We start from the raw sequence: 59,383 nt of genomic DNA on the forward strand, positions 1-59,383 counted from the left end.
TAACGCTATCCTCCCATCTCAAGACAAAGGCCACTGACTTTTAGTGAGAGATTAGCTTCCGGCTTAGACGTTTCAAATATCATGAAAGGTTATTTTCAGAATATAAGAACTGGCGATAATCTGCTGTTTGGTGACACGGCTGCACCTCTGGAAGATAGGACTCAGTGAGAAGAGCAAAGAGCGGTGAAACATGACGGAGTGGAGGAATAAATCTGACTATCCATCTGCCAATCCATCTGCCTGCATATTACATTAATAACAACGAAGGATCTGCAGGTGCAGTGCAGTGTGTAGAGCAGCAGGCCTTAAACTATCAGCCTACACACACATACACACACATGCATTCAGAGTTCACTTCACAGCATCATTTAAGGTGGACTCGTTTTAAAACAGGGTGATTGTGCAACACGTCAAAGTGTTTTCCTCTTTGGTTTGTGCAGCTGACGGCGGGGAGATGGCAGCTGTCTCCTCTCTGATGATGATTACCGTGTCGACGTCTGCGATCTGGCTGCTGTGCACACACAGCCACTCTCTGCATTCTCATATACAAGATAAAGATCTGGCCCATGAAGTGACGGAGCAGCTGACACATGCTGACTGGCACATCCTCCCTCTCACAGCCTGACTTCCCAGCGTCACTGTCGGCCAGCACGCTTTCCCACACTCTGTGCACGTTTCTTGAATGACATGTTATCTCCCAGGACTCTGTGACGCAGCGTTCCCTTTGAAGAGCGGCTTTTGTTTGACATCCAGTTACAGAATGTGCTACTATGAGTCTGGGAGGTATTATCTTAGTGGAGCGGCTCATGTTCACACCTCTCAGACTCATCCCTGCTGTGCGGTACATGCAGCAGATTTCACAAAATCATTTCTTCTTAATACAATCCACAGGCATCAGAGGAAATCCTGTTTGACTAAGACTCTCACCACACATGCAGCCAAATATCATTAGGAATTCATTAGCTCGTTTCTTTTAACCGCGTCTGATCTGATTTCTCTCTTATCTTTGCTGGAGTCATGTATTTGTGCATCACTGTCAACAGCTCTGAGGACGGGACACTTCTGTCTGCGTGCACAAGGGGTTGCTGTTAGCACACATTACGAAGCTGTGCAGGCAGAGCTGGTGTTTTCCACGCTGTGATGGATCTGTGCTCAAAGCAGACGGAGCAAAGTATGAAAGATGAGCATGAAATAACCACAGCATTGCAGGTTTCGCTGTCTTCTCCTACTTTAAGTGTGTTTTTCACCCCCCCGCTGTCCCACTGCCCACTTCATAAGAGCCGTTAATTTGAATATTCATAATCCTACTGCTGCCACCTCTTCAGCAGCATCTCTGCACAGCGAGAGGTGTTAACTGTTTATCTACATAAACTCCCCCTGCTGCCTGAGAGCGTGGATGGATGCTGCATGTCAACACGCTGTTATTATTTTAGCAAGCAAAAATCGTGATCACCCAAATTCCTGCCATCATCATTCAATGAATGGCTGAAGTTATTCATGAATGACTGCTGGATTCAAGCTGCCCGCTTCTTTCAAAGGAAGGAAACATTTCAGCCGCTATGTCATCATCCTCACGCTCAGCAGTATGTGTGATCACATTGTGTGATGCCATCTTTAAACTGTGGCTCCTCGTGTTACAGGTCCTGGATTTAAAGAGAATAAACTGACAGAAGAAATAAAAAGTCTAAGGGTCTGTGGACACACAGCGTTTTATACCAAATTTGGTTGACTTATAAGTCACGGAGGCCCCCTACTGAGCAAGATAAATATAGCTTAACTTAAATGACAGCGTTTTTCTAGACATTCATTTAACCTAAAGCACGGAGACTTAATGGAGAAGAGATGTCTGACAACAGCTGGAAAATACATGGCTGATATTTATAGAGTAGCTGTTATATTGGCTTATATGTGTGTTTAAAGACGCCTACGCCTGAGAGAGAGAGAGGGAGAGGGAGAGGGAGGAGAAAGGGAGAGGAAGGGAGAGGGAGGAAGGGAGAGGGAGGGAGGGAGAGAAGAGAGAGAGAGGAGAGAGGGAGGAGAGAGACGAGAGAGAGGGAGAGGAGAGAGAGAGGAGAGAGGGAGAGGGAGAAAGAGAGGAGAGAGGGGGGAGAGGGAGAGAGGAGAGAGAGAGAGGAGGGAGAGAGGGGGAGAGGGAGAGAGAGGAGAGAGGGAGAGAGAGGAGAAGGGGAGAGGGAGGGAGGAGAGAGGAGGGAGAGAGAGGAGAGAGGGAGGGAGAGGAGAGAGAGAGAGCAGGGAGAGAGAGGAGAGAGAGACAGAGGGAGAAGAGAGAGAGAGGGAGAGGGAGAGAGAGAGGGAGAGGAAGGGAGAGAGAGGGAGGGAGAGAGGAGGGAGAGAGAGGAGGGGGGAGAGAGGGGGAGAGAGAGAGAGGAGAGGGAGGGAGAGAGAGAGAGAGGAGAGAGAGACAGAAGGAGAGGGAGGCTGCACGGTGGAGTGGAGGACTGTGCTTCAGTCTGTTGGCGCTCAGATGCGTTATTGCGCACACAGCGGGCTGAACTACAGCCGCGACTCCAACTCCGACCCAAGTGTGCAGGCGTCCGTTCCGCGAGCGGCAGACAGACAGCAGCCGCTTCGCACCGCTGCGGAAAACTTGCGTTCATTTGCTTTTCTCCGTTAACTGAAGACAGAAGTGATGCTGAGTATGCGGATCGACTCCGAGGCTGCATGAAGTGCGATTCTGCCATCTGAGAGCAGTTGAATGTGCTCCTTATCCGTTTATTTCAGAGGATTACTCCTTCCCTCAGAAAGGATGGGTAAGTCATTACGATCTTCACAATTTACTGACACAGTTTCTGCCTCTTCAGGCTCTTCGGAGCAGCCATGATCATTTTTTACTGACAGCTTTATTAGTTCTCAAACTGAATGTTCACATCTGAAGGAGGCGGAGGGCTGCTGTTTATTTGAACATGGATTTAAATCATGTCACCCTTTCCCTCCACACGTGTCTGAATATTTTCGTCTTAAAAGTAGTAACATCAGATTGTGCTGATGAATTCTTCATGAAGCAGCTCTGGTGCCTCAGACATCAGACCTGGAGCTGCTGCTCCTCACTACATGATCTCCTGTTTGATGAATGAATTTCTCACCTTTACTTGTTTGAACGTCTCTGATCCCACTCTTTCTCAAAGCGAGTCACCCCTTTGATTGCTTGTGCTCCACTCTACCCCCAACAGGTTCTGTGATGCTGGACTGGAGGTTATCATTTCTTCTTCTGCAGGCAGCTGTTTTGCTGCTGCTCAGCGAGGGGGAGAGGATGTGCCCGGCGAGTTGTCGCTGCGAAGGAAAGATTGTTTATTGCGAATCTGGCATCTTCCAAGACATCCCAGAAAACATCACCACAGGATGCCAAGGTCTGTCTCTGCGCTATAACAACCTGATGGTCCTGCTGCCCTACCAGTTCGCTCATCTCAATCAGCTGATCTGGCTGTACTTGGACCACAACGCCATCAACGCCATCGATGCTTTGGCGTTCCACGGTGTGCGCAGGCTCAAGGAGCTGATCCTCAGCTCCAACAAAATAAGCCATCTGCACAACAACACGTTCAGCGCCATCCCGAACCTGCGAAATTTAGACTTATCCTACAACCAGCTGCAGTTTCTGCAGCCAGGACACTTTTACGGACTGCGCAAGCTACAGAACCTCCACCTTCGGTCCAACGGACTGAAGCAGATCATCGTTCGTACCTTTCTGGAGTGCCGCAGCCTGGAGTTTCTGGACTTGGGTTACAATCGCCTGCGGAGCCTCACCCGCACGACGTTCTTGGGCCTGTTCAAGTTGAAAGAACTTCATTTAGAGCACAATCAATTTTCCAGGATTAATTTCTTCATTTTCCCTCGCCTTACCAACCTCCAGGCTCTTTACTTGCAATGGAACCGCATTCGATCCATCAATCAAGGCGTGCCTTGGACCTGGCACAAACTACAGAAACTGGACCTGTCAGGGAATGAGATCCAAATCCTGGACCCGGCGGTTTTCCAGTGTATGCCGAACTTACAAATACTCAACCTTGAATCCAACAAGCTCAGCAGCGTGCCCGTGGAAGCTGTGGCAGCGTGGACGTCGCTGACCACCGTCAGCCTGGCGGGGAACGCCTGGGACTGCAGCCCCAGCATCTGCCCCCTCATGGGCTGGCTCAGGAACTTCAGAGACTCCAAAGACATCAGCATGATCTGCAGCAGCCCCAAGTCTGTGCAGGGCGAGCGAGTCGTGGACGTGGTGAGGAATCACTCCACCTGCCTGGATGCGTCCAGCATGTTCTCCACAACCGCTCTCATCCTTCTGACTTCAACCCAAGTTGTGAACATCACAGCTCACCTCCCCACCTCTGGTGTCACACACCTGGCTCGCACTGAGTCACCTGTGCAGGGATTAACCACATCGCGAGTCCGTCCGAGCGGGGCGGACAAAAAGACGACCACAACCACCAGCTCCACGTCGCCCACCTCCCGCGAACCCCCCACGTCCTTTATCCCAGAGCCCCAGTTTGAGCACATGGCGTTCCATAAAATCATTGCGGGCAGCGTCGCCCTGTTCCTGTCGGTGTCATTGATCCTGCTGGTTATTTATGTGTCGTGGAGGCGCTACCCCAACACCATGAGGCAGCTGCAGCAGCACTCAGTCAACCACAAGCGCCGGAAAAAGGCCCGCAAGCAGGAGCAGGACCTTAACTCTCAGCTGCAAGAGTACTATCTGAGCTACCATTCGAACTCGGAGACGATGGACTCTTTGGTGACTGAGGCCAGGCCGTGCACATGCACCATATCAGGATCCATAGAGTGTGAGGTCTGAGCTGGCCGCTCCGCCGAGACTGAAACTGCATTTGCTAAGCAGAGGTAAACGGTTTTTCCACGAGATGAAGTGATTTTATCTCTAACGCGAGATGATGGATTCTGCAGCGCTTTGGGGCAGAGTACAGTATAACTTGCACAGAAAAGAAGGCTGGATATATTATCACCCTGACTGACACGAGAGCAGTGGCGGTCAGCCAGGTGTGTATGATCTAATGTAACGTCCGGACCTCCGCTGCAGCAGAAGTCGGCTCTGCAGAGGGACTGACCTTATCCTTAGTCGAAGTATATCGCCATAGAAGCAGAGAAGCCACTTTTTACTCGCTAGGTTTGATTTGTATTATGTAGCTTGTCGAGCATTTAGGATGTGTGTGTGTGTGTGTGTGTGTGTGTGTGTGTGTGCATCGTTGGGTGTGTGTGAGAGTGTGTTATGGGAGCAGCTGATCTCTTGGTCTCCCGGTTTGCTGACTTCTGATTGGACGAGTTACCGTTAGTCTCACAGATGCTTTTTGTCCAGTTGCTTTGCGTTCGGCATTCCGGTGCAGACGAAGCACCTCCACCAAACACGAGGGGGCGGAGGCAGAGAGCGCCGCGTCCCGATCGTTTGCATGAACTCATCCTCCTTCCTCCAGACGCTCCTCCCTCTTATTAAATGATCCGCCCTAATCGATGATAAAAGCTGAATTTTGGTTCATTGTGGTTCAAACCAAACAAAGTAAAACTCACGAGTCGAATCTCAGGACTGATGTTTTCAGGTCCAGACGACCTCGATGTGTCACAGCGACGATGTTGATTTTCATAAAGACTTTTGTATTGATTGTTCTTATCATTATGATTATGCATTGTTTGTGTAAACACATGACCGTATGGGTACTAGGCATTCTATGTGATAATGACTGTATAATTAAAAGTAACACTGACAACTGATGAAAACTTGTGTGTGTGATGAGAATATTGACGAGTGGTGCTTCACACACACACTGTGCTCTGGATTTTAGGAGCTACATTTCATTTCATTGGATTTGCTGCTGCATGAGAGCGAGCTGACATATTTTCCATCACGCGTCTTGTTTTCTGGCTCTCTCCTCTTCTATCCCCTCCTGGCGCTACAGTATTGACAGCAGTATCGATTGCATCTGAGTTACACACCTCAGACTCCGGGTAGGGGGCCCGTGTCGGTCCCTGGGACATCACTGAGCCGCTGTGCCGCCGAGCTGTTTTATACTCTTGGTTTTCTCCTAAACAGCAAGCAGAGGCCGAGTAGGCGATCCCGTTCTTTGCTTGAAAGACAGTCCTGTCCCTGAAAGCAAGAGCAGATTGAGAATCTCCCTTTTACATAACCACCAATCCTCCGTCAGCCTGGAAATGCTGCTGTGTGCTGAGAGGAGGGAGAGAATAGAGGCTGTCCACTGAAGGACACGCGGTGTTACGGGTCAAAGCAGTTATGCCATTAAGAAGATATCACCCACCTTGGTGTGCCGACTTCCTCCTTCCTCATTATCTCCATCGGCCGTGAGCCTTGAGGGGATCACGTGTGTGTTTCTGCCTGCAGCTAATCTCACATGCTGCTGGACCCATCACGCACACATATGACTGCATGTCCAAGAAGCTCTCGTGGTGGCGAACCTTTACGGGCCAGCAGGGGCCAGCAGGGGCCAGCAGGGGCCAGCAGGGGCCAGCAGTGATCAACAACTGCTTCCAGACGTACCTGCCAGAGATCTGCGAGCATGCCGCTAGATGTTTCCCCGCCTGCTCGCTGCGAGCAGAGGAAATTAGCCTGCACCAGGGGACGAACGCGCATGCATTAAGGCAGGCAGGACTGTGTGTGGAAGCTGTTAAAAAAGGTGTTTTTATTCCTGCATAACACTCAACTCCACATCAATCCAAGCTTCGCCCACAGCCGTCAGCTGCTTTCAGACTCCTCCTTGTTATCAGCCATTAGCATGTTCACACAGTTTGTGTGCAGCCAAAGTTTCCGAGCGGTCAAAGGTTGTTCAGATAAGGATTTATGATTTCCCATAATTCACTTTCTAAACATGACTCAGGCTTTCTGTAGCCTGCAGGCGTGGAGGCACGCTGCCAACAGAATTCATATCCATATATTTACTTTGCAGCACTTGCACATATGATGAATTTCCTTCAAGGGCCAATGGGAAAATCTGAGAGGCCATTACAAAAAATGCAATATGAACAGAACAAATGATTTGTTGATCTAATTCTGGCAGATATTGTAATTAGTGTTTGATTTGTCATTTTGTGAGTGATGAAAAGCGGTTTCCTGCGTTTTGAAATCTTTCAGTGTTGTGTAGCTAAGAAAAGAATGCTGATTAGAGAGCTGTGGTCCGCATTTTGCAGATCATTATCGAGGGTGTTTGGTGGGATGAAAAATGGTGGGAGTCCACAGTATTGACTTATTATAACAATGCACAAATAGAAGCACGCTGCACCGGCACAATGCGAAGGAAAAAACCCTCCAAGAAATGAAAAATGTCTTTTTGAATTAATAAACGTGGCTGATGAGCAAGGCCGAAGTGAGAATGAATGGATGTGCTCTGAGAGCTGCAGCATGTTTTCTCTGCGCTTCCTGTAAACACTCACTGCGAGGGGTCGCTCGCTCAGCCGTCATTGCCAGCCATGAAATTTTGATTTGCATCTCTCACCGGGGATCTTTGCTAAGGCAACATGTGTGTAGCTTTCTGTTCATCTTTGCCAAAGGTTATGATTTAAAAGCCCGGCGCGATAAACTGATGCAGCAGCCATGAAACATCACGGCTGCTGCTTTCAGTTTATCGTCTGTGTTCCTCAAATAGCAACGCAGACTCGCAGCAGTTTGTCACGATGTTTGTTCTGTAGGATTCGAACACGTGGACGCACGTTTTCCTTAACACTCAAATGAATGTACTTCAGCTGGAAGCATCTCTTTAGAGATCTGTCTGGTCCATCCTTTCTCACTCTTTATGCTCATCCTTTACTTTGAAAGTCCCGCTGAGTCACAGAACAAATGAAACATTTGTGTTCATGTATCACAAAAACAGATTAAATATCACGACTATTTCATGAACTGCACATTTTCCTTTTATCTGATTTCATTTTATGAGGTGAGTCAGTCAAAGAAAATGTTGTACATTCAGCTAAAAATGCTTGAGGATCAGCAGCATCATGTCCATCAGCTTAGCTTAGCATAAAGACTGGAAACAGGAGGTCTCACTCTGTCCGAAGATGACAAAATCTGCCAACTTTAAAACCGTTAGTCCGTCTAAAATAAAAAACAAAGAGTAAAAACCTGACAGCAGCTGGACTTTCTGGTTGAATATATTTAATATTTAACAAACTGTATTTAACAGAAGTGAGAAATAAAGGAGCTGCAGCCTTCACACAGTCAGGCTTATGCTGTTTCCAATATTAATGCTAAGCTAAGCTAACAGGCCGCCGGCTGAGGCCTCTCACTTAGCATACAGACAAGAGCCACATCAATCTTTTCATCTCTCTGAGCAGAAAGTGAATTAACAGGTTCTGTAAGTTCTGTAGATGTTTAAAGCTCCTTTCCTCGAGCATATTTCATTATTCCACTCCGTCTCTTATGTTTGTTCTGCCCAGCATACCGTCCTCTTCAAGGATGAGCGAGCCAGGGAGGGTTTAAATTGGACGAAATGAGCTCGGCAGACAGAGGAGGGTCTGTCTGTCTTTCTGTCTGTCTCTGGTAACAACTAGCAGAAGTTCATCTTCTCCTCTATGAATTTAAGGGAACACGTACCTCGAAGCTAGCTGGTCAACATAATGAGTTCCAGGCTGTTAAATTCAAAATTAACGTCAGCTGAAAAATGGAGTCAGTGAAGTATGAAAGTATTCAAAGACAGTTTGTGACAGTTTGGGGGGACATAGTTGTCCCGTCTCCTGTGCTCCAAAACAGGACTTCTTTGTTCCTGCACCTTTTGTGCGCTGTATGTCACCTGTAAAATTCATTTGAATGCTAATGCTTTACAGCCTTTGTTACATGTCCCAGTTGGCCCTCAGAGGAGGAAAAATGGCTCCTCGCTGCTTTGTTCATATTAAAGTGGAGGTCAGAAAAGACCTTTCAGCGAGCAGTACAGCAGAGAACCGCATCACTGTTCCAACAAGAGGACGGTCGTTAGAGTGTCGCACAAAGACTTTGGAAAGAGCTTCCAAGAAGATGATTTTGTGCTGTAACGTATTCATTCATTCATTCATTCATTCATTCATTCATTCATATGCATCTTTCCATTTCATTAACTTGAACCTTGATTATGTACAGATATGAGAGCGTGTGGACGCTCTGAAAGCAGCAGAAATATTCACTCTGCTCTGGTCAGCCGCTCGGTTTTTCACAATAAAACAGCTTCCTGTGTCACTTTCAGCGATGTTGTGTGAAGTGGAGAGACTGTTTCAAACATTTGGTGTCAAACGTTTTCATTTTTTTCATCCGTAACGAGCTCGTTCCCAGAGCGGCTTCTGTTTGCTCAGCGTCAGGAAGTCATCAGCGGCGTAAAGCCACTTAACAGCTCGACCTTTGTAGCTGCATCTTCACTTCCCTTTGACAGGACGTCTGCTGCATTTAGAGTCTTATGTAATATTTATGTGTCTTGTAGTCAGATTTAGACCTTAGATTAAGCGATGTTGTCTCTAACACATGCTGCTGTACATGCACACGCTGTGTAATATAGTGCTTTCTTTGCAGAGGTTACCTCATTGTTTCACTGTTTCTTTGATTTATTTCCCCGGATCTTTCAACAGCTCTGCTTCCCACACCGGGGAAATCAACCAAAAGCCAACAACAATTAAACCTATAAGATTTATAAGCAGCACACCTGCTCATATTGTTGTTTCCTGAGTAATAAAACAGCGATATGGTACCTACGATAAAGACGGTGCGCTGGTGTCCACGGAGGATCCACTTTAGAGGTAAAAAAGGAAAGACATTCAGCCCTGAGAAAAGAAATTTCCTGTGTTTGGTAGCCTCACACACACACACACACACACACACACACACACACACACACACACACACAGAGGACTCAAACACAAAGGCAGCGCTGTGATTTGACAGCTGTCTGTGTGACTGACAGACAAGCTGACTTGACAAAAGTAGAACAAAAGGAAATAACAAGGATAAATAAAAGATGTGAACTCATCCCGTCCACATCCTCTGCGTCGTCGTCGCTGCTGTTGTTTCAAGTGAAGAGGAGCCGAAATAAGAAGCGATCATCGGCTAAACGTGAGCGAGGAACAGCACGTTCGGTCTGTGCTGAGACAGAAGCAGAAACGCTGCCGTCATAAATGGCTGTAAAATATTGCTCTTATTAAGAGTTTCCTCCTGACAGAGGTCCCTCAGGCTCCATGCTCTGGGCCTCTCTGCTACTGCATGAATGATAGCAGCATTAGCGCAGCAGAGGCCTACAGTGCTCTGAAACATCCTAATAAAGATAAAAAGCACCGAACCCGCCGTCATTACCACAGAGACTCCGCGGTGAGCGTTGTTAAAGGGTCTGAAGAAGAAGCAGCGCTGGCTTCCTGCGGAGGTCTGAACCTGGTGGCAGCTGGGGTTTCCCTGCAGGGCCTCCTGATGTCTGAGCAGCACGCTCTCCTTCGCCTGTTTGTAAAGTGCCGTGAGGTAATCTGTGGCTTCTCTTGACCCCCGCTGGCAACGTCAGCATCGGCCTGGCACGGCTGACGCTGCGGCATAAATAATAAAAGCACATTTTCAGCAGAGCGTGTTTGCTAATTAGAGCAAAGATCCATCAGCAGAAGTGGATGTATATCACGTTTGACAGCAGTGTCATTATGACGCCGCTCTGTCATTTTGACGCTTTTTTGGCTGGAGACTCAAACGTCCTCCACGCCTCTGTTAACAGTGTGTTCCTCGTGGCTCCAGCAGGACACTGAAACTCTCACTTCACGTCATGTCAGCTGCAGCTTGACTGAAGTTAAAGGTGTGAGAGACGCTGGCGGCGGCGGTGGCGGCTGGAGCTTCGTCCTCTGTTTTCAAGCGTCCAGCAGCAGAACAAGCTGAAGGTTTCTAAGTTAAATATGAGGATGTGTGTTTTACTGAGACGTCTCTGCTAACAGTGACTATCATCCTGCTCTTTATCTGTATGTTTCAGAGTAACAAAGCAGAGTGAGAAACGCTCCTCGCACTGCGTTCACCCAAACAATCCAATGTTCCCTCCACCGTTCAATGTGATATTTACATCCAGCTCAATAACACATTAATTAGCCGAGGGAATGATTGCTCTGTGTTTCCAGTCTGATCTATACCTCCTGACATTTATGAACGAGGCTTTAGCTGAAATACGTTTGGCATTGTGCTTCTCGGAGACAAAGCTCCTGCAGATCATCATGAACGCGCAGATTACTGCAGCTGGAAGTGCTGAGCTCATTAATTAGCGGCTAACTGATGAGAATTTCTTTTTCTCGACTTTAATGCCCCGATTGCTCTCAAAATAATTCATCACTGCTGGGTATCTATTGAATCACTTTTATTTTTGTACAATTAGCATGATTTCCATTTTAATACCTTATGCAATATGTAAATTCCTTTATTAAAATACATCATGCACACGGCGCTTAATGCAGCCGTCTCCATGAAGTTAGGATAATTGGTGTCGTCGTGTGCACTGAGTGTTGTCATGGCAAATTGCTTTGCCTGGTTAGACCAGAAAGACATTTTAACATTTTAAACAGGTTTTATTTATTTATCTGCTTTGTTCTATGGACGGAGGAATGCATGCATGCATGGCAGAGCAGCAAGGAAGCCAAAACGACTGAGCCACAGAGGAGCTTCGGTTTGGTCATCTGAAGCGTGTGTGTGTGTGTGTGTGTGTGTGCGTGCGTGCGTGCGTGCGTGCGTGCGTGCGTGCGTGTGTGTGTGTGGACCTAACCTCCGAAGGACAGCTATCTGCTGTGGGAGTTGCCGGAGTTGTAAACACATTGCATTAACTTTTAACATGCCACCGTCTCGTCTGTGTGTTTGAATTGCAAAACCAGCATAAATAAATCAGGTTCATGTATTAGATTAATACATTAGCAGCTGCACTGATCTGAATATGCACAGCAGTAAAATAACGCTGAAAGGATGAGGGAGGCAATAATCTGTGTTTTTCATATTGTCAAACAATCCCATTAAAAGCCCAAAGCCACTGATGCGTTGGTCCGTCCCTCAGCTCGTCCCCAGCCCGCCTGTGGTTCCTGGGTCCAGCTGAAGGCTCATGAATGTTTACTTTTATTAAAAACGAAGGCTTCATAATTCCTCCTAACAGCTGCTAACTGTAGTGTCAAACCTCACTTAATCCAGATTAAACAGTGCGGTCGGTGGGGTCTACTTTCTGGAACGTATTTGCTGCTCTGAGTGTGTTCCGGCAGCAGGACGGCGTGTGTTGTTCATCACAATGAAATAAAATATCAGATTTGTGGTTTAAGCCTCGCAAAGCTGAAGGTATTATATTTAAAGGATGCTTGAACAATCTTGATTAAACACGTCTCCCTGTAATACATTCATGCAATTTCATCTGCAAGTAAAGCAATATAAATACGGCAAGTGGCACATATTCATTATTTGCACAGATTATTAGATTGTGCCTGACAGACTGACACGGAATACGGATAAATGTTCTGTGCGTGACAACAAAGCATCACATTTACGTGAATCAAACACAGAAATGTTTATCCGCAGGCCGACCTGAGGAGCAATGAGCCGGACGCCTCCACAACCTTTTCAAATCCGCTCAGCTAATTTGTGCAGCGAGTCATTAAAATACTCATTAAACATGTTGATGAGGATTGACCCGCAACTGCTCGAGCATCCAGTACATTATCACACACACACACGCACGCGCACACACACACTCTGGATGATGAACTCCACGATGTTTCAGCAGCAACGTAACAAATGAGACGTGTGTTCTTCTCAAAGCTTGATCTGCTCGTCTTCATTCAGAACCAGATCCAGGTCATTCACGGCTTCGCTCGCCTCCTCCGACGCGTCTGCACAGAATCTGTAGTCTGATGAGATTAACGGGAGGGACGTGGAGCATCTGTGAAGCGTGCAGGTTAATGTGCAGAGATGCTGATCGAGCGTCAACCTGCAGGGCTGAAAGATGGAGCCAAAAACTGCAGTTCCTCAAAAGGCCACTAGAGGCTGCCACCAAGAGTGAGTCAATCCCCATAGACCTCCACATTAAAACGTCCCCGTTCATAACGACTGTACAGCCTGAGTTGTTATGAACTCGTTTCAGTTATGGAGGCTTGAAGTTACGCATACATCCACTCTGACCGCTAGCTGCTAGCTGTCATCAACCAGCTCCATTCGGACGCCTCCGCCCACCCAGGCTCCACCTCTTTGCCTCTTTACCCTGCAGGAACCCGTGGTGACGTCCCGGAGGCGGCGTCCATGTTTTAAACAGCGTATAAGATGAATTCATGCTGCTTTTAATACGACGGCTGTTTTTCTTCTCTCTGTTTATTTATTCGTGTCTGTGTCACCTGCTCTCAAAACCCGCTATTGTCTCCAACTCCTCATCTGAACAATGGAGAGAAGCTGCCCACCTAATCCTTATTGAGCTGTGTGTTACTCAGCGTCAGTGCCTGAAGTGGAGGGAAGCGTTCACAGTTCAGCAGAAACACAAATGAAAAGCATCGAGCATTTCTGTCCCTTTCCTTTCTCTTTATCCCACCACACTTGTGTCAAAACTCCTTTTCTTTCCAGTTCAGAACGGGCGGCTCAATTCGGAGCGGACGTTCATGAGGGATGGCGTGCGATGGAGGACGGAGACGAGCTTCAGACCTCCAGCGTTACGTGAGGTCAGGCTGGGGTGTCTTCTGGCCCGTCCTTGCTCGGGAACAGGATAGTTTATGGTCTGCGGTTTGATTAAAATCAGGATCAGACTTCTGTTCATAATAAATTAGCTGCTCTAATCAAAGGATGAGTGTGATGTGAAAGGTCGTTCAAAATGACAAACAGAGGATTAGGTCTCAGTTTCCTGCAGCTTTACGGAACATTTTAGCGTCTTTCAGCTCGTTGTTTTGATTTATTTTGGTTTAATCTCACGTTTCCAGCTGCATCAGGCAGTGAAAAAGCTCTAGAAACAGACTCGACCTGCTCGGCATCAACCAGCCGACAGACAGTTAGCGACCAGCTGATGAACATGAGATGAAATAAGATGAGATGAGACGTAATTGATTCCACGCTGGGGAAAATTACTCATTACAACAGCAAGAATAAAAAGCAACGGTAACGACAAACAAATAGAAAATTAAAATTAAAGAAGACAGTGGAGCCTTTAGCTGCTGCAGAGGCAGACGTGTCCTCTGGGAGCTGATGGAGAGCATTGGACTTAACACACCAGGTGAACGCAAACCTGACTGAATGAGTGCTAACGCGCTGCATGTGTGTCTGCTGACGTATCAGCCTCACCGAGCCACAGACGAGCTCTGACTCTTTATGTTCACCTTCACGTCTGCGTCAGAGGGCGACTGTGTCGTCTGGATGATGAGGTTTTATTAAAGATGTCTCATCATGTATAATATAATGTTCAGTGTGACGGACAGCCAGAAGCTGGGAGACAAACAAACAAACAAACAAACAAACAAACAAAGCTGTTCATGCACTTTATGACAACATGATGTCAGAGCAGAAGTTGTTTGAGTGGCTGTTCAGAACCAGTTCATCCACAACAGACAGTGAAAAAAATAAATCAACAAGACGAGACAAGTTGGATGAAAAGGTTTCAATTCACGTCCCCAAATCAAATCCTGGACGAGGCGTCAGCTGGTTTACTGATGGTTTGACCGTGCTGATAAATCAGCATCAGAGCTCCTGAAACTCGCCGTGGAGCTGAGTGTTAGCTGGCGTTTGCTCGGCTGTTTGAGCAGACATGTCTGAGGCGTCGCCGGGTCATGTGATCTCGTTCTTTGGGAAATGAAAGCAGAAGAAAGTAGAAGAGTTAAAACTGGAGCTGGAATGAATGAAACGGGGTCACATTGGGTCAGTGAGGTGCTGACGTGGAGCTCCTCCACAGCGAGCGGCTTGATGTTTCTGTTCTGGGAAAGTGATGGAAGCGCTTTGCCAGGATGCTGCTTTGGTTCACTGAAGGTGAGACAAGATGGCCGCAGTCTGTAACGATGGTGGATGAAGACTGTCTAACTGCACGAGGGTTCGTGCAGCCGTGAGCGTCGCGTTGCTCCATCTGCCCAGCAGCGACTGCGACTGTCTGACGACAACAAAGTCAAGTTGACTCATTTGTAACTGCGACAGACAACAAAGACAAACGGCATCAAAAGGATGCAAATTCCTCTCCGTGAACTATTGTGAGCGTTGTGATGAAAACTGTTACTCTGTGATTTATTATGCTGCTTTCAAGCACGGCCGAGCGTGTGCGCGCATCCATTCAGCTGAGCTGCAGCTCTGCAGAAATAATTTCCTCTCAGATGAGTGTGTGTGTCTTTATTGACTGAGCATACAAGAGACAACAAGCCACCAGTCTTTCCATTACACAGTCGGCGAACCAGCGGCTTATTCCCAGAATATTCCTCTTAATTTCTATGAAAAAAGAGAAGTCAGCATTAAATTACATCATTATATCATAACTGGGCGATGTGTGTGGGGAAGAGGAGCTGTGGCAGCAGCAGCAGAGCAGAGATCTGAAGTTCTTTTCACAGAATACACTTTCCATCCCGCTCCTGCAAGCGAGGCTTAGGGGACCGCGCTCTCCACGGACTCTCTGTGTGCCAGACTTCACTGGCTTTAGCACAAGAAGCACAACTTATTGGATTATGGGGTCCACCGTGCTCATATTGCTGCAGGCTGTGTGTGTGTGTGTGTGTGTGTGTGTGTGTGTGGGTGGGCAGCTTGTGAACCGAGGGAAGGATGGAGTAGTAAATACAAGATAAATTCCCATTTGCTTTCCCATTTCAATGCAGAATGTCCCCGCAGAGACCTGTCTTTCCACGTCGAGAGGTGAGAGGGTCAGGTGGGCCGAGGAGGAGGAGGAGGAGGCCGGCGTCGAAGCTTTTCTTGTTTCACGTGGATTTAAGCGCACCTGTGTCATTTCAGCCCTGGGGAAGCGCTCTGTCTGCACGGACAGGATAAGGTTTTGGCACACGTTCTTGGTTGATGGACTTTCTGCTGGTGACAGAACACTCGCAGTGGAACAAAAGCCTCCTGCGTTTGCGTCCTTGCAGCCCGTTTGTTGCAGCCGCCCTGCTCGCCCTGCACACATCTCAGCCCGGGCGGTGTGAGGCGCTGCATTTCCAGCTGGAGTTAATCTCTTTTTCTCCTTTGCCCTCATCTGCTTTTGCATCCTCTGTCTGTGCTGCAGATGTAAAAATAAAAGCATGACTTTACTGTCTCTTGCTGCACTCGTTTTTTAATATCATTAACACTGGAGAATGGGAGCTAGTAGGCAGCCAATGGGATTTTGTCCTGCTGCGACCAGCATCAGTCAAGCATGCCTTGATGGTAGATGTGCCCTTTCCTTCAGAGGCTACTCACTGAGATAAAGAATCACAGAGGCTGGGAGGAATCCTTGCATCGGCCTCTTTATTATTTATTCTGCAGCATGACACAGAGAGGCGTGCAGGGCAGGAGCTCGCACACAGGAAGTCACATCACCGCTTTCACACAGTTAAAGCTGGATGACGGCTGCAGCACTTGTAAACTCTGGACTCATTACTGCACGCGGTAACTAACAGCACGCCGCCTGCAGAGCGCGTGTTTATGACGGACAGGACGACTGATTGCTGTTAAGGAGACGAAAAATCAATCCCACCGTCAGAGTGGACGTTTAATTGCGGAGATTCGGGAGGTTGTGAATAAAGTGTCGTGGCCCACAGTGTGCTGGCTGCATTCCACTCACGTAGCTCTTTGAGGGGCTGAGCGACTGCCTCCCTCTGCCAGAAGCGCCATCCTTGTCCCAGTGGCGTTCCACCTTAAAAAGACGGATATATGTGCCCAACTGGCTCCCTGACATTGACACGCCGTGACTCACGCTGCCGTGCTATTTCAGTATGGCTGCTGGCAGGCCCAGCCTTTCTGTCCCCTCCCTGCTCCGGTCATTTGTTTGCCTCCCCTGCTCGGCTGTTTACTTGTAATTTGGACATCTGTCAAGGTGGTTTGTTTGCTACCCTGCGGTGTGATTAGGCTGCCTTTGCCAAATGTGGGTTAGAGCAAGTCTTGGCTGAGAGGACAGAAGAGTTTGGCTACTTCTCATCTACCAAGTTTTAGTCGGATAATTAAGAAATCATTGGGTGACAAAAGGCCGTCGTGTCACAGCGGTCACGCACGCATCCATCACGCTTGTTCACGCTGTCTCCTGCGGTCTTAATGGCGGTCTTGTCCCAGTACTGTCTCTGTGGTCCCTCCTTGTCCTGTCGTCAGTCTGTTCAGCGGCGCTCGATGCCAGAGCCTCCTCTTACACCGGGGGGAGGGAGCGGGGCAATTAACCACCTGCCGGTAAAGCAGCCGTAGCGCACAGCCTCACACACACCCTGACATTTGCAGGATCCCCCATGAACACACTCGCACACAGATTTATGGATGTGGCGTCGCCGCCTCGCTGCAGGAACGCAGGTACGCAGCCTGCAAACACACAGCGAGCAGCGAAGGCCAAGGAGGAGGCTCGGCTGATCCCAGATCTGCTCTCTGACCATGTTTCATCCTGAGCGTTAATTTGTTCATCTTCTTAATGAACATTATTGGCAGGATTGCATTAACCCAGCACTTAAGTTGGCTAATGGCTGACGTCATGCTCGTGCTCACATCGCATGCTGTGGACTCTCCTGCAATCGATACTGAATCATTTCCCCGCCCCATCAAACTTTATTGAAAGTATCTTCTTTTTTTGTCGGGTTTCGGGTCATCAGACAGAGATTTAATACAGTAAAACAGATGATATGAACCCGAGCGGCCGCTCATGTGGAGCTGCTTGAAACTCTCCATTCTGGGGAATCATTGACAGCTGATAAGAGGCTGTGAGTCTGCGATGGCTGCGATAAGCTCCACCGTGTGAGGGAGGCTTCGTTTTCAACGCCGCAGCCGCTGCAGAAGTTGCTCTGCAGCCTGCAGCTCTGTCACTTTCTCTGTCACTTTCTTGGCACTGAGGTGTGAATCCACATGCCTGCCTGTCTGGCTGTGAACAGCAGCGGGTGTGTTTTCATGGGTGGGTCAGGAGGGTGTGTTGGGGAGGGTGGAGGAGAAGTTTACAGTTTATTGGCCTGTTTAAAACTAAAGAAATCTGTTTCACTACACTCAAACTACACTGCAGCCAATAGAAACTTCATTATTTCACGTTCTCACGCTCTGTGAGGTCCTTCAGCGTCAGCTTTCATCACAGCAGGGAGTCTGAGAGGCAGAATAAAGAGTGATGAAGAGACATGATGAGCGGGAGAAGTGTGTATTTGGTTTGATGGTTGGACGGGACAAACAGTCAGGACACCAGAGTTCATGGCACATTTGAGACCAGCGTATGTATTTCAAGCCAAACCACGACCTTTCCCTGAACCTAACCTGCCGTAAACAGAGTGACAGTTTCACACATTAACGTTAACTCACAGAGCTTTATGTTTAAAGTGTCACCAGACGGCACATTTAAGCCCTGCGTGCTGAAAAATGACACTAAAGGCCTTAAAAAGCGACGAGTCGGGAGCGAGAACGAGCAGATACCTGACAGCAAACAGGAAGTTATGATATGCATGATTATGAAAGGACAGATGACAGATAAGAAACGCTGCTGAGCGACCGCAGGCGGCAGCTCATCGCTCGTCTCCGTCAGCAGCTCGTGTCCATATGTCTGCGGTTAGAAAACAAACTCGGACGAAACCAAACAAGCCAACACATTTACAATGTACACAGACGAGTTTCCAAAAATACAAGCAGCCTGAAGGAGGGCTGCCACGCTGCAGGAGTGGCCACAGGTGTACTATGGACAGAGAGGGTGTGGCCGCTCACTGCTGCTGAGTTTCACCTGAGGGGAAAATAAGCACGTCTCACCAGTACTGCAGCAGCGGCAGGCCTGAGAGGACGCTTCTCCTTCACTTCAGGTATGTCTCTGTGCTGAAGAACGAACCCTTTGTCTCCTCTCGGCTTGTTCTGCACTGATATTCACCTTCATTCCAGACCTCACTCGCTCTTTAAAGGGAGCAGACGTAAGAGCAGAAAGCCTTTGATTCTGAGGTGCGTGTTGGCTTAAAGATAAACTCTGGATCAGAGACCTCGCAGCGGAGATCTTTGCGCTTCCATGAAATCAAATTAGAGACAGAAAAACAAGCTTTCAGAGGAGGTAAACAGTCACTGAACTTCCCTTCATGCTGCTTTCAGGGTCATAATGCAGCCTGGATTCACAAGTGTGGGGCTAAAGGTGGCCATGCTGTTCCTGGTAGCACTTCACCTGAAGACAGGTGAGTCTGATATTTTCACTCTCAGGTTTAGGTTTCGGGGAAGAGCGGACATGTCCTTAAATCCACTCGCTGTTTACCAGAAGATCCTTCAGGGCAGGTAATACGTGATCGCTGACAGAACAGGTGTTCTGGGTCGTACCTGTGTGGTCTGTGGTTCAGGCTGAAGGCCGGCAGGTCTGACGTGCTCTCAGCTGATGATCAGGTATGAATACCATGGCTGAATTCCATTACGGTCGGTCAATAAAGCACGTAGATGAAATGTGGGCGGCTGACGACACCTCGCAGCTCGTCTCTGTCACGCTCCTGCCGCTAATGGTCGAACTGGTGTGTTAAAGTAAAACTTTATTGTTCCCAGTGGAGAAGGTCGTGCCAGGCCTTAAACCCGGGCTGAGAGCGTGCAGCAGAGCGAAAGTAAGCCGAGCGCATGCAGACGTGCAGCCCTGAAAGCTCCACGCTGTGCAGAGCGACTGTGAACCTGCTGGTTTGGGTCAGCGAGGAGCTGCAGGCTCTGAGAGGCCGGGAACACGCTCGCTAGCAGGTTAGCTTAGCTGCCTCTCGGAAAGCAGGCCTTTCTTAGACTCCAGCATTTCGCCTGAGGGGGCTTTGGCAGTGTAAACATTTGAGTGACTAATTAGAGCTTTTTTCAGACTCCCTTCATCAAACGCTTTCATAAAAACCTCTGACGTGCTTTGTTTTGTTGCTGTGAAGTGCTTTCAGAGCGCCACAGTGGATTCAACGATGAGCGGTGTCAAAACAGGCTGATTTGATTTATCCACACGGTGCATTAAGACTTTAGCGAAGGTTAGAGGTCTAAATGTGGAGACGGTGAAAAGCGGTTTGCTGCAGATGCCTGAGAGTGACAGCGTTACCAAGATAAATAACCTGATGTGTTGAAATGTGTTGACACCTAATAATAATCAGGACTGCATTCTTTCTATAAACGGCGAGCGATGAGCGGTGATTAAAATCCGTGGCCATGAACAGTGAGTCAGCAGGGCGTGAGTTTTAACTGCCACTGTCAGGTGCATTTTTCATGTTTGCTCATCTGCCTCCATCATCATTGATTAATACAGAGCATCTCTGACAACTAATGAGCTTCGAGAGTTTCAAATTAACACGTAAGTCATTTTCACAAAAACATCATTTTTGCTTTTATTCCAGCTCCAAATCCTCAGTTTGACTTAAGAGGCCAATTAGTCTCAGATCAGCACCCCGTCCCGTCTGAGGCTGTTTACGAGCGCAGACCCAGAGCTGGAACGCCGTTAAATGGAACAATATTAATGTGTTTGAGAGAGAAATGAGTCTGTTTTATGTCTGTCTTTCCTCGCCGGATGGCTGCGGAGCGAGAGGAAGCGTGTGTGATGAATTAAACAAATCTGAACTTCTCTTGACCGTCAGATGTGACGGAGGCGATGGAGGTGACGTCTTCAGGACCGCAGACCATCCAGAAGGCCAAAGGGGAGACGGTCAAACTGGGGTGCACCTACACCCCCGGCCCCCAAGACACAGGAGAGCTGGACATCGAGTGGTCCAACGTCAGGCCGGACATGACTCAGAAAGACATACTGGTAGGTTTGAGAAGACAGAGGCGGGTCGCAGGGAAACCTGTCCGTCATTAGCATTTCCTCTGGGCTGCGTCAGTGGAAAAACCTGCTGTGGAGACGTCTCATCACTCAAGGCGATCTCTGCATCTCAGATCTTATCCTACACAGGGGCCCAGACGCACCAATACGGCGACCCCAGCGTGTCCAGCAGGCTGCAGTTCACTGGGAACCCGAACCTGGGCGACGCCTCCATCTCCATATCCGACGTGAGGGTGTCGGACACCGGCACTTACCAGTGCAAAGTCAAGAAGGCGCCCGGAGTGGACACGCGAAAGCTCACCCTGGTGGTGATGGGTGAGGAGGAATTCCTTTTGACCGGTTTTACCTGTTCATTTTCCCAGACGTCTTGTTCTTCTTTGACACGCTGCTCTCACTCACCTGGAATGTGGAGGCTGTTTCTGCTTTGTCCTCCCGTCTCGCTCAGCGAACACGCCTTTCTCTACGGGCGCACCTTTAGCTCCACGATGAACTGAAGCGCTGAACTCTAAAAGCTGCATTTATTTCCTTTCACCAGTGCCCCCGTCTGAGCCGAAGTGTTGGGTGGAAGGCCCCGAGGAGAAAGGTGGCCCCGTCTCCCTCCGCTGCAAATCCTCTCAGGGATCCACCCCGCTCAATTATGTGTGGAGGAGAGAGAGCGGAGGTGCGATGCCGTCCACTGCAACCCAAGGTGAGGCAGACAAAAAGGCTTTCCTGTAATACATTAATGATTAGTGCAGCGCGGCGAGCCGCTCATCCAAACAGCTCCACGCTGCACTGCCTCGCCTCCTCCGTGAGACGCCTTCCACGACGTTTGCACACCAAAGCAATGCAGGAATAAAGCTGTCACCTGGATGCATGTGTCACACGCTCTTGGGGACGGGCTTTTCAGGCAGGAGCAGCTTCAACTTAACAGCAAACCTGCAATAATCAACAGCTAGCCTTTTGGGACCAGGCTATTAAGTGATGCTTTACGATAGTGGAACATGAGTGCTTTTGCACACAAACTTAAGACTTTACAACGTCTCCAGTCTCACTTTCTTCGTCTCAGAGGGCGAGCTGTACCCAGCATGCCATTCGACGGTGTAACAGTCAATAAGGTCCCCTCTCAGTGCACTCGCTCACACGGTGTGTCCTGACACTGCAAATCGATTTGCTCTGTAGATCGCAACACTGCACCTCCTCAGGTCCTCAGCAATATACCTTCCATTACATAGTTGCAGTGCAGGAATATACGTGTCACTTCTGTGTAAAAGCTCAAGCACACTTAGAAATGAGCATTTCAAACAGAAATAGCCTCAACTTAATAGCAATAATCAACTGGCTGCAGTTAGTGCTAACAGCTAGCTATTTAGCATCAGCTGTTTAGCGACCTGGGACCAGGCTATTCCCTGGAACAAAAGATTCATTCTGAAAGTTGCTTGACAGGCAAACAGAACGACAGACTTACAAGACTTAGCTGCAACGTCTCCGGCCTCACTTTCTTCATCTGCTCCGTGGCGATCAACGGAGAGAGAGCCGTACCCAGAATGCCATTCGATGGTGTAACAGTCAATAAGGCCCCCTCTCAGTCAGCACACCAACGGTGCACCTCCTCTGATCCTCAGAATTGCACCTGCACAGTGTGACGTTAAACGGATCAATGGTTGTCAGACAGACAGACAGACAGACAGACAGACAGACAGACAGACAGACAGACAGACAGACAGACAGAGACTCTTCTGTCTCAGATGCTTTGTTTGTTTGCATGCTTGTGCTGAATGCTGTCTCCTTTCATTCAGACCCGCAGACCGGGGAGCTTTTGATACAGAACCATACAGACAGCAACGTTGGAAGTTACGGGTGTGAAGTGACGAACGCTGTCGGCAAAGCGCAGTGTAAATATGCGCTGCATGCGTACAACCGTAAGTCTGTGAATATCATAATCTAATTTTACTCCAAAGCACTTCACGCTCAGAGGAGCCGTTTTATTTTCCGCCGCTCAGTTTAAATGTTTGCTCTCGTCTGAAAGCGAGTTGTAGCCTCACACGAGGGCCTCATTCATGAGCGCACAGAGGGAGAGCTGCACTGCTCTGACCGCATGTCCTCTCCTCCAGCCACCGACAGGGTGGGAGTCATAGTCGGGGCGGTCATCGGCGCCATCCTGCTGCTGCTCCTCCTGCTGCTCCTCATCTGGCTCCTCGTCTGCTGCTGCCACAAGCGCCGCTATGAGAAGGAGGTGGCAAATGAAATCAGGTAGGGTGTCAGAGCTGGAGAGGGTGTCAAACGGTGGAGATACTGTGAGGTCACGTGACTCAGACCTGTGTGACGTGTTGCTTCAGGGAGGACGTCCAGGCCCCGGAGAGCAGGCCCAGCAGCAGGAACTCCAGCTTCCGCTCAGTGCTGGGGTACCGCACCCACCCCGGGGTGCACTACAGCTCCGTGAGGAACCACGGCGTCAGAGAATCAGGCCGCAGCGCCGTCTATACAGCCGGGACGAACGGCACGCTGCAGCCCGCTGCTCTGGTGGAGAACCCCCCCCTCAAATACGACCATCGATACGGATACCCCGTCTAACCCGGTCCAGGCAGACTTTTTTATTTTTAGCATGAAACTGCACCTGAAGAAAAGACTTTGTACAGTATGGATGTGACAAATGGTGCAATGCTACATATTTAACTGGAGAGTAATGGGAGTGCTGGTATCCATCTGCTCATAGATCTAAGGTTCATGATGGACTGCAGCGCGTCGCTGCTGCTGCTGCCAAGAAAAGGCTCGACGCTGATTCTGTTTAAACTGTACAGGTACAAACAAATGTCTATTTTTATTCATGTTTTTCTGTGACACATGAAGCTCAATCAGTTTTTTAACGTACAATAAAACATTTTGTAAGCGATCGTAAGTCAGTGAGGAGAGAAGCGTCTCACTGAGCGTTCAGGTCTGATCGACCTCTGTGACAGATGACAGTCAGACATATTGATCGAGGGGATCATCACGCGTCGTCCCAGGTGAAAAATACTACACTTAAATTAGACGTCTTGAAAAATTTACAGTAGTACAACAGTAGTACTAAGTACACTTAGTGCTATTTATGTCACCCTCATGTATTATGTAAATGTACACGAGTCGTCCTTGAGTACACATGAAGTGATAGTATGCTAACTTTATACAAACTGAGGTACACTCATGAGTACTCAGAACACACTCGCAGTACGACTGTATTATATCACCAATGTGTTGGAAATATACTTAAATATACTTCAAACGACGTGACATTAAAGTGCACTTTATTTAAGCATGCTAATGTATTTTAAAGGACTTGAAAATAAGTATCACTATTGCAGTACAATTTATAATTCACTTACAAAAAAGTACACTTTTAAAATAAGTACTATGAAATACCACTTTATTTATGTAGTATATTCATTTTTAGAACGTTCTTTAAACGCAGCACAAACAGTAAAAGTGTCCTCGTAATGACTTGTTCGTCAAGGCTCAGCCTTTAAGTATAGCTCTTTCAGGACTGGATGAAGCAGAATGACACCAGAGCTGCTGCACAGAAAGAATTTACTTTCATTACATTAAAACATTAAAAAGAATTCAATTTAAATGTCACACAGAAGAAAGGAAAACCAAAAACCCTCCGGCTGAGTGGAGTCTGCAGAAGAAACCACGGTGGAGAACCCTGACGCAGAACACGCTCAGTTCTCCTCGAGTAGTCTCACACAGAGGAACGGAGAAACACACGGCTGAGCCACGAGTCCAGGAAGTCTCCCCTAAATGCTGCTGGCATGATGAGCCCAACACACTGCAGGTGTGCAGGTAATGAGGTGGGACCAGCAGTGAGCGTGGAGGACACGCCCAGCCTGAGACGGACGGACGGACGGACGGACGGACGGACGGACGGACGGACGGACGGACGGATGCTGAGGGAAGGGGGTGAGAAGAACACCAGGAGAGACTAAAAGCATTTTTATGCTTAAATCATATTTGTAACAGGCTGAAGTTTGCTGCTGGTTGGCTGAGGTGAGGCCGGTGCTGTTGGCGTGTTGAAGGTCGGATGTGTGCCTGATCAGACAAACAGTCCGTCTGCTGAACAGAAGTCCTATTTTCAGACCTCTAAGTGAATCGATGCGAAGTCAAACTTGGAGCCGCTCTGACTCAGACAGTGAACGCAGCGTTGCCTCTGATCCTCTTTGTGTGTTTGCGTCCTGGAAAATTTTTCATTTGCAGAACAAAGTGCTGCAAAATTGCCTGGTTCGTGCTGCTCGTTCCTCCGGTTTGTGCGGAGCTGCCAGTAAACTCGTCCTGAGTCGAGCAGCCAGCGTTGGAGGCTGGAACCTGCAGGAGGATCTCTGAGGATCCAGAGTCAGCACCGAGCCCGCGGCCCCAGCCCTCGCCTGCGCCGGCCTGCTCTCATCTTCAAAAGGTGTGTGTTGAATTAATAAGCGGTGAGCATTGGTGTGCCCTCGATGATGAATTCAGCCAGGGGCCCCCTGAAGGGCCGGGCCCCCCCGCGTGGATCTGTGAAGGCTGGACGCTGCTCAGAAACTGTTTCAAATGATCAGAAATCAAACGCAGCAGAATTAGACTTTCCACTTTCGACACGCTGAACTTTCAGATGAGCTGTTCTGGAAAATTCAATCAGCAGCACTTTGCCCCCACGCACACACATTAAACATGTGTGCCTCTGCAGTGCTTCTGACTTGTTCACTTCAAATGAAGACAAATTAAATCCACTTTTGGTTTGTGTCTTTGTTTGCTGAAGTCAGATTGGTGAAGAAACGCTCATCCACAGGAGGAAGCGGCTCTTTTAATGTGCGAACACACGTCTGTCCTCTGATTCATGCGTGAACTGAGGAAATAAATCCAATAATTAATCACAAATCATTTTCTGGAAACCTCACCCCAGAAACCACATCGTCTCTTCTTTCAATAAGAAGTTTTGTGGAGGGCAGAGCTTCTAACAGGGTTAATTTGTTTTTTGAAGAGAAGGCACTCACTGCACAGCGTTCCCTCACATTTACATTCAAAGAGCTTCTGCGAGAAGAAGAGCTTTTTCCTGCTCTACGGTGATCAAGTCAAGGTGCTATCCATGCTGAAAACCCAGGAGCACGACCTTGGCCTGCCATTTTAGTTGTTTATGTCATTAGGATCCTGTTAAACGATTGGATAGTTTTGCCTGTAAAACTAAATATTTAATAAAACATAACCTTAAATACAATTAAAGCCAACATGTTGCTCAAAGCCTGCCTGCGAGGTCGGTGTCCTCCACAGCACGAGCTCCAGCGGCGCATTAGCGAGGCTCCTGAAGGTGACTCAAAGGTGATTTGCTTTTCTTATCAGGTAAATAGGTGTGTGTGTGAGCGTGTGTGTGTGTGTTGCTGTGTGTGTGTGTGTGTGTGTGTGTGTGTGTGTAAATATGTGGGCGAGCTGCAGGAATAACCATTTGCATGCGGCGTCCGGTTGTGCGCGGCCTGCGGATCGGCCGAGCTGTCATGCCGCACTGATCGGCGTACAGTAAAGTCACCGGATATTCATAATGAGGACGAGTCCTGCGCACCGCGTGGATGCAAATGCACCATCACCACCACCTGTGGCCATAACCCATGCAAATCATGCTCATATATAAAACCCCAGTCGGGAACAGCGATATCCAAGGACTTCACCTTGCTGCGTGCATCCTGCACACATCTCCAGGCTAGGATTAGTACTAGGATAAACAAAACAAAGGATTCTTCAATCGCAGCTGAAGGTATTGAGTCAGACGGCGTGTTGTGATGACTAGCAGGCACAGAGGCAGAAACCTTGAGTCGGATTCAGAGCGGTGAAAAGCCTCATCCAACCTGTGGGAGCTCCATTTGAGGTAAAAATGGAGGATGCGTCTTACTCTAATTGCTGCAACCTTCTCGTCTCAGCTTCACTCCCTCTTGCATGTGACCGCCCAAACTGTAGATTTCACGTGTGTTTTTAACCAGAACAAAAGCGTTGGAACGATCCGTTCACGAGCTGAATGTGTGAATCTTTTCCGCAGGCCCTGCAGACAGACTGTGACTGATTCCATTCTGCAGCACTGAAGAATCGTCGGCTTTGGCCTGCGTGTGCATAATTCTTTTTGCATTCTTGTCATTTCTTTGAACACAGCGATAACAGAACGCTTCATGGCCGCACACAGACGGCTGCGTTCCACGGAGGTGTAGCTTATTCTCATGAGGGTTCACTCTGCAGAGAGTTTGGGGAAGTATCGTTATGTTTGGGGGAAATAAACTGGCCCTGTGGGCGATGACAGGTCTGCTGGCCGTCACCACCGTCTTCTTCAATGTCTACATCTTCCTGATGAGCCTGCGGAGCCACAAGCAGAAGAAGCAGTGGAGTCCCAGTGAAACCATCATCACGGCTCTGTCGGTGGCCGACGTGGCTCACCAGCTGGTCTGTTACTTCTGGATGAGCATGGACGAGGTGGACAGCGAGTGCCACATCGCCCAGAAGCCCTACACCATCATGCTGCTGCTGATCTACAGCCTCAAGTTCACCATCATGTGGGACACCAGCTTCCTCACGTTCTACTACAGCACCAAGCTGGTGAGCACCCCCAACCGCTGCTACACGCACATCCAGGCCACCATCCTGAAGCACGTCACCTCGGCCGTCCTGCTCATCCCTCTGTGCGGCCTCTGCACCTGCATGCCGATGCTCGTGGTGTTTCGCCCTGACAACCACACCTCGGCCAACATGGACTGTGGGGTTTTAGTGCCCGACACCCGCCCGGGGCAGATCTACGAAGCCACGTATCTGCTGCTGGCCGACGTGCTGCCGGGGGTGCTCATGGTGAAATGCTGCGTCTCCATCTCCGTCCACCTGGCCGTCCATCTCCGTCACATGAAAGCCAGCACCAACGGAGCTCACGGCCCGAAGCTGGGCTCCCAGATGAGGGTGATCCAGATGGCTTTATCTCTGGTGGCCGTCTTCATCGTCTTCCTCGTGGTCGACCTTTACGTCCAGTACCAGATAGCGGTGAACCACGAGAACGTCCTCACGCTCACCTTCTTCTTCACGTCCGTCTACACGACGGTCACCGCCACGGTGCTGATCTATGGGAAAAAGACCTTTTGGAAAGCTCTGATCCGTGAGTTCAACGTGTGCCTGGATGAATATCCCTGTTTGTCTTGTCTGAAGGTGCCGGAACAAAAAACTAAGCCCAGCGTTCCTGCAAAAGTTAAAAACTGAGAAGCCAATTTGCTTCACTCTGGAGGTCTTTGTGCTGAAATCAATTGGTCATTGTCTGAACTTATTAAAAACTTTGAAAAAACTTGTTCTTTTATCTTTTGTGCTCACAATTTCAGTAATGACTACTGTCCCGCTGCATCGCCATTAATTACAATTTCTCACATCAGTGCTGTGTTTTAGCTGTGCCAGCTGGTGAGAGCAGGGAGGGCAGAGCCGACGCACCGATCACAGGTGACCGGCTCTCCATCCGAACCTCAGACTCATCAGACTGCACCTACCAATGAATATTTCAGCAGGACAAATAATAGTCGGGCCTGTAAAAGAGATCCGAGCCGGGTTGCCTGGACATGATGTAAGTCCGCACCCATCTAAAAATGTTAAAAAATACATGTGACTGTGGTGAGTGTACAGAGCGTATTAATAAAACAGGAACGTATGCACAACCTGAATTCTTGTTTTTCTTTCATCACAGAGGGTTTAAGAGTTCTTCCTCCGTCAGTGTGCAGGTAGTTTAAGGTGCACACGGGGTCAGCGGCAGATTGACTGGAACGCTGCCGCTTTGACAGCGACCAGCGCTCGAAGCTGCCGCCTCCTCTTCTTCATCCCCGTCCTCAGCAGACGTGTGTCTGTCTGCACCCCACAGCTCTCAGGTGTGACGGTGTGTAACTGTGTGCGTTCCTGAAAGGTGCGCTCGTGCCCAGCAAACCCAGCCTGAGTAAACAGAGGTTTAAAAAAAAAAAAATCAGCAGGCCTCTTTGCAATGCACCATTAGTTCACACCCTCTGGCACCACCTAGTGAGGTTCAAAGCAGAGATACAATAGTGCAGCTAATCCCTCTCCACACAGAGGCTCGGGATCCCTGCAGCAGCTAAATGGACAAAGTAAGAAAAGGCATATCTCCCTTTGATGCAGCCGAGTTAAGTCGTACCGAGGCCTCGGCTTTCATCCATCCTGTCCTCCTCTCTGACAGGAGGTTCAGTTTGGCACGACGGCGACAGAAAAACCTCCATATTCAAACTACTGGGCACTGCGGATGCAAATCTTATTATTCTTTATACCTCTTAGCTTAGAAGAAGTATTCAGATCCTTTACTGAAGTACCAATACAACAGCTGAGGAGTAAAAGTGCTGCGTTCAAAAAGTATAGAAGTATTATCAGCAAAATACTCAAAGTATCAAAGTACTGCAGAGAAACGGCTCCTTGTTCCACAGTCTATCACTTTATTAGATGTAACTGCGGTTGTATTCATGCATTTTGCTGTTGCGGCTGGTTAACGGTACTGTACACACAGCTACACACTGTGGTTCCCAAGCTGGGGGTCAGCCCCCTCCAAGAGGTTGCTCGATGGATCCGAGAGGCCATGAGATGATTAATATAATAAGAAAGAAGAAAGTTCTGCTCTTCCCTAATCTTTGATATTTTCCTCTGTGAAACGCCGGATAATTTCACCTTCAATTATTCAAACAAAACCATCAGAGAAGTTCAGAGAGTCTCTTTGATGGAGCTGCTAAAACATATCTGAAACATAACGAGGAGCTGCAGCTAAACTCTGCTTTTTCAGAGAGGGTCACGAGCCTGAGAGGCCTGGACCAGCCAGCAGCTGCCGAAAAAAGCAGAATATTTCCCTCTGAATGCAGTCCAGTTGACGGACAAAGTAGCACGAAATGTGAGTAATGTGAGTACGAGTGCCTCAAAATTACACTTAAACACAGAAGTTGAGAAAAAGCACTTCTGTTCCACTATTGTAAAATTATATTTAAGCGGCCATCTGTGCTGCTCTCTGCTGGGAAACACTTTCCAGCTGCTTTCCAGTGACTGTTGTCGCAAGGTAATGGAAAGAGTGTATGTGTGCGCATGCGTGTGTGTGTGTGTGTGTGTGTGTGCGCGTGACCTCAGAGGTGCACAGACGTCTTGTCAGTGGGAGCAGGCTGGAAAGACGTCTGCGATGTAAATGAATGAGGCTGACTGATGTCTGTGCAGCCCGATGCTGTAAACATGTATGGAGACTGTTGCCATGGAGACGCTCCTGGGCATCCAGGTAAACCTGGCAGGGGCATCGCTGCTCTCTTTGCACGGGCGAACATCACCTCAAGTATTTATTGCTCCTCAGGCTTTCAGGGAGAGCGACACTTCGCTATCTGACAGGGAGGAGCAGGCCATTAGCAACCCGGATGAGCAGGACGAGCAGCCGTCGCACGACTCCTGGAAACATCTCACACTCCTCCGTCAGCTACAGCAGCACCTCCACCTGCTCCAGCTGTGTCTGAAATCCACAGATCACCAGTCTGCTGGACGTTCTGAGCTCATCTTTCTCTCTTTGGCAGCACCAAATGAGCGAGTGTGAGGACAGAGCTGAATCTATATTCATGACGTGATCACTGTAAAGAGATGGAGACGATGCCTTTCTAAAATAATCAATGCAGCCAAACAATGGCAGCTCTTTGAACAAGTCTTTATTTTTGTTCAGTCAACAACAGCTTGTTCATAAAAAACATCATCACTTATCTCTTGAGGCATTCTTTGTATAAAATTTCTCCGATGCTTAAGAAATGTGCATCATACAAAAAGTCAGTCCCTTGTAAAACTAGAATCTAGAAATAACACTAAAATATAGACACCTTAATTATTGATTCAGCTTTGATCATTTTCCAAACAGCGTACATGCATAGATTTACAGCAGCAGTCAGAAGGCACATAAAAGGTTTTGCTTCTCTTAAAAAATGGAAAGACGCGCAGTCGAGCCGTTCGCTTCCGTTCACGACATAAAATAATCCATCTGTGGACGCACTGAGTGTGCAAAACAATGGAAAGATTAAAATTCAGTGAATAGCAATAATTTAAATTTCAATAATGAACTGATAAAAAAAGAAAATCCGACCCCTGAAGTAGAAAACTGAAGTGAACTTCAAAGGCGTCCATGTTTGTACCGCACGGCGTTCAGGGTTCTTTAAAGGCACTCACGTCTGCTAATGCAGCTGCAGCCGGCGGCTAGTTAGCTTAGCTTAGCATAAAGACTGGAAACAGCTCGCCTGGCGTCCTCTGTGACGCCGACGAAACCAACCAGCAGTCTGAAGCTCACTGATAAACACTGAATATTATCATGTTCACATAAATCAAAGTGTAAGTGACCGTTTTAACAGGAGGAATCAAACCAGCAACCCTGTGATCAGCGGACGACCTGTTCTGCACACACACACACAACCAACACACTCATTTCCATGTCAGACACACAGCTTATAAAGTGTTAATTAGTGAGCTTCAGCTGCGGACAGAGCCGAGCTAGCAGTTTCCCTCGCTTAGTTTATGCTAAGCTAAGCTAACGGCTGCTGGCTGCAGCTGCGTATTTGCCGTACAGACGTCAGAGCGTTGGGCCAGAGAGCGTACGTCCCAAAACGCCATCAGCGTGACGCCGAGAGGAGGGCCCATTACAGTATTCAAAGCACACGCATCACCTGCTGCACATTCATTAACATCCAGTGTCTCGAAAACATTGTGGTTTAGGAAAATCAGTTTGATCATAAAACGACTGAACGCTCATCAGACAGACTGTCGCTCTGTACATTGAATTCCCTGCTCTTGATCAAGTTTGACATGAATCTGACGCAGCTCGTTCCTGTGTGGACGGCCGGTGGACAGCGGAGGGGAAAGACGTCGTCCAGTGTCTACGTCGCATTGGTCTTTCCTTTGTCCCTGCCAGTGATAAAAGTCTCTACAACAAACGGATTCTTCTTCAGGAGAAAAGCATCTGATCGCTGGGCTGCAGTGAGCTCATGTACCCAAATCACACATTATTTTTGCCCTCTTACAGCCATGAAGCCTGCACATTGTTCCCTGTGGCTTAAATACAGAATAAGAGCTGAAACTGGAGGACAGAGCTGCTCACAGCGACTTGCATCAGACACAATCGTTTCCCGCTGAAAGCCTCGCACACATCCCGAGTAGACGGTCCTGCATCTGCATCCACAGCGCGCAAATCAAACTGCCTCCATCGCAGCCAAATCACAGAATTAGGGAAACCTAAAGGCCTGCGCGTAGGCGTAGCCTTAGTGGGGGGTGTGCTCGTACGACGGGAACATGGACTTCCGCGTCTTCGGAGGCGGCGGAGGAGGCTTGCTCTCGATCTTCACTGGCAGCGGAGGAGTGAACTGTGGGGAAAGAGAGAAGCGAGTTCACGCCAGGACTTCAAATAAAAATAAAAACAGAATATTTTAACGTTTACACGTCATTAAATATGCATTAGTGAGGGGGTGCTGTTCTCTCAGAGCAGATGTACCTCTGAAGAGAGCCCGGGGGTGTCAATCTCGTGTGGGTGCTTCTTCGGAGGCATGGGTGGGGGGGTCCCTGGGGTGTCGTTGGTATTGACATCACTGTCACTGAGAAGCGATGAGTAACCTACGACAGGAGAGAGCGAATGAGAGCGCTGCGACCGCACGCATGTGTGGGTGTGATTCAGCGTGCGTGTGTGACCTGATTCACGGCTGAGGACCAGAATGTGCTCGCACGAGGTGAGCAGATGTGATGCTCGCCCTGCGCGCCTGCGTGCAAAGAGAAAGGAAAGCGATGGGATGTGCGGCTACGTACTGGAGCTGCGTGGTGTGTGCGGCGTGTGCGGCGTGTGAGGAGAGGCCGGCAGCGGGCTGAGAGGGTTCGACAGGCTGAGCTGGGACGAGACGCCCTGGAACAGGGAGAGGGTCAGCCGGCGGTCTCCTAACTGCAGACTCTTGGGTCTCTGCTGCTTCTCTGGAGGAGTCTGGAACAAAAAAAACAGAAGACATACATATAGGCTTCCATCTAACACAGTCGAGACTCATGGAGCTTCTCCCAGTTCAGGCCTGAGCGACTCACCTCATCTGCATCAGACTGCCTCTCCAGCAGGACCTGGGATTTGCTCACACTCCACTCCTTCCTGTTCTTTCTTGCAATCCTGTTGTCTTCCTCCAGACGGGACAAAACCGAGGCTCTGCGATCGCCAGGACGGGACAGCAAGGAGCTGCTGGTGAATAATCAGGGACACAGAGAGAGAGACGGACAGAAAGAGACTGCTTTTGATCTGAGCAAAGACAAAAATCAGCGTTTGAAGACTGCAGACAGGGGACAGGAGGAGGGGACTGACTCGTGGGACGAGACGCAGGAGGGTCCATCAGAGGACGCGGAGCCGCTGGAGAGGCCCGAGGAGGCGTTGGAGAGGGTTGAGACAGTGGACATGCGACGCAGGGTGGAGGACAGGATGTAGGGCATCACCACCGAGCCCACGCGACTCTTCTTCCTCTCGGTGAGAGAGGAGGGCTGGGACACACAAATGGGATTAAGCATCATCGGGGAATCTTGGCAGCCGAGGACCACAATGACAGGCGAAAGCGGGGCCGCGATGGACTGGCTAAAGGAAGATTTATGGTCCTACGCTAATATAATGTACGCCGCTTTGAATGAGAAGCGTTTGATAGGAAGGCAAGAGGGCCAATAGCTTAAGTTGGCACCCTCTTACATTAAATTGAGTTTGCGGTTGGCAACGCACCAAGGTTATGACGCCATAATGCTTCTCCACTTTCTCCCGAAGGTCTTGGAAGCAAGTAACCAGACGGTTGTGTAAGGGCTTCAACTGCTCCGTCGTTTTCTCCCCGTGGATGCGAATCCCATCTGCCAAGAGAGGGATCTAGGAAGGAGACCGGGCATTAAGTTAGAAAACATGTTCTGCTTCGAGGCCGGAGTCAATGACCGCGACGGCGGAGGGATTCACCTGCAGGGCGATGAGGTGTTTGAGGACCTCGATGCGCTCATGGTCCTCTGGGTGCTCTTGGATGTAGGCGTCTGTAAAGAACGCCTACAGAGGAGGAAAACAGGATGAAAGTTGGGCAGCTTGCTTAAAATTTAGCTGCAAGCAAGAAAGAACAGGATGACAAAGAGGCCACGGTGTCCCCTCGTGAATTAGTCTGTGTAACTCATAACAGGCTTGAGGCCAGCCAGAGCTCATGTTAATGAGGAGAGGCCTTACAAATTCATATTAATGTTTGCAGTTGTATGATTTATTTGTTATTAGTGTAGTTTGGCAACGTTCGATAGCAATATATTATTTTCTAAGTCAATTACTTCACAGCCAACTGTGCACACAACCTGAACCCGATTTAGTAAACAGCTAAAATCTAACAAACACAGTGCAGCCTGATTGGTGGGACGATGATTTCTGGGGGGTGGGGGGGTGGGGGGGGGCTCTGTGCTCGTGCATCGTGGATCTGAACACCAGGAGTCGGTCCAAACGCAGCACATCACAAGCAGTCGGTCTGTTTGTCGACCAATTTGGTCCAGACGGAAATGTCTCAACGTCATGTCTCACCTTAGCTAAGGTTAGCACGCTAACAAGCTAGCTAGAATAGTTAACACTGTACACATTATACCTGCTAAACACCAACACGTATATTAGCCTTGTAACTGTGAGCATATTAGCATCCTGGTGTTAGCATTTAGCCTCACGGTACAGCACAGCCTGCACTGTGGTAATTAGCATATGCTAGCATGCTAACACTCTATGCTAAGATGGTGGCAAATATTACATCTGAACATTAGCGTGTTAGCATGTTGGTGTTAGCATTTAGCCTCACGGTACAGCACAGCCTGCACTGTGGTAATTAACATATGTTAGCATGCTAACACTCCATGCTAAGCTGGTGGTAAATATTACATCTGAACATTAGCGTGTTAGCATGTTGGTGTTAGCATGGCTGCAGACTCGTCAGGATTTGTTGGATGAGATTTTCTCTGAAGGTTGTGATTCTCTGTTTGTTTTTAAAGTCCTGTTAGTTTTTTCTGTAAGTTTCCTCCAAGGTTACATTAAAATTTCAATCCCACTGAGGACTCGATTAAATAATGCTGTTTGTGTATTTGCAGATTTGTGCTGGTCTTATTAAAGAAAACATGACTGAACAGAGTCGAACCTTCTCGTAGTTGGAGAAGCCGCCCATGACGGCGGGGTCAACGATGCCGCTGAGCATCATGGACAGCGGGTTGATGGACAGCGAGCGGTCGCAGGCCTGCTGCTGCACGAGGTTACTCAGCTTTTCATTGGCCATCTCCATGGTCTCGATGGCGTTCTCCAGAGGACTGATCTCCTCCTGCCGGCGGGAGAATCACGTGAGCGCTGAAGGTGAACGTGAGGAATCGTTAAAGCGAGGGAAACAACAGCTCGAGCATCGAGGCTGCTTCTTACCACCGACACAGATTTGACTTCAAACCACTTCAGGATCCCTGGGAAGTGATAGGCGGTGATGTAGGTCGTCCTCTCGATCCACATGGTCTGCAGGCAGAATAAACATCAATAAATTACTAACGGCTGACGTTTTAATGTTATTACTAATCTCCAGAGTGAAGAATGCACGCAGACAGGATTGTTTATGCTTCTTTACTTTCAATTTACGGCTGTGTGCTTACATATATGAGCTGAAAGGAAATTTAAAAAGTGCTCACTGCGAATTCATTGTCTGGGTCCTTTTCACCTTTCCTGAAGGGCCGGGAGTACTGGAACTGGTCCACTTCATTGGTTCTGTAATAGCTGCAACAGAACAGGGAAGGACAGCGGTGAGTTAGCGCTTTGACCACAGAACCATAAATCCCACGGCGTTCACGAGAACATAAATCAGCCTTTAAGTGTTCGCTTACGTACTTTAATATCTGCTCTGGAACCCCCTTGTCTTTAAACTGGTGCGGCACGGTGAGAACAGGCTTAACAGTAAAGCACTGGATGTCTGAGGTTCAGCTCAGGATACGAGCAGGAACAGCGTGGAGGAGCAGAACGAGCGAATAACTGTCGACATTCAGAGTCCATGTCAGCCGTGAGCCAACGCCAGGCTAACACGCCGAAGATACGCAGGTCTGTTCACCACGCTCAGCTGATTAGCATGCTAACATCTGCTAATTAGCAATACACACAAAGCACACTTTAAAAGTCCTGCACTCAAGAATGTATTTTTCTCCCTACAGCTGAATGTTTGAGCGTCATCGTGCAGAACGACGCTCGTGCAAACTAACAGTAAGGATGAGATTGACTCAAATGGACGGATGACGAGTGTTTGATCTCCTCCTGGTGTCAGTGTGTGACATTTGATTATTGTGATGAAAAGATGAGGAGTGGATGTCACATTAACTGGAACATCTCAGACACAGATCAGCATTTAAAGCAGATGCACATCTCAAACTGTGTGGAGGAGATCTTTAAATATTGATAAATCATCAAAGATATTACAGTTTATCCTGAGGGGGCGATTCATCCAACACCTGTCGACACACTTCAGTTAAAACCAGCTGTTGACCTCCCTGTCGTCCCTGGAGCCTCACAAACTAAAACGCTCTGATAAATGAGCAGCTTTGCTCTGGGTTAGCACATTAGGATACACTGTCCGGGCGAGTTGCTGATGTTGTCTCCAGGGGGCGCTGTGCTGGTCATGCGCACTGCGTTGGGGAACTGAGAGAGCAGCTTTAGGCTGAAGTCCTCCAGCCACTCGTACTCCTTCCCTCGGTAGATGAACACCTTGTTCTGCGACACAACACATGAAACAAACAGAATAACGATGGAGCTTGTTTTCCGTAACGTGAGGCGTCCTCGTGCAACGCCGCGACAGCCCGTCTTCATCCCACGTCCTCCTGTGTCGTCAAAAGCCAATAACCTTCAGCGCATTATTGCACATCGCTCTGAGAAATGTTTGAGGAAGGCGGCTGGTTGCATAAGCACAACTGTACTCAGCGAAACAGGTAATCACTTCCTTACCCTGAGGAAAGAGGGGAATCCAAGGCCGTAGTATCCCACAGCGAAGTACTCGGGCTGAGGCCGCATCGCGTGCATGATGTTCTCATAGAACTTGGCCTGTTTTTTCTGTGCACAGGAGACAAAGAGGACGGTGAGACGGCGGCACAGACGCAGTGTGCTGTCATTCGTCTCCCACAACAACAAATTACTTCCAAAAACAAAAAAGGAACGCGGCCGCTCTCGTTTTCTTTTATGTAATTATGAGAAAGATTAAGGAGCACGATCACACTGAGACGTCACGCTTCGCTCTGCGGCTGGAAACACGTTAACACACCACCATCTCTCCCTCAGCCTGAACGAGGCCGTAACAACACAGTCGTCCACGTCTGAGCTCAGGTCAGTTTGAGCTGCTCTGAGGTCTCGGGGGTGATGGCGCTTCGTCTGCTCAGCCGAAGCATTTGCTCGCCTCCTCTTACCAGCAGCTGGCTCAGCTCCATGAAGTCAAACATGTGGCTCTCATGCATCTTGGCCAGCTGCTTGCCCAGCTCGATGGCCTTCTCCCACATCTGAGAAGACATGTGCAGCGCTCAGTTAAAAGGGGACATAAAACAAGGACATAAAATCACAGGAGCACGAGCTCGACTTCGCCATCTGGCTCCCACGGCTGAAAGCCCTCCCCCGCCTCCCAGGGAGAACGGTTGATACCTCGCAGCCAGTCGCAGATCCGAGCACCGACACAACAAAGAAAGCTGCGGCCGGTGCGTGAGCTGCGGAGACTTCCTGTCCGTCTCACAGCGCTAACCCTGACGTGTGCGGAGCAGCGAGCGCTCACCTTGCCCTTGTCCAGGTAACATATGATCTCCTGGAAGAGCCTCTCTTTCAGCTCCTGTTGGGTCCAGACGTGCTCCCCGTCTCTGGGTATCAGGTGAGGTGCGCAGTGCTTGTCAGACCACTGGGGAAGCGGATTTTCATAAATCAACATTCAGGTGAACACTGAGAGGTGCGGGAACATTAGCAAAGATTACACAGAAAAAACTCAGATCTTATTTAAGCTGGAAAGGCTTTGATGTGTCAGAGACCTCCAGTAATTCAGCGTGCAGCAGCAGCGTGTAGGCCGCCTCGGTGTAGTTCTCGCAGTCCAGGTGCAAATCTCGCAGCTTGTACAGGTACCTGGTTACAAGAGCACATCAGTTAGATGCAGAGACATGTGATCCAGACCCCAGACGCAGCGCGTCTCCGCCCGACTCACCGGATGTAAATGTCCTCCCTCTTTTTTTCTTTGTAGAAATTCTGCAAGAGAAGAAAAGTGACAACCTTCAACACATTTTCCCTGAAGCGAGCTGAAACACACGTGTAAGCGCTGTGTCCGTGCACGCTGAGCCCGTGCACGCTGAGCCTGTGGCAAACATGGCGGCGGCGTACCAGCACGTTGACCGTGCAGCTCATGCGGTGCTCGGGACTTTCGTCGTGTGTGATGGTTCGGTAGGCCAGGAGGTTCTCCAGCAGGCTGCTGAGCAGCAGAGCCAGCTCCTCCCCGGACACCGACAGGTATCTGTGGCGTCTGCAGTGCTCCAGTAAGCTGCACAAACAAACAAACAAACAAACAAACAAACAAACAAACAAACAAACAAACGTCCTGTCACATCTGGATGGAGTCTGTTAAAAGCAGTCATTGCATTGCTCAGTCGTATATTCGGCCTCGAGGGCTTTCTATTGATTGGACAGGCCGGCTTGTCCTTCTGACTCCTTGAGGACTTTTTCCAAACCGCGCTCATAAAGGCCTTTGTTGTATTTCAGGAGGAATCCTTCGTGGAGCCACGCCTGCGCGGCTCGGATGGATTTTTGATCAGCGTGTTGTGTTTGATGTGCTGCCTGACTTACGTTTTCTCCAGCAGGACTTTGTACTGCTCATCCCCTCGGCCTCCTTCCACCTCTTGATCCAATTTTGTTATCAGTTCGTTCTCAAACTGCAAAGATAAGAAGGGAATTAAAAACAGCCCATCACACACCTCACAAATGTCATGCTTAGCCGCGAGCCGCCTCAGCCGAACTCAGACAACAACAGCCAAGTGCTGAACTTCTGAGATTTGAGTTTTACCGTTTCGAACGTGCGTCCGGGGCTGAAGTTGTGCTCGCACTGCATCATATCAAAGAAGATGGGGATGGTGGCTTTCCTCAGCTCGGGCTCCGGCACCAGCGTGACCTCCAGGATGGGCCCCACCATGGCGGGGATGAACTTCATTTTGTGGGGGCCTGAGGGACGAGCGAACATTATCAGGCAGAAATATCAGAGTGTGATTTGAGCAGGCAATAAGCTGCACCTTCACTTCTCCACAAACAGAGGACAAATCTAATAATGCGGTAAACAAAACAACAACAACACACTGTGAAACTGGACAATCTAAAATATTGTCTTGTTATTCCCTTTGCATTAGCGGCCGCCGCTCGACAAACAGCCCACAAACTCTACGGCAATAGCAGAATTACCAGCACTCACCCAGATTGTACCACATGTCTCTGATCTTAAATCCAATAGTCTTCCTCATGTCTCCGTATCTGTGGCGAATTCAAATCAAAGAACTGTTAAATGAAGCCGCCTGCATTAAAATAATCTTCCTGATGAATTGTAAATGATCTCACTTGTTCAGGATCTTGTTTCGTTTCTCCTGGGAGAAGGACTCCAGCTGCAGCGTCGGGTGGGTGAGGAACGCCACCGTCAAGTGAAAGTAGTTATTCCACAGCTGCGAGGGGAGCAGGGTTTTCAAATATTAATGCCGTAATTACCTTCTCATAACACCGGCTTCTGATTTTGTGTTTAATAAAAGATGTGACCTCTACCAAGGCGGCGGGGGAACGCACCTGTAGTTCGAAATGCGCCTGGTCCAGGAAGTACATGTTGAGGACGTCCGAGTACTGGCCGATGGCCCTGAGGAAGACCTGCATCTGCACCAGGTTCATGATCATCCAGTCGGCGGGGAAGACGTTTCCCATGAGGTCCTTAAACATGATGAACGTCTCCATGAGGAAGTCCTGAGTGCAGCAGAGGAATAAAGGCTTCAGCGTGAGCGCGTCCACGCTGCGGCTTTAAAGAAACACAGTATTAATCCCCAGCACACCCACGTCACACACACAAAGCTCCCACAGCTTAATGGAGGCCCACTGACGTCCTCATCATGTCAGTCCAGCCCCTGCATGAAATGTCTACAATCAATATTCTGTTAAGCAGCAGTAAGTGGCCTCGCTGGTTTAATGCCTGTTATTGATGAGATGCCTCAGGACGAGTGGTAGCCAGCAGGGGAGGAAGCGGGACACTTACAATGATGTCCTGTCTCGTCTTGAAGGTGCTGATGTAGTGGGCGTAATGCATGTCGTCCATCTGCTTCAGGACGGCCGTCATGCAGGCGAGATAGTGTCCCTGCGGCAGAGGAGTCACATGATCCAGAAACACTGCGTCTACAGCACACCTTCGTGTCTTATTGAGCTCGTTTATTGGGCTATTTTTGATCCATACTGAAGCGCACAGTGAGGACGAGGATGTCCTTCAGCTGTGACACAGCGTCTTACAATGAGAGGGGACGATCTGTCCATGCTGATGACGGTGCGATTGACCCTGCGAAGGAGCCGCTCCATGATCAGCTGGACGTGGCCTCTGGTTGGACCCTGCACAGACAGAACAGCCTCAGGTACAAGCAGCAGCTGGAGCACCCCCCCCCCCCCCCCCCACCGTCTCTGAGATTTCTGTCTCCATGATGATACAACAGATGTGAGAGGAACTTCTTTTGTGGTGCCGACAGAAAGCAGGTTTAAAAAATTCAGCAGCAGCGTCTCTTTGCAGAAACGCTGTTCCAGTTGCTGCTCTGTCAAAGGTGCGTTTGGCAGAAAGAAGATCCAAACTGAACCTCAAACAGCTCACTGATGACTCCACCGGCTTCATTAACTTTGGCACTTTCACATTTTTCTACTGAAGTCTACGTTCTGTGGAAGGTTTGGTTCTAGAGGCGCCCGCTCTGGGTCCTGGTCTGGGCCCCTCAGCTGGACTGATCATGTGTTTGTCTGATGCTGATGAAGACCTCGAGTGGAGACACTCTGGTCTGTTTGAGGCTCACCTGAAGACAGAGCGTCTTTTGCTAACTGATGAATGGACTGAGTGAGAATGACAGCGCAGACTCTTCGGCCCTTCGTGCCACCAGCCTGTGAGCTCTGAGGATCTGCTGCTGACTCAATATCTTTGTGTTTTGGACGTTTGTGTCTATTTTCTGCTGTTTTAAATAAGGACTGCTGAAAACTCCTCTCGGGGAAGTTTAATCCAGAGCAGCTGTGTGGAAATAAATCCTGCTGCCATTTTTCAAAGCTGTGACCTTCACAAACAAAATTCCAGTCACCTTCATTGTATCTGGGCGGGGGCACAAATCTCCCAGAGAACCTCTCAGAAATAAAAACCTGAGTGTCGGTCAGGCTGAAGCCGTCGCCCAGACCCTCCTCTCCTGAGCCACATCCTGCAGCTGCTATGGGGGGGGGTCACCTCGATGCTAGCAGGCCAGATGGAATATGCAGCCCCCCCAGCACGCTCTGGGTCCGCCTCGGGGCTTCCTTCCAGTTGGACATGCCCAGAAAACCTCTGAAGAGGCCCAGTTTCACCTCAACTGGCTCCTTTTAATGCAGAGCAGCAGCAGTTTTACTGCGAGCTCCCGGCGGACGTCTGAGCTCTTTAGCGTGAATCTAAGGTGAGCTCCGGCACGCCGAGCAGGAAACTCATTTCAGCCTCAGATCCTCAATCTCATCCTGACTCTCTCTGCAATCTGTTCCCACGACCCTTTACACTTCTAATGTCTGTGCGGACTCACCACGTCCTTGCGGTCCAGGTTGTCCAGCACCGTGCTGAGCAGCTGGACGCAGGCCTCGTGGTCAGGTTTGCTGGAGTGGTCGTCCAGCTGCCCGCTCAGCTGATCCGTGACGAGCGGCAGGAGCACATCCCGACAATCTGCGGCGACAGAGCAGAGAAAGACGGTCCTCACGCAGCTCGTCCATGTTAACAGAGCTGACCCGACAGACGCCAGTTGGTGTGGTGCAGACTTTGTTTTTTTTTGGCTTTGTCTTGTGTGAAAAGTCATTATGTGATTTCTGAGCCTGGAGGACTCCTACCTGGCTGCCTGAAAAGGTCACTCTCCACCATTTTACACATGCAGCCCAGCTTCTGACGCACGAGCTGCGAGTCAGGAATGCTCTCAATGAACTTCGCCAGCAGCACGCTGAGAAGAGAACGAAAGAAAAGAGCCAAAAGAGCGGCGGCGATTATTTTAATGGCATTCATATTTCACAGCCACTAATTACTGTCACGGAGGGCTAATGAGAACATGACAGGTTGATTTCACAGCAGCAAGAATTGAGAATAACGCCTCCTTTACACAGAAGTAAATATGATAATTTGCACTGAGACAGGCAATTATCATTTCCTGCTGTGCAAAGCCTCTGGAGAGTTACCTGAGCTCCACGGGATCAAACACAGTCTGGATGTCATTAATGATGCTGGGGAGGTATTTCAATATTGCTCCCTGAAAAAGCAAAGAATGAGGTCTCATCAGGCTGAAGCATCGGGACGTCTTTCATTGTCTGGTAAAAACAAGCTTCTCCTCACCTCACCGCGGCTGCCGACAGGGACACCACATTTATTTTGCAGTTAATTTGTGAAACTTTTCAATAACTTGTCCATAACAGTGAGACGCTTTCACAGCGGCACAGCTGCTGCCACGGTTTTACAAGCCACACTCAAAAAGCTGTTTCACCGTCAAGCTGGAAGATGATTAATTGATGAAATCTCAGTGTTTTGACATGATTTTCAGTCCAGAAGTATGAAACTAAAACAGCTAAAACAAAGAGCGACCGGGAACATCGAGGATTCTTCCTCTTCTTACCTTTATCTTCACCCCCTCATCCAGCGGTCTGTCCATCAGAGTGTTGAACGACAGGAAAAGGGTGCGAATGGAGTTGAAGAAAGCGTCGCCGTCCTCGCTGTTTCCATAGAATCTGAGAATCAAGGTCAGGCATTACATCACAAGCAGTCCTCCTTAGAATAGGAGTGAAAGGCGGATGCGGCGGCGCCTCTGGTACCTGAGGTAGAGGACCCGGGACTGCACAATAAACCTGAACAGGTACTTGAGAGCTTTGAGGGCTGCGTAGAGCCTCTCGGTCAGGACCGGCTCCTCGGCGTGGCCCACGTAGTAGTTAAGGACCCTGGTTAACTTCCTGAGAAAGTGAATGAGTCAGGCATCAATGTCTGTTGGTAATTTGGGCGTGGGTGGAGAAGAAGCACTAAAAATAAACAGGTTGAAGGATGGAAGTGATCAAAGGAGGGAGACAGAACGGAGACTCACATGTAAGCCAAAGTGGCACTGAAGTGCTTGTTGATGTAGGTTTCCAGGACGGGGTTGAAGTGCTGGAATTTGATGTCGCCAATAAGTGTGATTACAAAAACCTGGTTAGAGACAAGAGGAGGAAAAAAATCAGAGCCTTGTTCAAGCTGAAAGAACATAAAAGCCCGAACGCTGGGACGGCGTGTTAAACACAAACAGAACAGGATGTGATCATTTACAAATCTCACCTGAAAACAGCACAAGGAAAATATCTGAAATGTTTGAGCTCTTCAGCTTCATTGACTTCAGTAAATATCTGCTTATTGTGAGTCTGATGCAGCAACACGTTTCACAGACTGAAAGATGTGGAATTCAAATTAGCTTCACGTGCTCGAGGGATTCAGAGACAATACAGCGTTACTGCCGATAATCATATGTAACTGATATCGGCCTTGCACGCACGCGCACGCGCGCACACACACACACACACACACACACACACACACACACACACACACACACACACACACACACACACACACACACACACACACAGCTGTATGAAGTTACAGCATGCATCATTACTGACGGTGCTTCACATTAAGGGCCGGGTTGAGCCAGACGAGAACCAGTTTGTACAATACGTCGTCTGACCCCGTACGAAGGCGAAAGTGTTTAAAGGCGTCTCAAACGGCTGCACTCAAAGGTGGAGTTAAAAGCCAGCCGTCACTGCGAGCGGCTCGGCTGTTAAATGAGGGTGTAGCTGCTCACATTTCCAGACAGCCTCTCCTGGAGGGCACTCACAGCGTTGCACTCGGTGGTGAAAAACGACAGAAATGGTAGCGAAATGAAAAAGAGAAAGTTCAAACCTCGCTTACTCTGTCGCCTCTGCACACCTGGACAATCAGTGCGTGAGGTGGGTGTGAATGTCGCTTCTCAGACAGTTAAAGAAATACTAAGAAAGCCAAGCACGCGTCAGAAAGGTGAGTGTGATGTAATCCCATCCTCTCTTTGACGCTATGGCCTGAAAGCAAACTAACCAAGGCGTTGAACACCAGGGTGTCGTAGGTGTCCTTCTCTGAGGTCTCCATCATGATGTTGAAGAGGGCATCCAGAGTGTCCTGAAGGAACTGTGCATGAAACAGAAGCCTGTTACTAAACGGTAAAAAGGACGATCTAACCAGAAGATACAGCAGCAGCTTGCAAAGAAAACTCACTTTGACAATCTCCCCTCCCTCGACCTCCATCAGCCTCTGCAGATTCTGGTCCAGAGCTTCAGGGTTAGACCTCCAGTTCAACAGGCCAAGCAGGTCCACTGGAAGACACAAAGCACATCAGGACACAGCGAGACAATACAAAGATAACCGTGTTAAAAGCCTGACATTTCAGCATAAACCTCATTAGATCTACATCAGTTAAATCCACGGCCGTCTGACGGTGGGACCTCTGTTTCAGTTCCTAAAGAGGGCTTCTGACAGGACGTCTTTCACTGATCACAGAGACTGGAGGACAGGGAGAAACAGGTGGTGCTACCGTTCTGAGTGAGCTTGGTGGAGCAGGTGAGCGTGGCGATCTGGAAGCTGTCTTTAGTCACTGGAATCGCCCCCGAATGGTGGAACTGCTTCCCGGTCTGCTTCTCCTTCTCCTCCACCTCCGCCCAGGTCGCAGGCAAGGTGAGGTAAACCTTTGCATCCTCCGCCTTTTTCACATCAACCTAAGAAACTCATAAAACAGGGAATAAATCATGAAGCGTATCGATCGATGGAGATCTAATTTCATATTTATTGATTGAGGAGAGACTCTTGCATAATCCATCTAGCCACTGTCAGCTATTCAAGACACCAATTTATGTGTAATAAGATAAAAACAATCTCTATTTTTTAGATGAGTGCAGTGAATTGAGTTTCATTTAAAATAAAAACCACACTCTTGCAGCACTACCTTATAGACGATAAGCTCATGTCTGCCGTCTTTGAGCGTGGTTCCATCTCCTCTCATGAGCCGGACGAAGGCCATACCAAAGGGCTTCTCCGATTTGTCCCTGGCTGAAGGAGACACAGCACCGCACACTGTATTCAACACGGTGGCAGGATTGCAGGTGGGTGTTTGTCATACAAATAAGGTACAATCACTCACAGTCTTGAGAGGATCTGTGCCGAAACATCACCCTCAGGTGACAGCGGCAGACGTCTTCAATGGGAATTGTCACCTTGCAGGGAGGAGAGACAAGTCAGGGGAATTAAGGAGAGTGTGAATACAGGATTATACATATGGAGCAAACGCTATCTGCTGGGAGATTTGCATGAGTAGCACATTCTGTGCGTGTTCCCTGGAAGATTATTTCGTTGTACTGTTACAGAAAATCCATTTGAAAAACTAATTAGAGAACATGAGATATGGTGTTGGAGGCACATAGCTGCACACGAGGTTCCTTGACATGAGCTTACCTTGACGGTTTCATTCCAACATGGCTGCTTCACCTGGTAGTAAATGACAGACTTGTACTCCGTGATGCCGTCATAACCGGCGCCGGGAAATATCGCTTTCTGCAGAAATGAAAGGAAGAAGAGTGGTTAACATGATCGGAAAGATATGAATCCACAGCAAAACAAGAAGACGCTAGCATAGTCACTCACAGAAGTGTAATAATTTAATAAGAATAAACTAAATACCAACATTAGCGTGCTAACAAGCTTACAATGACTAATAACATTCTGATGTTTACCATGTGGCATCTTAGTGTGGTTGTGTTTGCACTACACACGTGTGTTACAGTGCTCAGGTACAACAAACACGGTTCTACGTTATGATTAATTAGCACTAATTAGCCTGGTGTACTTCAGAACTAAACAAAGAGCTAACAAACAATATACATGGAAGTACATTGTGTTCAGTGTTAATTAGCACTAAGCACAGTGCTAACGTACAACATATACAGTTCTATGTTATGTTTAGTGATAAGTAGCGCTAATTAGCATGGCGTACTTTCGTACTAAACACAGTGCTAGCATAAATATACAAAGAAGTACATTGTGTTTAGTGTTAATTAGCAGTAAATTAAGTGCTAACGTAAAACATACGCACTTGTACGTTGTGTTTAGAGTTAATTAGCACTAAAAACAATATGATAATCAGTGCTAATTAGCGCGGTCTTAAGTGCTAATTAGCATGGTGCACTTTAGTACTAAACACAGTGCTAACGTACAATGTGCACAGTTGTGTGTTGGGTTTAGTGCTAGTTAGTACTAAAGTGCACGTTAGCACAAAGAACAGCGCTAACATACAACATACATGAGGCTGATGGAAATGTCATTAGTTTTGGTACTTGGTCAGAAACCAAAGTATCACACAAGTCAAAATTTTGAGCTGATGATGTGGAGAAAAACCAAAGTCAGGGGGATTCATCATCATCAATGAACGTTGGAACAAAATTTCATGGGACCAAAGTGGTGGACAACCTGACATCTCTCTCCACAGAGCCGTGCAGCTAACATGGCATTAGTGCAGAAACACAATATTTAGAGCAGAATAACAAAGAGAGCAGCTGTTGCATTTGCTGGTTTATTTTACCTCCATGGGATTGCCTTCATCGTCATGCACGCTCAGTATGACCTCTACATTCTTTGGGGTCTTCTTCTTACCACGGTCAAACTCTCCCTGCAGCAAGGTTACGTAAATATCATTCCTTACGTTTCCTGGAGAAAGGACAACAGATGATCAGGTGGATGAGCTAAAAAAAAAAAAAAGTGATTAAAATGAACATGACCACGTCGTATGTAGAGCAACGCCCGGCAACAAAGGCTGAAATCCACCTGGGAGGATGATTTCTGGAAAGCCCATTTTCCTGACGATGGCTGTGCTGCGGTCCACAAAGTGGGGGTAGTCCTTCCTGACTTGAGCAAGATCCCCTGGGAGCAGCTTCAGGGTCACAAACAGCCCTGCCAGCAAACATGTAAAGAAATTCAATGAGGCAGACAGTGAAAGGACACACCCTGTAGACCCCTCACACATCATTTATTTTCCTCAAAACAAAAAGGTCAATTTACAGTGACCCTCGGACATCACAGGGGAACACACTGTCTGCGAGCACTTCATTTTACCCTGGCCTTTGTGATTGACCTCCCGTGTGGCAATGACTTTGTTGAAGACAGCGGTGAGCGGCTCATTCTCTCCTATGACTCGAGATGGGATGAGCGGAGACATGATGAGCTGCCTCTGACGGATGTAGGTTTCCATAGCTATCCTGGGACACAAGCATGGGGATGAGAGTAAGACGAATCGTCATCTCTGACAGGTGACAAACAAACGGACAGAGCAGCTATAAAGACACTGTGGTGTTGAACAGAATTCAAATGAACTGTAGAAGTATTGATCAAGTTAGTCTGGGACCAATTTCCCCTAATGAACTGAGGAACTCTCAGACATTAACTCACTGTGTAAATCCTCACATGCAAAAATATTTAGAATAATATAATTTACAGCCATGCTAACGGCTCTGTGAGGCTGTACTCTGAGCTAAATGCTAACGTCAACATGCTATCATGTCGCCACTACAAAGGTACAATGTTACCAATTTCCCCACGTTCTTAGTTTAACATGTCAGCATGCTAACATTTGCTAATCAGCACGAACACAAAGCAAATGTTAGTATATGAACATGCGAACATTTGCTAACAAAGTACAAGCTAGCAAGAATGTCACTAGTTTGTCATCATTAACACTTTACATGCTAATTGCTAATCTGCACAAACACAAAGCAAATGTTAGTATGTTAGCATGCTAACATTTGCTAACAAAGCAGAGGCTAACAAGAATGTCACTGGTTTGTCATATTAACATGTTAGCATGCTAACATTTGTTCATCAGCATGAAACAAAGCAAATGTTAGTATGTTAGCATGCTAACATTTGCTAACAAAGTAGAGGCTAACAAGAATGTCATTAGTTTGTCATCATTAACATGTTAGCATGCTAACATTTGGTTTGTGTTCATGCTGATTAATGTTAGCATGCTAACATTTGCTAACAAAGTACAGGTACAGTAGTTCCTGGTTTGCAGTAACCTGTGGTATAGATAAATATTTACTGTGCAGTGTTGTACCAGCTTTCAGTCTTTTGGATTTTTTATTGTGAAGAGGGTTTATGTGAACAGAGCTGCAGGCTATGTGTTGAAACTGGCATTTGATTTGAGGTTTGATGACTAACAGTCAGTTGGCTGTAGTGGATGTGCAGCATTTGTATGTTTAAATGAGAAATAAAGCACAGAAATGAAATGTCAGGGGACCTAATTGACACAGTTCCTGAGACAGTCGTCTTGGTTAAGCAGTGATAATAGGACATGTCACCGTGGGGCTGTGATGAATCCACTGATATTTACTTCTGACTCATGAGTTAAATGCTTTGACGGCCTTTCGCAGGACGAATTAAGTGTCATCCTGCAGACTGGAGTGCTAATTGCACTTAATGTTTAGGGAGCTGCAAAAGGTGCTTCAGCAACTGAGAAGAAGTGCCCTATAAAAAAATCTGTTTTCTGTTGTTATTTCAAGCTTAGACATATATATTTTCTCCACTGTTCATTGGAAAATTCATTTAGCGTGGCTTTTTTGTCATTAATTTGTAATTATCCAGTACATAATTACCAGTGGCAAATCAGTTACTCAGTGTTAATGAAATATAAATTCATTTGTCAAGGCTGGAAAGCTTGCTCTGTGCTACAGTTTGTCTTTTGAAAGAAACGCTTAGAGAATACTGAAGGGCAGAAAACTGCACGTCCAGGAAACTTTTAGTCACTTTCACTGAGAGAACAGCACATGTGAGCAAAGAGAAAGTCTGGATTAACCCTCCAGATACAAAACGCTTCTTATTTCAGGTTAGAAAACTGTGACAAAACCTCACATTTAATATCTAAAACAAGCATTTAATGAGCCTTGACGAACACTCCGTCCTACAAAAGCCTGTTTTTCGTCTGCACCTCCTCAAGGAGACTGTGGCACAGTGAGAAGACACAGAGGCTAAACCTTAGAAAAATGTGGTTTAGATGTCAAGAATCAGTCAAGATATTTTTGGGGCTCCTCCATCTAGGATCCCTGTGAATGTATTACCGTCCTCACCCCCCCGTTGTGCAGGTAGTGTGACAGCGTGGCCTTGAAGCCTGTCTTTGAGGAGAGCTAGCACTCAGGATTGAAAAAAGTCTTTATATTTGTCCTTGAAATACAACATGGGAAAAACAGACAAAAAAAAGCAAATAAAGCTGAAGTCCTATTCCAATTCTGTTCCATTATTTGTGCTCAATTGCATTACAAAGCGAGGCTGAGCCTGCGAGCGCTGTGAGACATCAAAAACACTCACTGCTGAAAGGGGATGAAGTGCTGCTTGTCCTCGTCGTCCGTCTTGCCATGAGCGACATCTGTAACGTCCATCACTGCAGAGACACAGGGAACATCGCGGTCAGGCAGCAGACTGCGGCGGAGGATAAGCTCATTTACAGCCTTTTCAGTTATGGTGAAAAACAACAGATTTAATAGTTCTCAAAGTTCACTCAGTCTAACTCTTCGACAGACGCTGAGCCAGGTGTCGGACTTGGCTCACCTGTTGCCTGGCGCCGCACACAGACGGCACAGTAAGACAGACGCGAGGTTCTTGATCTCCAGCTTCAATTGTTCATTCCACCCTGCCCTTTTTCTAAAGCCTTTTCTTTTTTCCTCTTGGCTAAGAAGAATGTGACTTCTGAGCTAAACGTTCTTCTCTCTGACTCTGGTCTCAGTCCATTTGCTGGAACAGCCGAGGAAACCATTTCTCATCAAATCCACTAATCATCTGGCCAAAAACAAACAGACGGGTGCTAAACCAATTTCCTCCGACTGCTTTGCCAAGGCAGAGTGGAGGCATTTTCTAGGTCATGAAGCAGGTGTTCCCATTTCATTCAGCACATGGATCCTTCATTTTTACACCTCGACAGGACTATTCATGCAACGGCAGCCGCAGACAGGAGGGGCAGTTTCTGTTGAAGCCACTTTTGCGTCGCTTCAACAAATATGAGGAAGAGAGGCTCACCGGCTACACCGAACGGCCTCCGCAGGCCTCCGGTGTGTTTCTTCCCCTCTTTGAGCTCCATGCTGCCCACTCTGATGATCTGACACACCAGGAAGAGTCGCTGCCTCATCAAGTCGCTGCTGCTCAGGTCCTGGATGCAAACACAAACATGAGGTGCATGGCACACAAAGGCTGGGCTGAGCATCACCGGCCTGTCGTTATGTGCATTCATGTGGCCGGAGCTGCAGAGCAGACAGCAAACATGACAGCATGAAAGCAAACCCTCAAACGCATCACCTTTCCAGCGTCTCTATGCGTTTATTGACCTGCGTGTTGTGACTTTGAGGAAGTAAATGTGACTGATGAACGTGGTTTTGCTGATCTTGTTTGCAGGGACTGCTGACTGCGTCATCAACATCAACAGCAGCATTATAAACGCAGGCAAATATATTCAAATTTCCAAAGATGTGCCGTGAATGTGAGCCATTCAGTGAAACCTCAGTAAATTAGAGCGTTCCAGCTGCAAATTGTCTCCTTTGTCACAGATTTCAGGCGGCGTTTGGATTGTTTAAATCCGAAGCTGAGGGAACACAGTCGCCGGGTCGGGATTCAGTTACCGTGAACAGAGCTGGCAGGTTGTTGAGCTTTTCAATTTCTTTAGGCATCCCCATACTGTCCCAGCGCACCAGGAAGTTCTCACTGCATGAATTTAAATAAGAATCACAGTTAGATATCACATTGTCTCAGGCATCAGGAGGAATAGAAAAATGCAGAAGTAACTAATATAAAAACTCAAAACCACATTATTTTATCAGATAAAATCCAAAGTGTCGAGAAAATTCTCGACTTTTGTTTTCGCTGCCATTTTTCAGAAGTTTAATTAAGGCTGAAGACGCTGATTAAACAGCAGATTACAGCACGGGTCCGTCGTGATAAATGTGCACATTTATCTGGAAAAAAGACATTTAAGAGGCGCTGAAGTGTGGACATGCATTTCTTTGATGGGGGGGCAGTATTTGGTTTATCTGGTTATTGCCTCATGCAGTGCGACATCTCCTCTCTAAGAGCCTATTGGTCACCGCAGGCCGTCTCACAGGGAACACTTTGACTCACCAAACACAGCGTAATCATTTTCTGCTTGCCGGGTTTAAAAATGTAATCCTGTGACTCTTCAAAGAGTTTGACATTTTTTGGACCAACAGACCGATGAAACAAAAACTACAATAACGGCTTCAACGACACGCTGGTCGCAACTGGAAGCATCTGACAATCTTTAATGAACGCAGAATGACTCAGAGAAGCTCGGCTGGACGCCTAAACGCAGAGGGAGAGGGAAGAGAGGAGCAGACCTGATGAATTCAGACTGGTCGGGGTCATACAGAGACATGAGCAGCTCTGCGTCTTCTCCAATGTTGCACACGAAGTTCTTCAGGTTCATGAGCAGACTGTAGGTGTGCACCGTGCTGAACAGGGTCTGACGCCTCATCTCCAGGTTTTGGAGCCGCGTCTGCAGAACAGAAAGGCCGGCCGGCCGCACACGGGTGTTATTTCAAACGGAAAGCTGCTGCGGAAAAAGTGACTGAAATCATGAGCAAATGCGTATCATGCCTTCTCCTCTTGTATCCTGTCATCGACACTGCGGGAAGCGGTCTCGTGTGCCCGGAACAGACTGACCGTGCTGGTCCAGTCGGGATCCAGCGTGTTTCCTGCCTCGTCTCGCACCACCAGGTCCAGCCCCAGAATCCTGAGCAGCATCAGTCCAGTTTACAGGGACAATCTCAGAGCCATAAAACTTTACAGCGGTGCCACGCGGCAGCTCATAGCAGAGTAATAAGGAAGAAGGATTCATACCGGTTTCCATAATCTATCTTTGCTGTGACTTTCTTTTTGAGCTCCACAAGGTCGTCCTTTGGCAGCGTTCCAGACACTATCTGAGATCGATATTCGATGAGGCTGTAGGCCATCTGCTGAACGCTCCTGAACAGCGTTGTTTTGTTCGCCTGTCAGATGAACACAAAGACGCTCGTCACAACACATCCTTCACAGGTGTGACAGCGGTGTGAAACACAGAGCTGCGTCCACCAGAGGCTGATCAGAAAGAGGGACTCTGCACATACCACGAAGAGCTTGTGCCATATCTGCGCCCATTCCCTCAGAGTGGCCCCGAGCTCCTGCACCAGAGGCAGATCTGCTGGAATCACTATTTCCTGCTGGCTAGCAGCCACAAAGACAGAAAAATAAGATTTTGGAAAAGTGGCTCATCACTCATTAATCATGTCATATAATTTGGACAGACACAAGAGCATTTCTATACATGACAAATGGTGGGACGCTTCAGCTGCACGGCCAAGAAAAGCATTACTGGATGCTCACTTATGATAATTACAAGAGCACTGCTGTGTTATTGGCAAATGACGAGGCGGGCCGGCAAACCAGAAGCAAAGTGGATTATCATCACGATATGTTTACGGATGTGTGAGCTCACCCTATTCCCTCAACTGTCGCCTCCTTTAAGTGGATGTAGGACGCCGGGAAAATGCCCTGAGGAAGCAACGAGGCAATCAGCATCCAGGCGTCCATCACAGCTTGCTTACAGAATAATAGAGAGCTAACGACGCTCTTACCTTCTGCGATTTCTTGCGTAGCGTGTAGCCTCTGTACCAGCCTGAGGAAAGACAAATGAATAGAGAGCCATGTTACAGTGTGAGTGATGAGCGTCCACCCGTCTGCGGGACATTGAGGTGGACTCATGCACAGCGCACTGAGGGCGGTTAGCCAGCGCTGCGCTCGTGCTCCTGTGGCAGCTTGCTCCGGAGCAGGAAGCGGGGATGTGTCAGGGCCCGTCATGTGTTCACACCAACTCACCTTCCAATTTCTCAAGTATGTGCACCGTGTCGCCCACCTGCAGACACAGCTCCGGCTCGCCGCTGGGATCATAATTGTAGATTGCTGAAGGACAAAGCGGGAAAAACACACACAGCATTAGATAAAAGCTGACAGCGACAGTTTGACTGAAGACTTTTGTTCCTCCTCAAGGTCCAGTGGATTAAGAAAAACTCAAATCCCTTTCCAATCACTCCCTGCGCAGAGGAGCAGGTCTGTTTTAGGAAAGTTCTGGATCAGAGGTTTAGAGCCTCCTCCGAGGGAAAGGAAACCAATTCACCCTCCTTGTCGTGAAACTTGGGCTCACAGAGGATCTTGATCTTTGATTAATTCCTCATCTTGCTGCTCCTCTAACTGTGCGTTTGTGCAGCAGAGCTGTGTGACTCTAACCTTTAAAGCATTTTGACGATCCTTAATTGAAAAGGATACCCTGAGGCTGCGTTCAACATGCCAGTAAATGGGACTGAGCAGCAGCAGGTAGCCTCAGTGTCAGAAGTGAGAGCGGCGCTAAAAGGCGACGGCGGCACATCCTCCCTGTGTCTGATATCGCCACACCGCCGTGGCCTCTGGTCAATAATTACACATGCAGGTTGTGTGTGTGCCAGCTGGCTCACCTGTGAGCCCCGCCCTCGTCCACACTCACTTTATTCACCTAACAGCCTTCCTGGAGGCCACTCCGTCTTTTCTTTGAAACTCTCTAACGGGGACACGTATGGGAGGGATCACACAGGAACACACGCGCACGCACGCACACACACACGCCCAGACAGACATTGCAAAAGAGAAACCTTGACAAACAATGCTGAAGCAAAGGTCTTTGTCATGACTTGAGGGAGCTGCAGCGAGCGAGATGGAGGAACTATGAGCAGAACCGTGCCCTGACTTGCATGGTGATAATGCTTGTTGCTGGAGGCGAGATTTCACAGCACGCTTCAACTGGCTCAGCTTATCACACCTCAGTCTGAATACCAAAACCCTCCATGACTTCCTCCTCTCTCACAGATTTCTGCAGTCCTCCACAAAAAACATTTGCTTGGACAGAAACTTCTCCACAGGGAATCAGTTTCGGTTTCAAACTGTGTGTGTGTGTGTGTGTGTGTGTGTGTGTGTGTGTGTGTGGCTGGCTGTGCGTGAAGAGGTCACCTGCTCAGGTTCATGTGAACGACGCCTCGCTGTGAGGAAACCAGGACTGAAACCTGGATGAGTTCAGAGACTGTGGAGAACCAACAACATGTTCTTACTTTCTGATCCCCTGAAAGGTTCAGTGTAGAGGACTTATGGGATGTATTGGTGGAATATACTGTTCATAATTATCTTTCATTAACGTTTAATCACCTGATTCTACGGTAGCCCAGAACAGACAAAGCAAACTCTGGCCTTTTGTGCTTTTGCACTGGAGTGAAGGCCACCACAGCTCCTCCTGGAGAGGGGGGCTGAGGCGAGGAGTATTCAGCTGGATGCAATCTGCAACCTCACCACTAGATGCCACTAAATCCTGCCATTTGGCCCTTTAAATCTCAGCATGAATTTGAGACCAAAGCCCAGCGTTGTGAGCAGAGCGCTGAGGCCTTTGGAGCTGACCCGGCGACACACTGTGCTGTTTCACTTGAAGAGGAAGACGCACTGTGAGCTCTCTCCAAAAAGAGGTTTTGTTTTCACCAGGAAATTATTTGTACGGCCAGAACAATATTGAATGAAACACGCACTGAAGAAATGACATCTGCCTCTGGTCACGCCGAGAGCGACAATGGCCCATTCACCAACGTGACACAGTGTCCGCGCCCGGCAACAGCGTGGCTACGAGCCAGCGGAGCGCTGTGATGCCACGCTGTCTGAGCTGAAGGCAACGAGTCTGAGCCTCGACAGCGCAGCTCATCTGCACAACCCCGAGACGCCGTCTTCAGCTTGGGATTCTGGGCCCGTCGCTGCTGCTGTAGACTCCCATAAAGCCTCTGCCTGTGTAGGTTCTGGTTAATGTGCATACTAATTCTAAATCAAAGTCGTCCTGATTCACACTAAATGATTTATCATCGAGGTAGATTAGAAAACAATTAAAGAACACCACGGATGAAGAGTCTGAGCAGCTGCCGGCAGCTCGTCAAACCCAACGCAACTCAATGAGAAAGCCCTGTTCTCATCAGCACACGGAGAAACACGACAGCTATCCGAAGTTATGACCACGATAAAACTCCCAAACAAATAAGACGAGAGGAAAACAGAATAATGTGAGATACAAGAGCCCAGAAAGCAGGCCTGCGGGGAGGAGGACCACTGCATCCATCTGACGCTCAGCGGGAAACCCTTCAATCTAACACACCAAAGACATGAAATAATAAAGGCAGCAAAGGAGGCACAAAGACGCCGATTTACCTCAGTAACAGCCATCATTTCACTGGTAAGCAAGACGTTTTGCACACAGAGAAGCCATCAGGATGAAAAAGGGTAGCGTTCTAGTTTAGAGTCAATGAGGTTTGACATCAGCGGCGGGTTGTGAAGGTCTTCAGGAAGCTGCTGCTCAGCGACGCATCGCACATCTCCTCTAAAACTAGTGTTCAAGCAAACTAATTTCGAGTGGTGCCAGAGCAGGAGAGGTACAGTATCTCTACTAAAATCCATTAGGTAAAAGCAAGTCTATTAAAGGCCGTTTTTGAGCCAATTCTCCTCAGGCATAAAGCCTCTCGCCTCCTGTCTGCTGTCTAGACAGCCAGAAACGATCTGTGGCTCTTAAAACTGCGCTGCAGCTAATAAGTCCTTATAGGTTATCCATAAATCAGAAAGTTAATTCTCAAGTTCAAAGCTAACAGTGCAAAAGGGGATAAAATTAGACCTGTGTGGGCTCATCTTTGAATTCCGGTTAAAAACGCTGCCGCAATGATTAACAGAGAGAAAATTACCACCATCTTATCTGAAGCAGCGAAGTCTTTCTGCAGGACCCTGAAGGACTCCTCTGAAACGATGTCTGAGCTTTAAATGGCCGAGCGACCGTCCGATCAGTCCATCAAAACTGAGAACAAGGACAACACTTATCTCCCCGCCAGCAATCAGGGCTGACATTGCACGATGAACAAACAGGATGTATTGATCGTCATCTATGGAGGCCGCAAATCTCAACACCTTTCCATTTGTTTTGCAAATAAGCCGCCCGCGGCGAGGATGACGCCTGCAGAGCAAACAGCACCAGGCTGAGGCCGACTTCTTATTTACTGCATGATATTACTGAGCAGAAGTTGTGGATGCTCACTTAAAGCCCGTTCACGTGAGTGTGGGTGGCGCGAGCTTTAGCTTTATGACTTGAGCGGCGTGAAGACGTGCTTCCTGTCTGCGACTGTGAGGCATTACAATCGTTATGAATGCATTAAAGCACTAACACATGAGAAGACACTGCTCGTAAACTCAGAGGGTCGCTGTGAGGGATCATAACACACGTGTTAAAGTGCCCTCCACTCTTTAAAGAACAGCAGAACCAGACCAATCATCTTCTGTATTCCACACTTCCTGGTTCAGACCTGCCACCTACATTACCCAGAATGCAACTCAACCACCACCACTCTGGTGTGTTATTCTAGCAGCAGCTAATGTAGCCTCACGCAGAGCTGGTGTCACCTCGCTTCTTCCAAACTCGTCAGCCCCAACTGACGCCGACTCAGGTGACATCACCTGAGGCAATCTGTCAGATTTTGTTAAAGCCCACAAAGGACTTAAAGAACCTTTTTCACACATGAAGCAGCACTCCCCAACACCTGCAAACGAGCCCCCGTCAGCTCCCTGGATCTACTCACGGAGAGCATCAGCCGGCCTCAGACGCTCGGTGTTGTTCACGTGAGGCGTCAATAAAGATGCTCAGACCGGCTTTGAAAAGATGCATTAATCACTCATTAAGGACGCCTCCCTGAAACCTCAGAAACGTCATTACAGATGCAAACAAAGTCAAAAACACAAAGCTGCGATGACGTTTGTCACCTGCTGACCTCAGAGCCTCACCTGAGCCTCGAGTGCAGGACTTGAAAATGAGGAAGCTGCTCTATTATGACGGTGCCACACTTCCACCATTAAAGCTGTGTAATCTTAAGCCTCGTGTTATCCACGTTTCCCTGTTAGCGAGCACGATTTTACTGATATCAACAGAAAACCCACGATCTCCTCTTTCATCCCAGGATGGAGGTGTCTGGGTTTGGGCACAGCCTGGTTGACTAATCGGATTAAAAATGTAAGACCTTGTAGGGGTCCGATGGCATTTTGAGGATTAAGTACAGTGTAAGTGACTCCTGGCCTGTTTCTGAGGGGAACGGCAGGAAAACGGCACAGTCGACACAATCACGCCGTCCTGAACGCCATACAGGGATCTAAAAGGATTAACACCAAAAATTCCTCAACATCAGCTGCTGAAACAAGGTCATATGAAACTGAGGCGGCGCGTCGGTGCTGCGGGGGCCTCCATTCCCACCTGAATTTTTAAAAATGCTAAAAATGTTTTTAGTCACAACAGCAGCAGAACACACAGCAACCTGAGATGAACAGACAGGCGTTTCCAGACCTGAGCTCTGATTCACACTCACTGCAGACAGACTGCAGAGCGTCTGCTGCTCACCAGGAAACACGGCCTGCGAGCGGGTGCCGAGCTTTCGGCGGTGAGTCAGCCAGGTAAACCAGCCCACCTGTGCCGACAATAAAGTCATTACTGCAGACCTGAGAGGAACTCGTCATAGAGCCTCCTTTGCCTTCAGGGTGTGGAGGACGAGCTGATAGCAGGAACATGCAGATTTTGCAAGAGCACAAACACACATAGGAGCACATGTGAGGGCCACACCTTACTGCAGCAAAAAAAAGGCTAAACTGTGGAGTTATGAGGAGCACAAGAAGTGTGTGACAGCCTCAGACACCGTTCAGCCTCATGGAGGAGGCACAGCCAGCCTGCATGCAGATCCTCTTATCCTACATGCATGCAGTACAGTCAAAGCACAGGCTCCCATGAGGGGCCCTACAGGAGTCCTTCAGGGGGGCTTCAAGGGACCTTCCAGCAAAATGAGGATTCAAAGAGGTTCAGTCTGACTTCAACAAGTCAGCTCAGTGAGATGAAGCTCAGGAATGACTGGTATGCCCATTGAACTCTTGGCTCCCTTCCATTTTTCCTCACCACCTATTTAGGACGACAACACATTTCCCACTACGACCAAACGTCCAGACTCCGCGAGACCGCAAGCAGGGCCAGAGTCCGCTTCCCCGGCCTGAGCCGCGGTCTGAGGGAGCAGCTGGGCTGCTCTGCTTCCGCCCGACATGTACCAACAGCTACCAAGTCCCAGAAACTCCCAACTCCAGAGGCGTCTTTCCTGCAACTTTACTTTCTGGGAGTTCGCTCGAGCTCTCCACGAGCGAAACGCACGAAGCTTCCGCGCGCACTTACCCACTCCGTACTTCTCTTTCTTGGTCGGGATCCAGCGGGTCATTGCGGGGAAGTTGTAGAGCCGGCTCAATAAATAAATACCTATGTACAAATGCTGAACGAGGACGGGCGGTGGACTCCAGCTCGTCCCGAAGTCTACAGTTCCGCCATCATGACTTGTGGACGGGGAGGGGGGAGGAGGGGGAGGAGGGCGCACACTGCTGGGAGCGGAGAGGAGGAGAGGCGTGAACCACCAGCCTCCAAACTACCCCCACAACAAGCCGAGCCGGCGCACACTCACTCCATCAGGGCTGCGGCTCCCGGAGCGGGAGAGCTCCCCCAGACGCCAGCAGCGGTCAGTGCGCGCGGGGTTCACCCAGAAACCCGCAGGTTCGGGGACAGTGTGCGGGCCTCTGCTCCTCAGCTGCACGCGGGCTCATAGTGCGGAGGAGAAGAATTAATTGACAGCAGAGTTATAAATCACTCATGCTTCATAAATAAATGATCAGCAGGTTATTGTTTTTAATTTAACATGAGGCCGCGCTGCTGCTCACAGCGGCTGATTACAGGAGGCCTGAGCCTGGCTCAGCTCAGCTCAGCTCAGCTCAGCTCAGCCACTGTCACACCACACATGAGCACAGATCTGAATTAAATGTGCAAATGATTCCATACATGCAGCATCAATGTGCTGTCCATCAACGAGCCAACTGGCTGGAAACCTCCTTCTCTGCCCTCTGAAGTGGCTCACAGCTGCTGGCTGAGACCTGGTAGCCCACTTAGCCTTTTGTTTGCCCATCATGTGTGTTTTTTGTGCTGCCACCGGTCAGCCAAATGGTGCTGTCAATAATGTTCAGCCATCCAGTCCTTTGTTGTTCCCTTTGACGATGAGATGTCCATTTCTCCGTCTATTGTGGTGTGTCTGCTTTAAAACAGCTTGTGGTGAACACAGCCTGAGTGAAGCCTATTATTGCATCTTGTTTGTTTGAAAAGGACAAACTGTTTAATGT

General features: G+C 48.4%; 4 protein-coding genes across 6 annotated transcripts; 3 read left to right on the plus strand and 1 right to left on the minus strand.

Moving 5' to 3' along the window:
* Window positions 1-2,424: 2,424 nt before the first annotated feature.
* On the plus strand, window positions 2,425-5,732 carry LOC139332609 (leucine-rich repeat transmembrane neuronal protein 4-like). Its single transcript, XM_070964656.1, has 2 exons — window positions 2,425-2,771; window positions 3,192-5,732. The coding sequence occupies exons 1-2, from the start codon at window positions 2,717-2,719 to the stop codon at window positions 4,805-4,807; spliced, it is 1,671 nt and encodes a 556-aa protein (XP_070820757.1). The 5' UTR covers window positions 2,425-2,716; the 3' UTR covers window positions 4,808-5,732.
* Window positions 5,733-19,123: 13,391 nt separating this feature from the next.
* vsig8b (V-set and immunoglobulin domain containing 8b) lies at window positions 19,124-23,625 on the plus strand. Its single transcript, XM_070964943.1, has 7 exons — window positions 19,124-19,212; window positions 20,611-20,780; window positions 20,909-21,110; window positions 21,331-21,483; window positions 22,574-22,696; window positions 22,889-23,027; window positions 23,114-23,625. The coding sequence occupies exons 1-7, from the start codon at window positions 19,140-19,142 to the stop codon at window positions 23,346-23,348; spliced, it is 1,095 nt and encodes a 364-aa protein (XP_070821044.1). The 5' UTR covers window positions 19,124-19,139; the 3' UTR covers window positions 23,349-23,625.
* Window positions 23,626-27,020: 3,395 nt separating this feature from the next.
* On the plus strand, window positions 27,021-27,998 carry tas2r202 (taste receptor, type 2, member 202). The gene has a single exon (XM_070963834.1). It carries the CDS (start codon window positions 27,021-27,023, stop codon window positions 27,996-27,998), a length of 978 nt encoding a protein of 325 aa, XP_070819935.1.
* Window positions 27,999-30,433: 2,435 nt separating this feature from the next.
* dock5 (dedicator of cytokinesis 5) lies at window positions 30,434-58,637 on the minus strand. Of its 3 annotated transcripts, none has more exons than XM_070964693.1 (51): window positions 58,398-58,637; window positions 52,979-53,062; window positions 52,738-52,778; window positions 52,599-52,654; window positions 52,231-52,327; window positions 51,965-52,113; window positions 51,722-51,857; window positions 51,463-51,620; window positions 50,731-50,812; window positions 50,135-50,264; window positions 49,430-49,502; window positions 47,183-47,325; window positions 46,895-47,020; window positions 46,653-46,777; window positions 45,530-45,628; window positions 45,219-45,291; window positions 45,024-45,127; window positions 44,616-44,796; window positions 44,300-44,397; window positions 44,123-44,212; window positions 43,104-43,204; window positions 42,841-42,975; window positions 42,645-42,756; window positions 42,214-42,284; window positions 41,875-41,981; window positions 41,577-41,713; window positions 40,297-40,392; window positions 40,049-40,147; window positions 39,592-39,762; window positions 39,373-39,473; window positions 39,230-39,288; window positions 38,831-38,985; window positions 38,614-38,699; window positions 38,155-38,311; window positions 37,982-38,022; window positions 37,812-37,902; window positions 37,565-37,684; window positions 37,209-37,298; window positions 36,754-36,858; window positions 36,381-36,522; window positions 35,653-35,734; window positions 35,457-35,541; window positions 35,200-35,286; window positions 34,928-35,104; window positions 33,736-33,819; window positions 33,514-33,651; window positions 33,112-33,284; window positions 32,844-32,988; window positions 32,580-32,748; window positions 32,272-32,390; window positions 30,434-32,143 (listed from the first exon to the last, which is right to left on the minus strand). In XM_070964693.1, exons 1-51 carry the CDS (start codon window positions 58,438-58,440, stop codon window positions 32,042-32,044), a joined length of 5,625 nt encoding a protein of 1,874 aa, XP_070820794.1. In that variant the 5' UTR covers window positions 58,441-58,637; the 3' UTR covers window positions 30,434-32,041. The 3 variants fall into 3 exon arrangements, with proteins under 3 accessions (XP_070820794.1, XP_070820792.1, XP_070820795.1); XM_070964691.1 differs by having other exon boundaries at window positions 30,435-32,143; window positions 32,844-32,991; XM_070964694.1 differs by lacking the exons at window positions 50,731-50,812; window positions 51,463-51,620; window positions 51,722-51,857; ... (4 more) ...; window positions 52,979-53,062; window positions 58,398-58,637 and having other exon boundaries at window positions 30,435-32,143; window positions 32,844-32,991; window positions 35,457-35,734; window positions 47,183-47,320; window positions 50,135-50,260.
* Window positions 58,638-59,383: the final 746 nt, after the last annotated feature.

Source organism: Chaetodon trifascialis, chromosome 6, assembly GCF_039877785.1.
Source record: "Chaetodon trifascialis isolate fChaTrf1 chromosome 6, fChaTrf1.hap1, whole genome shotgun sequence".
Classification (NCBI taxonomy): domain Eukaryota; kingdom Metazoa; phylum Chordata; class Actinopteri; order Chaetodontiformes; family Chaetodontidae; genus Chaetodon; species Chaetodon trifascialis.

Bases quoted from the DNA above. Each gene is read 5' to 3' on its own strand.
- tas2r202 (XM_070963834.1), top strand. From the start codon at position 27,021: ATGTTTGGGGGAAATAAACTGGCCCTGTGGGCGATGACAGGTCTGCTG.
- vsig8b (XM_070964943.1), top strand. From the start codon at position 19,140: ATGCAGCCTGGATTCACAAGTGTGGGGCTAAAGGTGGCCATGCTGTTC. The intron at 19,213-20,610 runs GTGAGTCTGATA...CTTGACCGTCAG, and splicing joins AGCACTTCACCTGAAGACAG to ATGTGACGGAGGCGATGGAG. The intron at 23,028-23,113 runs GTAGGGTGTCAG...GTGTTGCTTCAG, and splicing joins GAGGTGGCAAATGAAATCAG to GGAGGACGTCCAGGCCCCGG.
- LOC139332609 (XM_070964656.1), top strand. From the start codon at position 2,717: ATGTGCTCCTTATCCGTTTATTTCAGAGGATTACTCCTTCCCTCAGAA. The intron at 2,772-3,191 runs GTAAGTCATTAC...TACCCCCAACAG, and splicing joins CCTTCCCTCAGAAAGGATGG to GTTCTGTGATGCTGGACTGG.
- dock5 (XM_070964691.1), bottom strand. From the start codon at position 58,440: ATGACCCGCTGGATCCCGACCAAGAAAGAGAAGTACGGAGTGG. The intron at 38,700-38,830 runs GTAAAACTCAAA...TTATCTTTGCAG, and splicing joins CCGGACGCACGTTCGAAACG to TTTGAGAACGAACTGATAAC. The intron at 35,542-35,652 runs GTACGTAAGCGA...GTTCTGTTGCAG, and splicing joins GTTCCAGAGCAGATATTAAA to CTATTACAGAACCAATGAAG.